Source organism: Chelonoidis abingdonii, chromosome 5, assembly GCF_003597395.2.
Source record: "Chelonoidis abingdonii isolate Lonesome George chromosome 5, CheloAbing_2.0, whole genome shotgun sequence".
In the NCBI taxonomy this organism is placed as follows: Eukaryota; Metazoa; Chordata; order Testudines; family Testudinidae; genus Chelonoidis; species Chelonoidis abingdonii.
In genome coordinates, this window is record NC_133773.1 from 147,146,790 (window position 1) to 147,215,130 (window position 68,341).

The 68,341-nt window shown below is 60.3% G+C and overlaps 3 protein-coding genes across 4 annotated transcripts in view; 2 read left to right on the forward strand and 1 right to left on the reverse strand.

Annotated features, from left to right (window-relative positions):
* The first annotated feature begins 979 nt into the window (after positions 1–979).
* LOC116821286 (neurofilament light polypeptide-like) lies at positions 980–5,121 on the forward strand. Its single transcript, XM_032774350.2, has 3 exons — positions 980–2,045; positions 3,049–3,173; positions 3,962–5,121. Exons 1-3 carry the CDS (start codon positions 1,053–1,055, stop codon positions 4,011–4,013), a joined length of 1,170 nt encoding a protein of 389 aa, XP_032630241.1. The 5' UTR covers positions 980–1,052; the 3' UTR covers positions 4,014–5,121.
* Positions 5,122–28,002: 22,881 nt separating this feature from the next.
* Positions 28,003–47,011, reverse strand: DQX1 (DEAQ-box RNA dependent ATPase 1). Of its 2 annotated transcripts, none has more exons than XM_075066736.1 (12): positions 46,946–47,011; positions 45,074–45,407; positions 42,589–42,782; positions 41,513–41,888; positions 41,117–41,362; positions 38,483–38,594; positions 31,587–31,745; positions 30,836–31,027; positions 30,414–30,539; positions 29,893–30,083; positions 29,532–29,722; positions 28,003–29,254 (listed from the first exon to the last, which is right to left on the reverse strand). In XM_075066736.1, exons 2-12 carry the CDS (start codon positions 45,371–45,373, stop codon positions 29,053–29,055), a joined length of 2,289 nt encoding a protein of 762 aa, XP_074922837.1. In that variant the 5' UTR covers positions 45,374–45,407; positions 46,946–47,011; the 3' UTR covers positions 28,003–29,052. The 2 variants fall into 2 exon arrangements, with proteins under 2 accessions (XP_074922837.1, XP_032630240.1); XM_032774349.2 differs by lacking the exon at positions 46,946–47,011 and adding an exon at positions 45,754–46,069.
* A 19,502-nt stretch (positions 47,012–66,513) lies between these two features.
* Positions 66,514–68,341, forward strand: part of LOC116824712 (dedicator of cytokinesis protein 2-like) — a 128,941-nt gene continuing 127,113 nt past the window's right edge. The window contains exon 1 of the mRNA XM_075066762.1: positions 66,514–66,597. Coding sequence (XP_074922863.1) covers positions 66,555–66,597 — 43 coding nt within the window. The 5' untranslated portion in view covers positions 66,514–66,554. The remainder of the gene's footprint in view (positions 66,598–68,341) is intronic.

The window sequence follows — 68,341 nt, forward strand, 5'->3', positions numbered from 1 at the left end:
CCCCCCAGCCAGGGATCCTGCCCTACCCCACAGTGCTCCCTGCTGGCACAGGACTAGCCGGGAGCTCCGCCCCCTCAGCCAGGGAGCCCGTCCCACCCCACAGCGCCCCCTGCTGGCACTGGGGTTAGCGGGATCTCCACTCACCAGCCAGGAAGCCCTCCCCACCCCACAGCGCCCCCTGCTGGCACAGGGCTAGCGAGGAGCTCCACTCCCCAGCCAGGGCGCCTGCCCTGCCCCACAGCGCCCCCTGCTGGCACAGGGCTAGCCAGGAGCTCCACCCCCCAGCCAGGGCACCTGCCCTGCCCCACAGTGCCCCCTGCTGGCACTGGGGTTAGTGGGAGCTCCACCTCCCAGCCAGGAAGCCCGCCCCACCCCACAGCACCCCCTGCTGGCACAGGGCTGGCCAGGAGCTCCACCCCCCAGCGAGGGAGCCTGCCCTGCCCCACAACGCCCCCTGCTGGCACTGGGGTAGCCGGGCGCTCCTCCCCCCAGCCAGGGCGCCCGCCCTGCTCCACAGCACCCCCTGCTGGCACAGGGGTAGCTGGGAGCTCCGCCCTGGCTCCTGCCCGCTTCCTGGCTCAGCTCGCGCTGCCTGTGTCACACTCCGAGCAAGAGTCCCAGAGTAACAGCTGCAGCAAGACGGGTCAGTCTAGGGGGACCCTGGGACCCCACCGGGGCTGGACATTGCACCCCAGCCCTCCTGGGCATGGCGGGTGCAGAGGGCACCCGGAGTGGGGCGGGCGGGCCCCAGCATGCAGCCCCTTCGCAGCCGGCTGTGCCCTCCCTCTTCTCTTCCCGGCTCCTGGGCTCCGAGAACCAGCGAACTGCTCCTGCTGCTCGCGGCAGCACGCTCTGATTGGCCCCACACGCTGGGGGGGGGAAGGGGGAGGCAGGCCCTATATAAAGGCAAGGGCACTGCAGCATTTTGGCATTGGTGCAGAGCTGTGGCTGGTGCTGCAGCTGCTGGCTGTGCCCCCCTCCCCCCCACTGCAGCTGCTGGCTCTGCTCCCCCCCACCCCGGCTCCACCCGACCTGCAGCTGCCCTGGCCGAGATGAGCTATGACCCTTATGGCTTCCTCAAGCCGTGGCAGGAGTATCGGAGCGTCCGCTCCACCAAGTCCACCGTCTCCTCCTCCCTGTACGCCCTGCACCGGCCGGCACTGACCCCCGTCAAGCGCTCGGGGTGCGTCACCTCCCTGGAGAAGCTGGACCTGTCCCAGGTGAGTAACCTGAACGCAGAGCTGCTAGGGCTGCGGGCCCAGGAGAAGGAGCAGCTGGTCGACCTCAACGACCGCTTCGCCACCTACATCGAGAAGGTGCACCGGCTGGAGAAGCAGAACAAAGTGCTGCTGGTGGAGCTGGAGGCGCTGCGGCAGAAGCAGCAAGACCCCTCACGCCTGCACCTGCTGTACCGGCAGGAGCTGCGCAGCCTGCGCGGCCTACTGGAGGCGGAGGCTGGCGAGAAGATGCGCATGCAGGCCCGCCGGGACCAGCTGCGCAACTCCTGCAGCCAGTTGAAGGAGCGGTACAAGGAGGAGGCGCGGCTGCGGCTGCAGGCTGAGGAGACGCTGGAGAAGGTGCGGGAGGAGGCTGGCCAGGCCACGCTGGCGAACAGCGACGTGGAGGGCAGCATTGGCTCTCTGCTGGGGGAGATCTCCTTCCTCCACAAGGTCTTCGGGCAGGAGAGCGCCGAGCTGTCGGCCCAGGTGCAGGCGGCCAGCCTGCCGGTGGACGTGAGCCTGGCGGGAGCTAAGCCTGACCTGGCGGCAGCTCTGCAGGAGATCCGGGCGCAGTATGAGACGCTGGCCGGCAGGAACATGCAAGCGGCCGAAGACTGGTACCGCACCAGGTTCGCCTCGGTGGCTGAGCTGGCCAGCAAGAACAACGAGGCGGTGAGGTCCATGCGGGAGGAGACGGCCGAGTACCGGCGCCTGCTGCAGTCCCGCTCTGCCGAGGTTGAGGCCCTGCGCAGCGTCATCGACTCTCTCAACAAGCAGCTGGAGAGTGTAGAGGACAGGCAGAGCAGTGAGGTGGCCACGTACCAGGTGAGGCCAGGGCCTGCCCGGCATGGGGCAGGAGGAGCTGGGCCTGCAGGGCAAGCCAGGCTCTCTCACCTGTGGAGGGCAGGTGCACGGGCCTGGAGCCAGGACTCCTGGGTTCTCATCTTCATTTAGCCGCCTGTGGCACGGACAGGAAACTGGGCCCAGGTCCTCTTGCCAGGGTCTGACACCCTCCCTACAAGCAGCACTGGCAGGGCTCTCCACCGCTGCCTGCGCTGGGGAGGGCTGGCACCAGGCACAAGGAGGGAGCCTGGGAAGTGCCCTCAATCCTTGGGAGAGGGCAGCTCCGGGCCAGGGGGAGCACGGCCATTGGCGGGCCGTTTGAGGGGCACTGGAAGCAAACTGCATCCTAGGGGCAGCGAGGAGTGGGGGAAGGGAGGGGAGCACACTCTTTGGAGCAGAACTTCTCTCTCAATGAGCAGACACCCTGCTGCAGCCAGTTCAGGGGGCCCTCGCCAGGCGGGACGGTCCCACTCCCCAGCTCAGAGGGATGGTGCCCCGTGGCCCCTGTGCTTGGCTCGGAGCCACCAGGAGACGGCAGAAGTGCTATGTTGGCTCAGACGCCCTGAGGGCAAGAATGCCATGGAGGTGACCAGGCTGTGCCCCAAAGGTGGCCAGATGGGCCAGGGATCATGGGAGGCGTTGGCAGGGCAATGCATCTGTCTGGGCAAGGCGGGGAGCCCCCGGGTGGGGGCATTCAGAGCCTGGGAAGGCTCTGCCCCCAGCCCTGGAGCCTTTCCCATCCCTAGCGCCTCTGGCCATGGGGCCTGGAGGCTGGGAGCTCTGCCCAGTGGGGGGCTGGGGTACCCTAGCCAGACACCGGCTGGCTGGAGGAGCAATGGTGCAGGGGGTGAAGGCACTGAGCCTGGCTGGGAGTGGGACTTGGGGCTGGGTCGTGACCCCGCGGGCTCAGAGGTGGCAGGCCCAGGGCTGAGAGCGACAGCGGGGCCCAGGCGGCACTGACCGACCAGGCCTCTCTCCCTGCCAGGAGCGTGTGGCCAACCTGGAGCAGGAGATCAGGGAGGCCAAGCAGGAGATGGCGCGGTACCTGCGTGAGTACCAAGACCTGCTCAATGTCAAGATGGCGCTGGACATCGAGATTGCCGCCTACAGGTACTGGCCCCCCAGCTCTGCCTGGGCCCCCAGGCATCAGGAGGAAGCGGCTATCCCTAGGAGGCAGGCTGCAGGGTGGGCTCTGTCAGGACTTCTGGGATTGGTTCCCAGCCCTGCACTGTGTCCCCCTCTTGCCTCAGTTTCCTCTTCTGCTGGTCCTGCAGGGAGAAGGATCCCGACCCTCACACTAAGGGGGAAAGAGCCAAGGATTACATGCTTCTGGCCGCCCTTGGGCCGTCTTGCTGCGGGACATGCCAGCCCCATGTCGCCCCAATGCGAGGGCAGCGAGCTCTGCCCCACAGATCTCCTTGCTATGGACAGGGCCAGGGCCACCTGGCGGGGGGAGCAAGTGGGGCAATTTGCCTCGGGTCCCACAGGGGCCCTGCGAGCCCTGACCTGGCAGTGGTCCAGGTCTTCAGTGGCATTTTGGCGCTGGGGGGCCCTTCAGTGCTGCTGAAGACATGGAGCGACCGATGAGCCCCTCGCTGCTGAATTGCTGCCGCCGGGAGAGTACAAACGCTGCAGCTCCCCGCTTTGCCCCAGGCCCCCTGAATCCTCACGCCAGCCCCCAGAATCACTGCATGCCCAGGTCGATCCCTGGATCACAGGGGGATGCCGCTCCCTGCTGGATGGACCTGGAGCTGCTCCGCCCAGTCAGGCCGGAGATCCCCTGGGGTTCATCGGCAGTCGGATGGCTGTGGTGCTGCTCCCTGCGCTCAGGCCTGGCGGGGGGCCCTGCGTGAGCTGGGCGGGGCTGACCTGTGCTATCTCCTTTGGGTGTCTTACAGGAAGCTGCTGGAGGGGGAAGAGATCCGGCTGAGCTACTCATCCCCCCTGTGATCAGCGGGGGCCTGCAGCAGGAGAGCAGCCCCCAGTCACCCCCCTACCCCTGCTGCCCTGTCCCCTTCACACCCCTCCAGTCACTCCGCTGTCACCCCATGCTGAGGAAGCCGAGCAGCTGCCCTCGCAGGGCCGTTCACCAGTGGCCAGGCGCGTGAGAGCCCTCGTCTCATTGACTGCAGCCCCGTGGCCTCGTTGCCCCATCTCTGCCCTGGCCCAGCAGGGGCAGGCTCCAGATCCCACATCCCCACTGCAGGGAGATGCCAGGAACGTCCTGGACTCCAGCCCCTCCCCATACTGTGCTGAGCATGGCCAGGCCCTGCTGGACAAGGCCTCCTGGGTGTGTCCGCAGGAGCCCAGTGCCTGCCCCCCCAGGTATCTCTAGGCCCCAGCAGGGCTCCCCAGTGTTGATGCCCTCTTGCTGCAGTAGGAGGCTGAGCTGCCTCCTACCCAAGTGACATCCTCTGGGCACCGGGAGTTGAACCGCAAGCAGCACGTGCCCTCTCCGGAACCCGGAGGGCGAAACCACAAGTGACGTCCCCCCTTGGAGCTGCCCATCCCGGCTGTGCTGAGGGAGAAGCGCAGCAGGGTGCAGGCGGCACTGCCATGCCAACAGGGAGGGCAGCCCCCAGGCCCTGGGCTGCCCCAGGCTGCACCTTGCCCGGGTGGGGGGCAGGGCTGACCAGTATGCACCCCCTGCTGTAAGGGGGCAAACAGTACAGGGCGGACAGCGGGGGGCAGGCAGGGGAAGCTGTACGCCATTCCCCTGGCCCTGCTGCGACACCCCAGAGCTGCCTCCTACCACAGAATATCCCCCGCACAGACAGGGGATCCCACAGAGCCAGCCCAGCCTGTCCTGCAGGGGGCGCTCACGGCCATCGCAGGGCCCAGTTCAGCTGTCCCTGGAACTTCCCCCGGGGAGCCCCCATGCACAGCACCCCCTGCAGAGAGCTCTCCCGCAGCAGTCACTGTGGGGCAGGCCCGGACCCATCATATCTCCCAATCATTGCACCAGCCACCCTTTCGGAGCGGCACCAGGACGGCCTGGCACTGCCATGCTGCCTGTGCCAGCAATGGAAGCACCTCAATAAAAGCCCCATGGCATTAACCTGAGCCCGAGACTGTCGCTGGGGGCTGGTGAGAACGGGGGGATGAGCACAGCCCTGTGACGCAGCAGCTCACGAGCTCCACGGCGCCCCTGGCGGGAGCTCCCCCCCAGCCAGGGCTCCTGCCCCGCTCGCCCCCGAGCGCCCCTGCTGGGAGCTCCCCCCACGGCCCACGGCTCCTGCCCCCCCAGCAGCCCCTGCTGGGAGCTCCCCCCACAGCCAGGGAGCCTGCCCGCTCCCGCCCCGACAGCACCCCTGCTGGGAGCTCCCCCTACAGCCAGGGCCCTGCCCCGCTCCGCCCCGACAGAGCACCCCTGCTGGGAGCTCCCCCACAGCCAGGCGCTCCTGCCCCGCTCCCGCCCCGACAGCACCCTGCTGGAGCTCCCCCCAAGCCAGGGCTCCTGCCCCGCTCCCGCCCTGACAGCACCCCTGCTGGAAGCTCCCCCACAGCCAGGCTCCTGCCCCGCTTCCCGCCCCGACAGCACCCCTGCTGGGAGCTCCCCCCACAGCCAGGGCTCCTGCCCGCTCATGCCCCGACAGCACCCTGCGGAGCTCCCCCCACAGCCAGGGCTCCTGCCCCGCTCCCGCCCCGACAGCACCCCTGCTGGGAGCTCCCCCCACAGCCAGGGCTCCTGCCCGCTCCCGCCCGACAGCACCCCTGCTGGAGCTCCCCCCACAGCCAGGGCTCCTGCCCCGCTCCCCGCCCCGACAGCACCCCTGCTGGGAGCTCCCCCAAAGCCAGGGCTTCTGCCCCGCTCCTGCCCACCGACAGCACCCCTGCTGGGAAGCTCCCCCTACAGCCAAGGCTCCTGCCACTCCCTCCCCACCTACAGCGCCCTGCTGGGAGCTCCCCCCACAGCCAGGGACCTGCCCTGCTCTGCCCTGACAGCGCCCTGCTGGGAGCTCCCCCCACAGCCAGGGCTCCTGCCCCCCCCAACACCCCTGCTGGGAGCTTCCCCCACCAACCAGGGCTCCTTCCCCCCCCAGCACCCCTGCTGGGAGCTCCCCCCGCAGCCAGGGCTCCTGCCCCCCCCAGCACCCTGCTGGGAGCTCCCCCCACAGCCAGGGCTCCTGCCTGACAGCAGCCTGATGGGAGCTCCCCACAGCCAGGGCTCTGCCCCGCTCCTGCCCCGACAGCACCCCTGCTGGAGCTCCCCCTACAGCATGGCTCCTGCCCCCCCACAACCCCTGCTGGGAGCCTCCCCACACAGCCAGGGCTCCTGCCCCGCCCTGCCCCGCACAGCACCCTGCTGGGGAGCTCCCCCTACAGCCAAGGCTCCTGCCCCGCTCCTGCCCCGACAGCACCCCTGCTGGGAGCTCCCCCTACAGCCAAGGCTCCTGCCCCCCCCAGCACCCCTGCTGGAGCTCCCCCACAGCCAGGGCTCCTGCCCCGCTCCTGCCCCGACAGCACCCCTGCTGAGCTCCCCCTACAGCCAAGGCTCCTGCCCCACTCCCCACCTACAGCGCCCCTGCTGGGAGCTCCCCCCACAGCCAGGGCTCCTGCCCCCCCCCCAACACCCCTGCTGGGAGCTTCCCCCAACAACCAGGGCTCCTGCCCCCCCTAGCACCCCTGCTGGAGCTCCCCCTACAGCCAAGGCTCCTGCCCCACTCCCCACCTACAGCACCCCTGCTGGGAGCTCCCCCCACAGCCAGGGCTCCTGCCCCGCCCAACACCCCTGCTGGGTGCTTCCCCCCACAACCAGGGCTCCTGCCCCCCCCCAGCACCCCTGCTGGAGCTCCCCCACAGCCAGGCTCTCCTGCCCTGACAGCAGCCTGATGGGAGCTCCCCCCACAGCCAGGGCTCCTGCCCCGCTCCCGCCGAGACAGCACCCCTACGTGGAGCTCCCCCCACAGCCAGGGCTCCTGCCCGCGCTCCCGTCCCGACAGCACCCCCTGCTGGGAGCTCCCCTACAGCCAGGGCTCCTGCCCCACCCCCCACCTACAGCGCCCTGCTGGGAGCTCCCCCCACATCCAGGGAGCCTGCCCTGCTCCTGCCCTGACAGCGCCCCTGCTGGGAGCTCCCCCACAAGCCAGGGCTCCTGCCCGCCCCCAGCACCCCTGCTGGGAGCTCCCCCCCCCAACCAGGGCTCCTGCCCCCCCCAGCACCCCTGCTGGGAGCTCCCCCCACAGCCAGGGCTCCTGCCCCGCTCCCTGCAGTGCCCCCTATGAGACTCCTGCAGAAAGGTGCGTTCTAGCCTGTCTGCTGTCAGTGACTTCTCTCCCCCGGTGCCGGCAGCTGGGCCCAGGAGCTGCTGGGCCAGGGCCATGGGGCCAAGTACAGGGCCTAGCCCCAGAGACGGGCTAGAAGGAAGTGCCCTTGCCCCAGGTTGCGGCTAGTTCAGTGCTAGAAAGCCACCCCGTCCCACCAGCTCCAGGGGTCTCTTCATGGCCAGCCCCTCCCTCTGGCTGGGGGTAGGACCCCCAGGTGAGGCGAGTCCTTGCCCCTTGGAAGCTGCACGCTCCCCCCTCCCCTCCGAGCTCTCACCTCAGTCTGCAGCACCAGCCATGGTGCCCATCTAGGCCTGGGCAGGGGCCCTGCTGTGGCACCCACCCCAGGCTGGGGCGAGCTAGGCATCCCCCTCACTCCCAGGTGATGCTGAGCATGGAGGCGTTCCCATGGCACAGCTGTGCCAGGGCCCGTGGGCAGCAGGCTGGTGTAGGGCAGAGCAAGGCCTGGGGCCCCATCTCACCCACCAGCACCCAGAAGTGCTTGTGCTGGGAGAGGACGAGGTGCTGGTGGGCGCAGGAGACGACACAGCAGCCAGCTGGCCCCTGGGGTGGACGCTGCCCGGCTGCATGGGCAGGAAGAGCCGGGTGAGCGCGCGGGAGCTGTACACCACCTGTTGTGCAACCGTGGTGAATGCCATCACCTGGGGGGAGAGGGGGCAATATGGGGTGTGATCTGCCCCCGCAGCGATATACCACGGGGGGGGGCAGGGGTGTGACCTGCCCCCACAGAGATATACCATTGGGGCGGTGTGACCTGCCCCCCCCAGGAATATACCATGGTGGGGATGGGGTGTGACCTGCCCCCACAGGGATATACCATGGGGGCGGTTTGATCTGCCCCCGCAGGGATATACCACAGGGGGCAGATCACACCCCCCCGTTGTTATCCCTGCTCGGGCGGCAGGTCCACACCCCTACCCCCAGTATATCCCCTGATGGGGGCAGGTCACACCCCCTACCGGCCCCCGTGGCTATTATTCCCTGCGGGGGCAGGTCACCCCCCCTGTGATTATATCTCTCGGGGCAGGTCACACCCCTCCCCCCGTGGTATATCCGCTGCGGGGGGCAGATCCAAACCGCCCCATGGTATTATCCCTTGTGGGGGGCAGGTCACATCCCCTTCCCCCCATGGTATATTCCTGCGGGGCAGGTTCCACCACCCCCGTGGTTATATCCCTGTGGGGCAGGTCACACACTTCCCTCCCGTTGTGTGGTATATCCCTGCAGGGGCAGATCAACCACCCCTCCATAGTATATCCTTGTGGGTGGCAGGTCACACCCCTCCCCTCCCCTGGTATTCCCTGCGGGGGCAGATCACACCGCCCCCTTGTATATATCCTGTGGGGGCAGGTCACACCCCTCCCCTTGCCTAGCTGGCGCTGTGCCCCTGCAGCGCCACCTGCTGGAGCATCCCACCCCCAGCCAGGGTGGTGACCTGCCCGCCCCAGGGATTTCTGGCTGGGGTGTGATCCCCTGCCCCCAACCAAGGGCTCTACCTGCCCCCCCAGGGGACCCCTGCTGGGAGCTCCCCCCACAGGGATATATCAGAGGCTCCTGCCAGCCTGCTCCCTGCAAGTGCCCCCCTATGAGACCACTGGCAGAAAAGGTGCGTTCTAAGCCTGTCTGCTGTCAGTGACACTCTCTCCCCCGGTGGCCGGCAGCTGGGACCCAGGAGCGCTGGGCCAGGGCCCATGGGGCCAATAGTACCCATGGGGCGGTTTGATCGTGCCTCCGCAGAGATTATACCACGGGCTAGAAGGAAAAGTGTGCCCTTGCCCAGGTTGGCGGCTAGTATCACAGGCTAGAAAGCCAACGACCGTCCCACCAGCTTCCAGGGGTCTCTTCATGGCCACCCCTCCTCTGGCTGGAGGCGTGACTGACCCCTCAGGTGAGGCGAGTAACCTTGCCACGGAGGCGAAGCTGCACGCTCCCCCCTCCACCCTCCGAGCTCCTCAACCTCAGTCTGCAGCACCAGCCATGGTGCCCATCAAGGCCTATATCACAGGGGGTGACCTGCCCTGCAGGATTACCCACGCGGGAGGCTGGAGGCGAGCTAAGTGACATCCCCCTCACTCCCAGGTGAGCTGAGCAATGGAGGCGTTCCCGCAATGGCACAGCTGTGCCAGGGCCCCGTGGGCAGCAGGCTGGATGTACCATGGGCAGAGCAAGGCCTGTGATTGCCCATCTTCACCCAGGGATCATAGCACCCAGAAGTAGCTTGTGCTGGGAGATGCCCCACAGAGGATTTACCATGGTGGGCGCAGTGAGACGACATCAGCACCAGCTGCCCCATGGGATGGATCGCTGCCACGGCTGCATGTGCGAAGTAGCCGGTGTGATCTTGCGCGGCAGCTGAATACACCACCTGTTGGTAACCGGTGGTGAAATGCCATCACCTGGCAGGAGAGGGCAATCACGGGCAGGTGTGATGCTGCCCCCCGCAGCGATATAAAAACCACTGGGGGAGGGGCAGGGGTGTGATCTGGCCCCACAGAGATATAACTCATTGGGCGGTGTGACCTGCCCCCCCCAGGGAATATACCATGGATGGCGGTATGGGGTTGTGACCTGCCACCCACAAGGGATATACCACATGGGGGCGGTAGGGGTGTGGATCTGCCCCCGCAGGGATATACCACAGGGAGGGGAGGGGCTGTGGACCTGCCCCCACAGGATATATACAAGGGGGCCAGTGTGATCTGCCTCCCGCCAGGGCATATACCAGGGGAGGGGATGGGGTGTGGACCTGCCACCCACAAGGATTCTACTATGGAGGGGTGGTGTGATCTGCCCCTGCAGGGATATACCACACAACGGGAGCGGAAGTGTGTGACCTGCCCCACAGGGATATAACCACGGGGGTGGTGGAACCTGCCCCCGCAGGAATATACCATGGTGGGGATAGGGGTGCTGTGACCTGCCCCCCACAAGGGATAATACCATGGAGGGCGGTTTGGATCTGCCCCCCGCAGCGGATATTACCACGGGGAGGAGGGGTGTGACCTGCCCCGAGAGGGATATAATCACAGGGCGGGGCTGGACCTGCCCTCCGCGAGGGAATAATAGCCACGGGGGCCGGTAGGGGGTGTGACCTGCCCCCACAGGGATATATTCAATGGTGGGGGTGACCTGCCCCCACAGGATATACCACGGGCGGAGGGTAGGCGGTGTGACCTGCCCCACAGGGGATCGCCATGCGGGGGCTGTTCTCTGCACTCTGCAGGGAGTATACACGCGGGGGGGGGTAGGGTACGTATATGTGATCTGGCCCTTACAGGGATATATCACGTCAGGGGGTGTGATCTGCCCCCGCAGGGTATACCACAGGGGGGTAAGGGTGTTATCTGCCCCCCACCCCCAGGGGGGGGGGGTATATCCATGGGGCGGGGGTGCTCTGCCCCCACAGGGATTATTACACGGACGAGGGTAGGGGTGTGACCTGCCCTTTCACAGGGAGATATCCATGGGGAGGGCGGGTAGCTAGTGTGACCTGCCCCCCACAGGGATATTCATGGAGAGTATGTTGAATCTGCCCCACAGAACACTTCTAAGCTTAATTACTAGCTTAGATCTGGTAACACTGCCACCAGCCAGAAATTCAGTGTCTGGAGCACTTCCCTGTCCCCCACAAACTTTCCCTCTCCTGGTTGCCTTGAGGACTCTCACCAATTCCTGGTGAACACAGATCCAAACCCCGCTTGGATCTTAAAACAAGGAGAATTTACCATCCCCCCTCCTTCCCCCACCAATCCCTGGTGAGTCTCAGATCCAATTTTCCTTGGATCTTAAAACAAGAAAAATCAATCAGGGTTCTTAAAAGAAAGCTTTTAATTAAAGAAAGAAAAAGGTAAAAATCATCTCTGTAAAATCAGGATGGAAAATACTTACAGGGTAATCAATTCTATAGCCCAGAGGAACCCCCTCTAGCCTAGGTTCAAAGTTACAGCAAACAGAGGTAAAAATCCTCTTCAGCAAAAAACATTTACAAGTTGAGAAAACAACAATAATGACTAACACGCCTTGCCTGGCTAATTACTTACATTTTGAAACATGAGAGATTGATTTTCAGAAAGATTTGGAGAGCCTGGACCTGGATTGATGTCTGGTCCCTCTTAGTCCCAAGAGCGAACAACCCCCAAAACAAAAAGCACAAACAAAGACTTCCCTCCACCAAGATTTGAAAGTATCTTGTCCCCCCATGGTCCTCTGGTCAGGTGTCAGCCAGGTTTACTGAGCTTCTTAACCCTTTACAGGTAAAAGAGACATTAACCCTTAACTGTCTGTTTATGACAGGGGGGTAGGGGTGTGACTTGCCCCTGCTGGGATCCGACCTGCACTGGCTGATATATACCACATGGGGGGGAGGTGACCTGCCCCCACTGGGATATACCACAGGGGGGGAGGAGGCGTGTGACTTGCCCCCACTGGGATATACCACACAGGGGTGTGAACTGCACTGGCTGAGATATACCACGTGGGGGGTGTATGTGACAAACTGCCCCTGCTGGGAGATAGCGCACTGGGGGATGTGATGGAATGGGAAACTTTTTGTAATATTTTGTATGAATCTGTGTGTGCCTTGGTTTCCCCATGCGGTGCATGGTTGACGAGGTGGTGGGAAAAGGTTGTTACCAGCGATCCAGATGTGACTGACACCTAGCCCTGTGCCCATGGAGAATCCAGGAAGACAATGGCCACTCTGATTGCCCAGACATTTGGGACCTGGCAACAAACGACCCAGGATGACCCCCCATTCCTTAGGAGGCCGTCCGGGTGTGAGCAGCTGGAGGCCAAAGGGCTGAGGAGGGGGCAGGTAGGGTGGTTCTGTGGGGGCGGCTGGAGGCAGGAGAGACGCTCCTGGATGGGGACTAAAGAGGGGTCAGGGGGCTCTGGGCTGACCCCGCAGTCCCAGGCTGTAACTTTCTGCTCTCTGGTGTCCAAGGACTGACTACGCCATTCCAGTCACCTGCTACGCCCCCTGCTGTCACCCGCAGGCTGGAAGTCCCGGCCCATTGGGGAGGTGGGGATGCAGTGCTCCTTTTGGGGTACACATCTCCCCACAAGGGGACTGGGGGCTGTAGGGACTGCACACACAACCAGGCTGTCCAGGGCCCCTGGGGGAAGTGGGACACCTGCCTGGCTGGAGGGACTGATTCACTGGGGCACAGGGTCTGGCCTGGGGCAGACCCAGGAACTGCCTCTGGAGGGTGCAGCCAGTTTTCACAGGGCCATTTCCACTCCATCCCCACATGATCCACAGACCTTCTCCCATGAGCTGCTCCGCACCCCACAGCCTGGCCCATCCCTCTGCCCTTGAACCAGAGACAACACTGAGTCCAGGGCACCAGCTGTTGTTTATTGTAAGTGCTCCAGAGAGCAGATCCCAGCCGCGTGGGAGGGGGTGATGGCTGCAGGATCAAGATGGGACAGGGCTCTGCGGTGGGCAGCCTCGAATCCTAGGCCCCTCAGCGGGGTTGTCCGGCCAGTGTTAGGGTTAGATGGGGGCAGCAGGGGCTGGGGTAAATACAGCAGATGGGAGGATGGGCTGAGGGTAAGGGGGCTGCAGGCCCAGCTCTGACAAGCCCCGTCACACCTTCTGCCAGGTGGTCCAAGGGCTCCAGGTGGAGTTGACCAAGGGGTCCTGGCAGCGGATCTGCACCCACCGCACGTCCCCCTCGATGCTTGTCTCCGTCACCCCGTCCAGCTGGAGGGAGCCCTGAAATACAGAGAAATAGTGAGAGGGGTGTGACGAACTGGGACTGTTCTTAATGTTTGCTCTGAACACTGTGTTGGTGCCTCAGTGTCCCCTAGGCAGTTCTTAAGTATCTAGGTGGTGGGATAAGGGTGTGTGATTGCTACAGAGGAAGGGGCCAGTGCACCTAAATGCCTGGCACTCTGTCTCCTAGCAACTGATGGCTGGGCCCTCCTCTGCAAAGGTGCCAACTGAAGTGTTGGAGACAAAGGGATCAGGTGACCTCCTGGCCGGGAAAGGAGCTGAGCAGAGAGGAGGGGCTGGAGGGGGTTAGTCTGGAGCTTGCTGGGCGACGAGGAGTGAAGGGAAGACCTAGGGGTCTGGCTCACTGCCCCCAGAATGGCCCGGCCGAGGGGTCTGGTTCGCTGTATCTACAAGCTCTGTTTTAGACCCTGTTCCTGTCATCGAATAAACCTCTGTTTTTGCTGGCTAAGAGGTCAGTCTGACTGCAAAGTGGGGGTGCAGAACCCTGTGGCTTCCCCAGGACCCCGCCTGGGTGGGCTCGCTGTGGAAGCCACACGTTAGGGGCAGAGATGCCGAATTGCCTCCATAGGATGAGACCCAGGAGGTGAAGACATGTGAGCGTTCTTGCCCTGAACAAGTCCTGCTCCAAGGGAGAGGAGGCTCCCCAGAGTCCTGCCTGGCTTAAGTGGGAGAGCAGTTCCAGAGCATGACAAGGGGGAACTTGCCATTACCTCAGCCAGGGCGCAGAGGGAGAGGTGACACAGGGCAGGGGAGGCAGAGAGGAAGGTCTGTGATTCTCAGCATTTGGGCCTGAAGTCCAGGCTTGCCCTTGGAAAAGGTTGGCTGCTGCTCTCGGGCTGGGGTTTGGATAGGGAGGCATGAGTGGTGATGCTGGTTTTAGGGACCCAGAGCAATGGAGCTGTGTCACTGACCATCTTGGCAATGCGCCACTTGAATGGACCCATCTGGCATGAACTTATCTAGTTCTTTTTTGAACCCAGTTATACTTTTGGCCTTCACAACATCTCCTAGGCAGCAAGTTCCACAGATTGATCAGTGCTGCGTATATTTGTTTTAAAGCTGCTGCTTATTAATTTCATTGGGTGAAACCCCTGGTTTCTTGTGTTACGTGAAAGAGGTAAATAACATATTCCTTATTCACCATCTCCACTCCATTCTCACAATTATGCTAACCATCTCCATCAATTTCCCGCGCTCCCCCAAGTCTTCTAGCCTATAGAATCTGGTATTGCATGGGCCGAACAGGTGTGGAGAAGCGGGAGATACAAGCCAGGCGGAAGTTTACGGTGTGGGGGGAAAAGAGGGGTGTGGCTTGTTACCATGGCGCTGTGTTAGTGCGGGTGACAGGCAGATGAAGGTGGTGAACACAACCCCAAGCAGGAACAAGTGGGAAGATGGGTAGGGGGTGTGGCCTTGTTACCGATGGCGCTGTGTTAGTCGCGGTGACGAGCAGAGAAGAGGGTGACACAAGCCCAAGCAGGATCAAGTGGGGAAGAATGGGTAGGGTGTGGCTTGTTACCATGGCCGCCTGTTGTTCAGTGCGGTGACAGGCATGAGGAAGGGGTGACACAAGCCCAAGCAGGACAGGTGGGAAGGTGGGTAGGGGTGTGGCTTGTTACCATGGCGCTGTGTTAGTGTGGTGACAGGCAGAGAAGGGGTGACACAAGCCCAGGCAGGACAGGTGACAGGTGAGGGGACAGTTACCGTGGTGCTGTCCCACTGCTTGTACTCCAGCTGGTAGCGCAGGAGGAAGTAGGAGTGTGGGCTGGACCAGGAGGCAGGGGGGGCCCAGGAGAGGTACAGGCGTCCGCCCTTGCTCTGTGCAGCCACGTCTTGCGGAGGGCCCGGCCTCACTGTGGGCACAGAGAGTTTAGTTAGTCATGCGGGAGGGTGGGATCAGACAGATGGGCTAGGTACCCCCTCCCCTTGGCCTCTGGGGCAGGGCCCCATCAACCCAAGGCTGCCTAACCCCAGCCCTGGGCACACGGAGCTGGAACAGACTCAGGGCAGGAAGTGTAGGGCCCAGGCTGACTTCTGAACCACAGGAGAGGGGCGCTATGGGGCAGGATGGGGGGGCACAATCTCTGTACCTACAGGAAGGATCTGTAGGGCATGGCTGGGGACAGAGACAGTCCATGCACCAATGAATGCGGCGGGGGGGCGGGGGGAATGAAAATCCATGAACCCATGAGAGACCTTCTAGTTCTAGGTGGGGAGTGACTGTCCTGTCCCTATGGCCATGGCAGGGCGTGACTGTCCTGGTAGCCATGGATGGGCTATAGGGTGGGGGGAGATGCTCCAGTAACCATGGGGGGGCCTATATGGCGAGGATAGAAGGGTCCCCGAAGCCATGCAGGGAAGGATGTGGGTCCTGGTATCCACGTGGGGGGAGGGAGGATCTGGGGCAGTAAGGGGCCCAGTACCCACACAGGGGGAGCTCTCAGATGGGGAGCCCAATACCCATGTGGGGGGGGCCTCTCAGATGCGGGTCCCGGTACCCACGCGGCGGGGCTCTCGAGGGCCCAGTACCCACACAGCGGTACTCTGGGGCAGTGAGGGACCCGGTACCCCATATGGGGGTGCTCAGGTGCGGGGTCTGTTACCCATGCGGGGGGACTCTCGGGCACGGGGCACGGTACCCACGGGGAGCAGGGGCCTCTCGGGGGCCCGGTACCCACGTGAGGGAGCTCTCGGGGGTCTGGTACCCACACAGGGGGGCTCTGGGGCAGTGAGGGGTCTGGTACCCCACATGGGTGAGGCTCTTGGGCGGGGGGCCCGGTCCCCACGTGAGACTCACCGATGTCCCGGAGGAAGAGGCGGTGGGTGATGTTCACGAAGCTCTCAGCCGAGATTCCCTCCAGCGCCAGCTCCAGCGGCCTCGGCTCCTCCGCGAAGGGGCAGAAGGTCCCGTCCGCCAGGGTCACCGTGAAGGACTGGGGCCAGTCCGGGCCCTGCAGGGCGGCGCCTCCACCCATGTAGACCCAGGCCCCGGGGGCGCCGCTGGGGCTGCGGCAGAGCACGGGCCGGTCAGGCAGGGTGGGGGGCAGGGGACCACCCGAGGGGGCAGAGCGGAGGGGGCAGTGGGGGAAGGGAGGGACCGGCGGGGGGCAAGTGGGGCGGGCAGTGGGGGAGGGGAGGGGCAGTGCGGGGGGGCAGTAGGGGAAGGGAGGGGCACGCCGGGGGGCAGTAGGGGCCAAGGAGAGGGCACGCTGGGGGGGCAGTGGAGGGACACTGACTGGGGCGGGGCGGGGGGCACTCATTGCGGAGAGGCGGGCGCGGTAAGGTGGTGGGCGCAGCGCGGTCGCAGGAGCAGTGTATCTCGCCACGGTAGGACTCTGCCTGGCAAGGTCACGGCCACGGCCTGGGGCGGGATGTGGTCAGCATCGCCCGAGCCCCGCGAGGCCCCCCCCGCCCCCGAGAGCCTGACCCCGGGCGGTCCCCCGCCCGCCTCCCCGACTGGAGCCCCTCGCCCCTGACAGCCTGACCCTTTGGGCGTTCGCCCCCGCCCCTGATCCCCGAGCGCGTCCCCCTGCGCCCCCCCCCAAGAGTCTGACCCCCTGGGCGTATCCCCCCCGACTGGAGCCCCCGCCCCTGACAGCCTGACCCCCTGGGCAGTCCCCTTGCACTCACTACCCCCACCGCTGGCCCCCCTCCACTCTGCACTCTGGTAGCAGACAGCTCTGGGCGCTTGCCCCGCCTGCCCTGTGGGCGCGGAGCCCCAGGGAGCTGGAGTTCCTGGCTCCACGCCCCCCACCCCGGCAGGCACCCTGGGGAGCCCTGCAGCAGGGGTACTCTGGGTCGCTGACCACCACGTAGCTGAGTCCAGCAGGTGAGGACCGTGCCAGCAGCTGAGTTGCCGGCGGCGGCTGGTCCAGGCCCTTGAGTGTGAGGGTGCGCCCCGCGACGTAGTGCTCAGCCATGATCTCGGGATCCCCGTTCTGCTTCCAGGACACGTGCTCCTGGGGGGTGTCGCACGTCACCACCACCTGGCCATTCACTTCCCCGACCAGAACTGGGGAGAAGGACCCGCAGCATCAGTGCCAGCGCGTGGGGTGGGGCAGGCCAGACACAGGCCTGCAACAGCCCCCCACACCCTCCCTGGGCAGGGTGTGCCTGTGCCCCCCCCCCCAGGGGCCAGATGTACCCCTACCCTCCAGGCCCTGTGCCCCCTCTTGTCTCCCGAGAAGGGGCCAGGCATGCCCGTGTCCCCCCCCTACCCCCAGGGCCCTGTGCCCCCTCTTGTCTCCCGAAGGGGCCAGGCATGCCCTGAGTCCCCCTGCCCTACTCCCCCAGGGCCCTGTGCCCTCCTTGCCCCCAAAGGGACCAGGCATGCCCTGAGTCCCCCTGCCCTACTCCCAGGCCCCGTGCCCCGTCTTGCCCCCCAAAGGGACCAGGCATGCCTGAGTCCCCTCCCCTACCCCCAGGGCCCGTGCCCCCTCCTTGCCCCCCGAAGGGACAGGCATGCCCTGTGTCCCCCTCCCCTACCCCCCAGGGCCCTGGCCCCCTCCTTGCCCCCGAAGGGGACCAGGCATGCCCTGATCCCCCTCCCCTACTCCCAGGGCCTTGTGCCTCCCCCACCCCCGCTGCAGGGGCCAGGTGTGCTGATGCCCACACACAGTCTCCTTCCCCCTCCCCTGCCCAGGGTGTGACTCACACTTGCTGGGAAGCCCATCAAAGGCTGCAGCAGGGACACACACGCATCTGCACTAGAGCTACCAGCATCACATCTATGGGGAAAGGGGCAGAAGTTAGTGCGTCGCCATGGCACCTCTCATCGGATCTCCACATCCCAACCGCCGTGTCCAGTAGGTCCCAGCACCCTGAGCTAGCCCAGGTCTGAGCACTCCAGCCCCTGCCTGCGGGGCTCCCAGCCAATAGGCAGGGGGCCCTGGGAAGTCCTGGGGGACCCCCTCCAGGACCCCCTCCAGGAGCCACGGAATACGCAGCCAGGGCCACGAGGAGCCAGGGTCCTTAGTGTGTATAGCCAGGACTGTCTCTGTCTATCTGTGCCACACCCAATGCAATGGGACCCTGATCCCGGGGCGGGAGGAAGGGGCTGTGCCGTAGCTTGCGTGGTGGGGCCCTGATCTCAGGGTGCGGGGCTTTGCTGTGCCTGGTATGATGGGGTCCCCGTTCTCTGGGGTGGGAGTTGGGGTCTGTGCAGACAGGGGCTGAGGCCGGCAGAGAGGGGTCCACAAGGAAGTGGGTACTGGAGAAGGCAGTGGGCTGTACTGTTGAAGAGGACGAAGTGATGGGCCTGGGCAAGTAGGAGGAGGCAGGGCTGGCTTTAGGGTGGTTCCCCTGATTCCCGGGAACTGGGCCCCGCACCCTCCGCCGAAGTGCTGCCAGAAACAGCAGTAACCGATTGAGCTGCTGCCGAATTGCTGCTGTCTTCGGGGGCATTTCGGCAGCCGCTCTTTGGAATCGGGTCCCACACGTCCTAAAGCCGGCCACGGGAGGCAGCACTGGGGGAGGGGTAGAGAGCCCCATGGATCAGGGAGCATGAAAGGGTTGGGCCAGACTCTCCCTTCAGAGCCTGCAGTGGGGCATGGCAGCTGTTTCCTCGGCAGCCCTCTCCCCAGCCCCAAACTCTATGGACCCCAGCACCAGAGAAGGCAGCGCACTCCCTAGGGCCTCCCTGGGCTGTCACTCCCAGCCCTTCCCCTGGAGAAGAGTCCACAGCTGGCTTCACCCTGTCCTGCCCTCAGGAGTGCTGGGCCCCTGGCCAGGCTGCCTGCTCCCCGCCGCCCCCATCAGGTCCAGCCTTACCTCGAATGGTCGGTGCTCTCTGCTGCTCGCAGGGCTGGGGATGCTGGTGCTGTGGCAGAGGCAGGGCTGGGGTGTGCTGTGTGCGGCCCGTATATATTCGCCCCCGGCCCTGCAGGGGAGCCCCTGACGGCACGGAAAGGAGAAGCCAGAGAAACCACAGAGCGGCAGATGCAATTCTAAGAAGAGAGAAAGCTGAAGAAGCCACAGTGGGCTGGGGCCGAAACCAGCGAGAGCTACAGGGTCCCCCCATTGCTCCTGCAGAGTGAGGGGCCTGGCCCCACAGCAAGTCCTGATTTTCAGCCCCCATCAGTCATGCTCACCTGGAGCACTGGCATGGCTTGATTTGTGTCCATGCAGCTGGCTGCCCAGACTCCCACCGAGATCCGGGCCCCACCATGCTGGGCACTTTGCAAGCATCTAGCGGGGACAGTCGCTGCCCCAGGAGCTCTCAGGCCACATGGGAGATGAGGGAGCAGGAGTACACCAGACAGATGGAGGAGCACAAGGGGCAGGGAGACTGGAATGGTCTTGGGGTGGCTGGGGGGTTATTGTAGGCCTGGCGGCAGAGGGAGCTGGAGAGAGCCAGTGAGGTGGCCTTGCTGAGTTTAAGGGGCAGCGGGGCAGAAAGTGCAAAGGTGGGAACTGTGAAAAGTGCCTGGTGTCTGCTGTCCCACTGGCAGGGCGCGGACGGAGTTGGCCCAGTGGTGTCTGGGAGATGAGACAGGCTGTGGATGTGGAGATGAGGGGTTTGTGTCTGATGGGAGTCTGACACCAAGGCCATTGGTACCAGCTGGCAAAGGGCTCCCTGCTCTATGAGAGCACCTGTTCCTGGTGCACGGCTTGCAGGGCACGTTGGGAAAGCCAGGCTCAGGCTGCTTGCCACGATCCCTGGGGGAGGCTGCACACGGCTGGTGGAGAGGGAAACACGTGTTAGTATCTGAACCCGGGCAGGCTGACAAACAGGTTTTGAGGCAGACCAGGGAAGTCGATTCACCTGCCTTGCTGTCTGCTAGTCCATGGAGCATTGTCAGCCAATGCAGCGAAGCCACGGAGCAGAGAGGGCTTGGTGGCACCAACAGCTTTCCACACAGGGCTCTCCTGTCTCGGGGTGGGGGGAATATACACAGAAATGTGGGGCTGGGAGGTCATCCAGTTCCCGCCCTGCCCTGGGACAGCACCCAGTGACCATAAACCAGCCCTGATGGGTTTGTCCAACCTGCTCTTAAAACCTCCGATGACAGGATCCCACCACCTCCCTCGGCTGCCTGGTCCAGAGCTTAGCTAGCCTGGGAGTTTGAAAGTTTTCGCTAACGTTATCTCAATCGCCCCTGCCTGCAGCAGACTCTGTCTGTCCCTCGTCTGACCTGCTGTGTCAGGTGAGAGCCCCGACTCCTGCCAGCAGCAGCTCTTAGCCCCACCGCACACCTAGATCCAAATCCCTTGGGTGTTGGTTCCCAGGTGTCAATGTCTGAGCCACTGGATTCATGGTTGTCTTTTCAAGGCCATGGAGACCAACACCCAGACAACTAGGTGACACCCACACCCATGTGTCTTACCCTGCCCTGAGAGCACACAGGCCTTTCCCACCCCTGAGTAACAATGCATCTTAGGGGAAACTGAGGCACAAACAGCCCCCCCCCTCCAATATTACAGAATATTCCCACTTTGTCACATCTCTTCCCCATTCCAGACTGAACTAAGCAGGGTCATTTTAACCAGGGACCTGGGGAAGTTTGAACCCACAAACGTTATTCACAGGTCCCACAGCATCTTTCGCATCCCCTTGGTAGCTTCCTGCCTGGCACTTCCAAAGTTAGAATCCCAGAACCACAGGGTTAGAAGGGTCCAGCAGGCAGCAGCTGCTGTGTCCTTAAACAGGGCTCACAGCCCCGTTGCTATTCAATTAAATGTCCTGTGCCCACCCCGCAGCGCGGAGCTGGGTCCCGTCCGCCCTTAGGTTGGGCTGGTCGCTTGCACTCACAGGGGGCATGAGGAGCCATCATGAGGCCTGTGCCCGTTTGCCCCCTCCCCCAAAGCCTATGGGTTTGGAACTGGGCTGGGGTCCTGCCACTGCATCCTCCCCCTTGTCTGCCAGGGAGCAAGGGCAGCACCTCAGCCCTGTGTTGGCCATCTTGGCTGCAGCCTGGGCTGCCCTGACCCCCAGGCTGGAGCAGGGGGTGACCCCTTGGGCATCTGGTCTTAACCCAGCCCTGTCTCTGGGGCTCTGGTGTCCTGGGTGATATCAGTCAGCTCTGTGTTCTTGGGGAGCCAGGGCTCAGTATCTAGCCTGTTTGACTCACAAAAGACCCCTCCCCACCTGCTGCTTGAACCAAAACGGGCCAGAGAGAAGACTTGCAGAGTGCAGTGAAGGGCGGGGGAGCACACCTAGACCCCTCCTGAGGGATGAGGTATCTCCATCAGCATACAGAACCCCGAACAGAGACAACTCCCCAAGCCTCATCTGCATGAAAGGTGGGACAGGGATTCATCTCATTAGCATGAACAGGGAACCGCACTGAACTCTAGGGGCAGGGAAGCACTGCATCATGGGGGAGCTCTGCTCCAGATGTTAATTAACCTACATGGCACCTGGGCAGGCCCCTCTGGAGCTGTTCCCCAACCCCAGGGCTGTGCATGTGCCAGGAGCCCATCCCCTCACCCACGATGGGCTGTGCTTCAGGCTGCCGGCTGAGCTTAGGTAATATCTGAGCTGGTAGGAGATCACGTTAGCTTGCAAGGCTTAACTTGCATCCCGACAGATTCCCATTTCTGACCTCCCGTGGCACCTTCGCTGGTGACTGATGCCTTGAAGCAGCCACTGAGGACGTGTTTGCAGTGTGCACAGATAACGCCTCACATCACTTCAGTGTGCACACGTCACAATGCTCGTAATCCCCAGGGGGCCCCTGGCTTTCCTCGGAGACCCACCGAGCGTTATGTGGTGAGCCAGACTCCGGGGACAGGCCTAGCAGTTAAGAGCAGAAGGGGCTACCAGGTCAGCTAGTCTGACCTGTAAATCACAGGCCCCACCCCTGCCAGCACCCGCCCACTAAACCAAAACTGGACTAAAATAGCACAGCTCACAGGGGACTAGACTGGATGTGTCACCGGCAGCGAACAGGCGGGACAGAGTGACCCGAGGGCCCCACAGTGACAGGGAAATGACAAAATAAGCTAACCCAGCTAATCCTGCCTGGTGACCCACCCCCACATGCTGCTGAGGAAGGTGACAAACCCCTTGGGACAGGGAGGAATTTTCTGTAATATGATGTATGGATACTGTGCATGCCTCAATTTTCCCTGTGTGGTGCATGGGTAATTAGGTGGGAGGAAAAGGGTGTTTACTTTATGCAGAGATCCAGGTGTGATTGCACCTGGCTGGGCCCCAGGCCCACGGACAGTCCCAGAAGACAATGGCCACTCCAATTGCCCAGCCATTTGGCACCTGGCACCTAACAACCCTGGATGATCCCCCCCTAGCCACCGCAGAAGCCATCCAGGTGTGAGCAGCTGGAGGCCAAAGGGCTGAGGAGGGGGCAGGTGGGGTGGTTCTGCGGGGGCAGCTGGAGGCAGGAGAGACGCTCCTGGATGGAGACTGAAGAGGGGTCAGGGGGCTCTGGGCTGACCCCACAGGCCCAGGCTGTAACTTTCTGCTCTCTGGTGTCCAAGGACTGACTACGCCATTCCAGCCACCTGCTACCCCCCCTGCTGTCACCCGCTGGCTGAGAGTCCCGGCCCATCAGGGAGGTGGGGTGCAGTGTTCCCTTTGGGGTACAGGTCTCCCCCAGGGGTCCGGCCTCGCTGCAGGGAGCTCAAGGGTGATGCCAGGGGGCTGAAGGCTCCGTGGGTTGGTCCCAGGAGGTGGGAAAGCCAAGCCCCCCCCAGAGAAACAGTGACTCTGGGGGGCTGGCACAGTGAGGGGTTCCCCCGGGGGTTGTTCCCGAGCCGTGTGAGCACCGGGCCTGTGGACCCGTGACACTGTCCAAGGTCACGGCCAGGCTGAGCCGGGGGAAATTCCTCCCTAGCTCCGCTGCGGTGATCAGCTAGACCCTGTGTCCCTGAACCAGAACCAGCCAGCGAAGCCCCTGGGAGACCACGAGGCTGCTCCTGTCACCTCCAGGCCACTTGGCATTGAGGGGTTCCCAGCTCACAGCCATGGCCCTCCAGCCACCTGCCCAGCTGGCACCTGTCAAGCCCATAGCAGGTGGCACCTTCCCATCAGTGCCAAGTGCCAGGGCCTCTGCTGCCATCTGGGCCCCGCTGCCCCACCTGCCCTTGCTGCTCACACACCCCAGGGCCCAGCACTGGAGCACGCAGGAGCCCTGGGGCCAGGGGTTCTGAATGGAGCTGGCACTGGCTGCATTGCCTGTGCCTTGGCCCTCGGGCCAGAGCTGGGCCCCTGCTCCAGGCTGGAGCGGGGGAGGGCGGGGAGTGTGATGGGCAACTGTGAGTGCTGCTGGTACCAGGCAAGTGCAGCTGGTGAAGGCTGGGGGAGAGGGGTGCTGTCCCCTACGCAGTGTCCTGGACATGCCAGTGGGTGGGGCCCCAGCTGCCATATTCCCCAGCCAGGCCATGGGGGGGGGGGGGCTGCCATGGGGTTGGGAGAGGAGCACTGGCATCACAGTCATTGCTGCGAGCGGAGGGGAGGCTGCTGCATGGGTGGGGGGCAGTGCTGCCTTTGGGGCTGGGGCACTCTTGGCTACTGGGGCTTGGAGACCCAGCTGCCCTTGTCCTGCTGCATAATGGGGGCAGGGGGCAAAGCAAAGGGGTAGGAGAAAGGGCCCCACAATGGGGCTTTGTTAAATCAACCAGCAGCAGCTTCAGCTGTCAGTACCCCAAAGGTACATGAGGGTGGGGGAGGTGCCTCCCTGCACCTTGCAATGGCCAGCGGCATGGGAGAGGGGGATCCTCACAGCACCCCCAGACACACGCCAGGCTGGGGCAGCCCTGAGCTGGTGGGACTGGACTGGAGGGGGCGCTGCGGCAGCTGAGACCCATGGCTCTGGTACCATTAGCATCCCACACACCTGTTTCAAATTCCCCACCCTCGGTGATCCTACCGGGCTGGCAGGATCAGCTCCTCCATGGACACAGACCTGGTGCCATCGTGGGCCAGCTACACTTGTGGCTGGAGTGGGTGCCTGGGGCAGCAGGCTGGACAGTGGGGCCCATGGGCTAGGGGAGGGAGGGGCAAGCAGAATCCCAGGGCATGTGGCCAAGGGCCCGGCAGGGCCTGTCATGGAGTCACCCACCGGGCAATGACACCCGGTTCCTGTCATCGAATAAACCTCTGTGTTACTGGCTGGCTGAGAGTCATGTCTGACTGCGAAGTGGGGGTGCAGGACCCTGTGGCTTCCCCAGGACCCTGCCTGGGTGGGCTCGCTGTGGGAAGCCCACGGAGGGGCAGAGGATGCTGAATGCTCCAAGGAGAGACCCAGGAGGTGAAGACGTGTGAGCTTCTTGCCCTGAACAAGTCTGCTCCAAGGGAGAGAAGGCTCCCCAAAGTCCTGCCTGGCTTTGTGGGGAGCAGTTCCAGAGCATCGCCCAGGGACTCCGTGTCCTCAGGTGTTACTGGTTTAACGAGGTGAGGGGAGAGGGAGTTTGTTGGTACAGGGGATCAGTGAGGGAACTTGGGACCCCAGCCAAGGGCCTGGAGGATGGACACCCCAGCAACTGGTGACCCGGAGACCCAGCCGGTTCTGGCCAGTGGGGGACAATGGGCTGTGGGGAGAGGACCCCAGTGACCTGACCAGCCGGACCCAGCCAGAGGGGGACTGAGAGGAGAGGAGACCCAGGCCACCCTGTTTACGGTCCTGTTTACCTGAAGAGAAGCCAATAGACAGAGGGAGCTTGGGGCTGGGGATATTGGAGGCCCAGCTGGGAAGCAGGGGGGCTCTAGGCTGGAGATGGGGAGCAGGCAGAGCCCACCTGGATGCAGGGGGACTGGGATGTGCTGGGCTGAGGGAGGCCAGGCCTGAGGCCTTGAGAGTTTCCTGTGCTGGGTTCAACCCTCAATAAACCTCCTGTGTTACGCTGGCTGAGAGTCACTCCAGTCTAGAGATCAGGGTGGTGGGGGGATCAACCCCTTCAGGGGTGAGGAGGCCCAGGAGGTCCAGAGCGCATGGACTCCCTAAGGGGGCCCACGGCAGAGATAGAAGTGCTAAGGCTCAGAGAGGTGCGGCTCCAGGAGGTGGAGGGGCCTGACCCCAGGAGAGAGTGGACCCCCGAGAAGGCTGTCGCACTGAAAGGGGCATCCCCCACGGACTGCACGGGGTCACAAGTGGGCACGACCTGTGAGTCCGTGACAGATGTGCCACCTGGGGTTGATGGGGAAGGGCAGTGACATGCCCTCCACCCTGAGGGGCCATCCCCAGAGCAGCACCACTGCCTGGCTGTGGCCAGGCGGTGCCTGGGCTGGCGCTGGGGAGGCAGCCTGGGATTGAAGGGGGGTTCAGCTGCAGCCTCGTTGCTCCGCAGAGATCCCAGCCCTGCCCCCGCAGCGTCCGGTGCTCTGCCAGCCTGGTGCCCAGGGGCTCCCACCCGTCTCGGGTTCCTGGAAAGCAAATCGGAAGTTGGGCACTGCTGTCACTGAGCTGATAAGGGCAGCGTCACGCCCTGCCTGGCTCGCAGAGAGCAGCCTGGGCAGCCCCAGCTCCAGCCCACTCCAGCTGGGATGGCCAGACTTGGAGCCCAGCTGCCAGCCTGAACAGCCACCCACTCCAGCAGCTCTGCCCGAGAGCAGCAGGGCCACCCCCAGGGCTTCAACAGCGCTGCCAGCGGCCCCGGCCCCCTGCCCTGTCACACTGGCCCATCCAGCTTTGCAGCCAGCGGCAGGGGGCTGTGTGTGTGTGTGTGTAGGGGGGAATCCCACCATCCCATCCCCAGCTCTGCCAGCTACCTCCCCTCCTCTCCCCACGGGGGCCAGGTGTTTGCATAGGTTCCATGCAGGGCCTGCCCCTCATGTGTTGCACTGACCTGGGAGGGGCCCCTCTGCTCAGCCCCCCAAGCTGACCAGGCCCCCTGCAGCCCCTGCTCCAGGAAGCCCAGCCCCTAACTAGCTCCATCCCCTCTGCCATGGAGCGGGACAGGCTGGGCATGGCCCGCCCGGCCCCCCACCATTCCCCAGCTGGCACCTGCCCTGAGGAGAGGCCGAGCCCAGCAGAGCTGGGATATGAAGCGGCAGAAGGTTCCTACAACTGGGCTTCCACGCTGGGCTCCCCCAAGGTGCTGGCTCCACACAGCTCAGACCACAACTTCCCCTGTGAGCTGAGGGGTGGCCAGTCCGGCGCTGACTCCTCTGCTTCCCCAGCACTTCCAGGGAACACAACCGTGCCGGGGGGAGGCCCGCTGCCCTGCCAGGGCCACCCCCTCCCTTCTCGCATGACAGCGGCTGGCAGGGCAGGGAGGGGTTCGCTTTAACCTCCGCCAGCTCCTAGGGGAACACAGCCAGTGTGAAACACCTCAGCGGGGCACAGGGCCAGGCTCCCCCGAGGGCTCAGCTTTCTTAGGTGGGAGAGGCCTGTGAAGCCAGGGCCTAGGACAGGGGTGGGCAAACTTTTTGGCCCAAGGGCCACATTGGGGTTGTGAAACTGTAGGGAGAGCTGTGCCCCCCCAAACAGCCTAGCTCCTGCCCCCATCCGCCCCTCCTCGATTGCCCCCCTCAGAACCCCCCACCTTGCAACCCCCCCTCCCTTCCTGCCCCAACCTATCACCCTCATTCCCCACCCCTTGACCACCACCCCCAGAACCTCTGCCCCATCCAACCTCCCCTGCTCCCTGTCTGCCCCCTGGGACTCCCTGTTCCTTATCCAGCCCTTTTACCCTGCCATTCAGAACACAAGGACTGGCAGCCACACCATGTGGCCAGAGCCAGCCCTGCTGCCCAGAGCGCTGGCAGCACAGCGAGCTGAGGCTGCAGGGATGGGGAGCAGAACAGCCCAGCACCTCTGGCTTCTCTGGCCTGCGGGACCCCAGATCCTCTGGGGTGCAGGCCTGGGGGGGGCCTGTCCGGGGAAGTGTCCCACAGAGCACTGCACAAGGTATCAGGGCACCTCAGCACCAGCCAGAGACCAGTGCCATGATCCAGCCTGACACCCCTCCCCTCCCCCCACCCCGGCCAGAGCCCAGCTGCCTGCTCACCCCTACAGCAGAGATGCTAGACCCAGCCTCGCTCGAACAATTGTCAGGGATGGAGAATCCACCTCATCCCTCTGGGATCTGGTCCTGTGGTTCTTCCTCTCCCTGTCAAAACCTACCCTTTTGCCAGGCCGAGCGCGTCCGTCCTCGGCTAGCCTGACTGCCTGATTAGGTGTTTGGGCCGCCAGAGGGGATCAAGTCACCACTGAACCTGATTATCTAGCTCCACAGCCGGAGCTCCCTGAGTCTTTCGCTCTAAGGCAGGTTTGCCAGCCCTTTAGCCCTTCTCCCGACCCTTCTCTGTCCCTCTCGGGGTTGTCAGCAGCCCCCTTGGATTGTGGGCACAGGATCCCAGCAGCGGTCGCACAGGTGCCAGATACAGAGGGGATGTAACCTCTCTGTCCCTGCTGACGCAGCTCAGGCTGGCATACACCGCACAGCCTGGCGCCCAGCCTGCCTGGGGCAGGATCTTTACTGAGGTTTGCTCTCCTGTCAGCGCCATGGGGTTGGTGGGGGGGCTCTGAATGCACTGAGCAGCCCCCCATCCAGCTCTGCCCACCCTAGCATGCAGCTTGCAGGCGCTGGGCCCCAGGGAGGTTGCAGCCACCTGGAGAGCCGGCACCCAGAGCTGGAGAAGAGGGAATCAGGATCCCAGCAGCAGCTGATCACAGACTGCAGCCCCAACCACCCTGGTTCAGCTCTGTCCTTGCTGAGGGCCAGCACCCCCTGGTGTCAAGGGAACAATTCAAACACTGTCCCCACATGTAGGGGAAGCAGAGGATCCAGGCTCCACGTTGGACTAGAGCCCCAGGGGTTAGGGAGCCCAGGCTGAAGCCCTGGCAGTGTCACGCTGCAGGACGAGAGCCCGGCTGGAGAATGGGCATCTGCTCCCCTCGCCAGGCTGAGCAAGGACAGCTTTAGCTCGATTCCCTCGAATCGGGCCCCGTGCCTAAGGCCTCTTTTTAATTTTTTTTTTTTACATACCCGGCGGCAGTCCGGGTCTTCGGCAACATTTCGGCGGTGGGGGGTGTGGAACGAGTGAAGTGCCACAGGGTATTGGAATGGGGCCACGCAGTTCCTAAAGCCAGCCCTGGCAGGGACCCTGGGGCTGAGGGTTATGAAGGGCACATGGCTGTCTCCACTCTCACGTATCTACACTTGTCCAGTGAAGGGAGCTGCTGCAGGAGGCCAGGGAGGAGGATCCCCCCTCTGCCCCCCCACAGAGACTAAGGGCAGGGGAGCTGAGGCAGGGGCCGGTATTCTGTAAGGAGCCACGTAATTCTCTGGCCATGAAGAGCGATGTGAAGGGGGCTGGAGCAGGCCAAGGGAAAGCAATAGGCTCAGTGGGGGGGTGTATTTACATTACAGGGAAGGCTGGGGGGGCAGGAGTGATTCCACGGGTGGGGTGGGGAGGGGAAGCTGGGCCCCATGCTCCCAGCTCAGCAACAGGAGAGCTGAGCACCCACAGCACCTGGGTGAGTGGGCCGTGGGGCACGGGGCTGGCCCTGACCTCGCAGCCCCAGGCAGCCCCGGCCCCACGCTGGCGGGAAAGGGTGCACCCCCAGCACCCTGGGGATGAGGCCCAGGGCCTGCAGAGGTGGCCAGCTGGGCACGCTGCCAGGAAGGGGACACAGCTCAGGGGCAGGCACTGGGCCCCACAGCACCCTCTGCTGAACACCCCCCGGCTCGCAGCAACCGACATAAGGCTGGGAACAAAGGGCACAGAAAAGCTTTATACAGTCAGGCCGTAGGCTGGCTCCCCAGCCCACATGTGGGGCAGGAAGGTCTGTGGGGCAGAGAGCCTGTGCCCCACAGCAGAGCAGGCCCCTGGTAACACAGCGGCAGGGGGCCCTGAGAGCAGCCGGTGGGGGCTGGGTGAGACGACACCGGGAGCTGGGAGGTCCAGGAGCCCCGCTGGAGCGGGCTGGAGTGCACAGCAGAGCACCCCACAGGGACAGCAGCACGGGGCACTGGTGTGGCAGCACGGGCGAGGGGAAGGGCCCAGGCCCACTGTAGCCCCCATTGTCACAAGAGGGGAACCCGGGCAGCCCCTCGCTCCCACTCACTGGAGTGCGCACACATCCTTGTCCTTCTCTTCCTCCTCCCCAGCCCCTGCCCCAGCCCCTGCCCCATCCAGCGCTGGCTCCAGCCGGCCCAGGGGCTCCGCAGCACCCAGCACCTTCTCCCTCAGCTCCATGAGCAGGTCGCGGCTCTCGCTGGGCGGCAGGTTACTCAGGTAGTACTGGGGAGCCAGATCGACCAGCCTGCGGGAAGAGAGCAGATCAGTGCTGGGCCCGGCTCTCGCACCAGGGCCCAGGCAGGCAGGAGCGCGCAGCACCCAGGGACCAGGCTGGAGGGGCACAGAGAAGGTGCCAGGCCCTGCCCCAGGCCAGGTGTTACTCTGCCAGCATCTCCAGGGCCTGCCCTGCAGCCAGCCACAGAGGAGGCTGGGGGCTCTCCCCCCAACCCCCTCCCCAGGCATTCCCCCACTGGGGGTCTCCGCTCCCCTCTCCCCCCACCCCAGAATCCCCCTGCCCTTACATCTGGGGCTGGATCTCAGAGACCACGCTGAGACAGTTGTCCTGCGAGATGGTGAACTCATGGTACAGGACCCAGGGGGGCGGGCGGGGCAGCGGCCTCCGGACCATGTAGCAGCAGTTGGGGGGCAGGTGGGCCACATGCTTGTGCGTCAGCATCAGGTAGTTCCCCGAGCCATCGATGTCCCGAGCCACCTGCGGGGAGCAGAGGGGTCAGTGGGGATGGACAAAGCGGGGCCTATGGCGGGCAGGGCAGTGCCCCCCCCTTCTCTCCCCGCCCTGCACACACATAGGGCCCCCCCAGGGACCTGGGCCAGCCCCCTCCCCTTGCGCCACAAGGCCCCTCGCTCTCGGCGCTACCCCACCTTGAGGAAGTAGCCAGAGATGAGCGCCCTCTTGAGGTTGAGCACGTTGTCGTCTGTTCCGAAGGCCGGGGGAGAGACGGGCAGCTCGATTCGCTGCATCACCTCCAGCAGCTCGGCCCGTATGACGCCAGCCAGCCGCAGCCCCGCGCCGCTCACCCCGTGCTGCCGGCACCAGCCCTCATCCAGCTCATCTGCAGGAGAAGGGCGTCAGCTGGGGGTCCAGCCCCTGCCTGCATCAGGCTCTTGCCCCCATCCTCTTCCCGGGGTCATGCCACCTCCATTGCCCACGTCTGCCATGCCCAGCCCCAGCCCCGCTGGGACTCCCCGCGGCTCGGGACAGGGGACACCAGACCTATCAAGTGCCCGTAGCCTCTGGAACTGTGACCTGCCCCCAGAGCACCTTGTTGCCCTGCCAGGGCATGGGGCACAGCCAGCCAGTGCAAGTGGTGGGTGATGCCAGGTTGCGGGCAGCAGCAGATGCTGAGGCGATCCCCCCCACCCGCATGCAGAGCGGCACTCACGCTGCTGGAAGGCATTGAAGACATTGATGAGGGTGAAGTGGTCCCCATCGGGGTGCAGTAGGGCCCGCTGGCGCACGGCTGCAGCCTCCTCGGAGCGCGCCACTGGGGTCACGAAGCAGGGCGAGGCTGGGGAGAGGCAGGCAGGAAAGTTACTCGAGTGCCCGGCAGGGCTCTCCCTGCGGCTGCCCCCACAGTCCCCAGGTGGCAGGGATCCACCCACGCCCTGGACCCCCAGGCAGCCATGAGGCCTGCAGCCCGGCTCCCCGCAGACCAGACCCTCTGGAGAGAGAGAGCCTCTGTCAGCTGTAGAAAGGAAGGAGACAGACAGCACAGCCAGGCTCGACTCGGAGCGCATCCCCCAGCCGGAGCCCTGGTGCTTCTCCCTCTTGCAGGGGGCATGGTGCCCGCACCTGGCCCCCTACCTGTCAGCATGGCGGCCATGGTGAGCATCTCGTGGACGCAGTCAAACTCGCACGAGGCAATGAGTGCCTTGGCCAGCTGGGGGTCCAGGGGGAACTCCGACATGATGATCCCCACTTCCGAGAGGTTCCCATCGTCATCCAGGGCGGCCAGGTAATCCAGGTCCTCTAGGGCCTGCATCAGCGACTCGGGGGCTGGTTGGGGGGCAGGGAGTCAGCCAGGCAGTAGGGGAGGTGCCAATGCTGTAGCCCCAATTCCAGAGCCCCCCTGCCGCCCCCATGTGCCAAACTCCCTTCCTGCAGGGCTCATCCCCCTTCGCAGCACCAGCAGTCACCCACACCCACGCCAGGGCTGCCAGCTCCCTCCCCTCCTAGATGGGACCATCCTTCTGGGATGGAGGAGTGGCAGAAGGGTGGGGTTCCCCCAGATGCTCTGGCCCTCCCCCTGTGCATGGCTCTCTCCTGCTGCCCGATCTCCCCAGCCCGCCAACTGCTCCTGCCTGTGGCCGAGCTGGGTGTCCCCAGGCCAAGTCTCCTGTTGCAGTTTCCTGCCCATGTCCAGCCACTCTGAGCTTAATCTCCTCCCTCGCTGGGACAGCAGCTCCTCCCAGTATGGGGCCAGCTGGGAATCTCGTTAACAGGCATTTACCCCTCCCCTCAATTGTTAAAGGATGAGCGAGAGCAGCGTCATGTTTTCCTCCCATCCCCAGTCCTGCAGACACCCCCGCTCCCAACCCGCAGCCCCTGGTTGTACCTGGCCGGTCAAGGAAGTCGCACTGGCCCATGTCAGCGATGTCGAGTCTCTTGAGCAGCAGCACCAGACGGCTCAGGTTGGCCTCGCTTACGTGGGGGGCGGGGGCGGCCGGGAGGAACTGCTCGTAGAAGGCTTCAGAGTAGAGGCGCACGCAGGTGCCTGCCAGATGACAGGGGAGCTACCATGGGCATGGGGCATGAGCTGCACTGAAGGTGGGGTTGGCACTGGGGAAGAGGCACTATGGGGGCGGAGTGGCAGCAAACTGGAGTCAAAGCTGCAGCCCAGCCGGCCAGTGAGCTTGCCCCACTAGACGCCCAGGCTGGTCCCCCAGCCTGGCACTGCCAGCCCCATGGCTTTGACAGCTCCCAGCGCGTCCATGACACGTGCTGCCTGCAGCCCGGCCCCTCACCTGGGGGTGGGGTGGGGGTGGAGGGGTTTGCCTGCGGCCCGGGCCATCACCTGGGGGGTGGTGGCAGCAGCGTTTGCCTGCGGCCCAGGCACGGGCCCTCACCTGAGGGTGGGGTGGGGGTGAAGGGTTTGCCTGCAGCCCGGGCCATCACCTGGGGGTGGTGACAGCAGCGTTTGCCTGCGGCCCGGGCCTCACCTGGGGTGGGGTGGGGTGGAGGGTTTGCCTGCGGCCCAGGCCCTCACCTGGGGGTGGTGTGGGGGTGAGGGGTTGCCTGCAGCCCGGGCCCTCACCTGGGGTGGGGTGGCAACATTTGCCTCGGCCCAGTGTGATGGAGTAGGGCTGTTTGTGTGGGGAACGGGAAAGCAGGGGAGGACTTTAGGTGATGGACAGGTGCTCAGGCTGTAACCCGACCCGGCAGGGAGGAGGGGGGACCTGGCCGAGGAAAGGCAGGACAGTTTGGGTTTGGGCTGTGGCGGAATTCAGGGAATCCTAGCTGGGATCCAAGCACCCTGAACCCCAGAAGGACTCAGTGGAGGGGTCCTGACTGTGCCTGCAAGCTCTGCTGTAACCTGTGTTCCTGTGTCACATAACTTCTGTTTTACTGCTGGATAAAAGTCACTGTGAGTCCAGGAAGAGGGGTGCAGGCTGGAACCCCCGACTCCGTGACAAACTGTGGCAGTGGTGGGAGATACTGCACCCCATGGACGGCGCTTCCTGCAGTAAGTGACTGGGGAGCAGTAAAACGAAGGGGTGATTAACCCCTGGAGTGGTGGCCCAGTGAGAAGGACTTTGCAGTAACAGGTCCCCCGGGGGATGCAGGAGCGGTCCCAGGGGCGGAGGAGTCTGCAGCTCGACCCTGGCAGAGAGATGGTGACCTCAAGAAGGGCTGGTGCACTAGGGCCCCCTGAAACCGTGGGGAGCAGCGAGCACCCCGCCTGTGAGTGGCCAGCAGGAAGATGTATGCCAAGCGGCGCAAGTGTGACCTGCTGGAGCTGCGCAAGCAGAGGGGCTGCGCAAAGGAGGCTGACCAGGACCAGCTGATGCCCAGCTGGAGGAGGGAGACCGGAGCCCTGTCTCTGAGGAAGCAGCCTGGCAGATGCAGTGCATCACCAGTGCTGTCCCCCGGGAGTGGTCAGACGGCGGATGAGGCTTCCCGAGACCCCCCCTTCCTAGGCCAGAGAAGCGGCGGGGAGGAGCCCAGCGAATGCCGAGGGCACCGTGACCCCCGGCCACAGGGTCGGCAGCGATGCTCACCCCCAGCAGGGGATCCTCCCGGCGACGCTCGACAGCTGTGGAGCAGCTGTGGCTGGAAGAGGAAAGGAAGTTGAGACAGGAGGAGCTCGAGTTAAAAGACAAGAGCTGGAGAGAAGTGAACCAGCGTAAACATGAGGAGAACCAGCGTAAAACATGAGCTGGAGGAGAAGGAGACCAGCGTAAACATGAGCTGGAGCTGGCCCGGTGAGGAGCCGTGAGGCCCCGGTGCGGTGAGTGAGGGGGGACCCAAACCTACAGCGAATTTGATAAGCGCTTGCTGCCCCGGCGTAAGGAGGGGAGGACATAGATACCTTCCTGACGCCTTTGAGAATGCTGCGAGCTGCACGGGTTGCCTGCAACAGGATCTCATTCTCACCCCCTTACTGGACTCCACGGCCGTGAGGTGTACAGCGACTGAAAGGGGCGAAGGCGGTGACTACGAACTGTTCAAACAGGCCCTGCTCCGCGAGTTGGGCTGACTCCTGAGTGTACCGGAAAGGTTCCGGAGTCAGCGTAAAACCCGTGAGATCACATACCTACAACTGGTCAACCGGGCGCAGGGGTATGCCGCAAGTGGACAGCGGGGGCCCAAACTAAAGAGGACTTGCTGGACCTGTTCATACTGGAGCACCTGTATGAGCAGTGCCCGTCTGACCTGAGGCTGTGGTTGAGGGACCAGAAACCGGAGAACCCGCGCACGCAGGCCAACTTTGCCGACCAATTTGTGGACAGTCGGGCAGGGATGGCAGGGAGAGAGTCTCGAAGGAGCAGGCCTGCCTCAACGCAGAGAGAGAGTCATCATGGGACCTCCCAGCGGGCCTATGGAGAACCCCCCAAAAGGGAACATCCAGTGTCAGTCCCTCCGACCCACTCAAGGGACCCACGAGACATGGGCTGCTATCAATGTGGCCAACGAGGCCATACGGCCCAGTGCCCCAAGCTCAGGGACAGACCGAGCAGACCCAACCCGCAGAGGTGGACTGGGTAAAAACCCAATCGGAAGATGGGCTACATTCCCGGGAAAGGGGGCTGGCAACATACCACCTATGAAGGAGGGGGGGTCCCCAGGTCAGCTCTCTGGGGGGCTGGAAGCGCCAGCCTCCGGGTTCTTAGTTTACCGGGGGCGCGGGCTGCCCTCCGGAAGGAGTGCCTTGTTTCCCTGGAGGTAGATGGGAGGGAGGTCACTGGGTACTGGGACACAGGTGCAGAGGTGACGCTTGCCCGATCCCGAGGTGGTAGGCTCAGATCGGATGGTGCCCGACACCTACCTGACCCTGATGGGCGTGGCGGACCCCATTCAAGGTGCCCGTGGCGAGAGTACATCTGAAGTGGGGGGCCAAGGAGGCCCCAAGGACGTGGGGTACACCCATATTTGCCCACGGAGTGTTAATGGGAGGGGACCTTGAGGACTGGCTAGTAGCACTCAGAGTGCCCTGGTCGTGACTCGTAGTCAGAGTCGGCAAAGGGCACTGCACCCCGACAACGGGAAGGTACTCGGCCCGAGGTGCAGGACCCTAACCTGGGGGGGGGGGAGTGCCCAGGGGCATGCTCAGAGAGGCTGCGACCTCAGACCCAGCCAGCAAGAGAGAGCTTAAGTGTCCCATCCCTGTCCCAGCTGCTGAGTTCCGGGCGGAAGTTGCAGAAAGATCCCTCCTTGCGGAAGCCAGGGACCGGGCTGACCTTAGTGCGGAACAGACCCTGAGGAGAGGTTGCAAGGAGAGGTTCCTGGGAGAAGGGGTTCCTGTACCGAGAATGGGCTCCCCCAGGGAGGTAGAGTCATGGGGATCAGGAGGCAGCTGGTGGTTCCCCAGAAGTTTCGCCACAAGCTGCTGTACCTGGCCCATGACATCCCTCTCGCAGGACACCAGGGAATCCGGCGCACCAGGCAGAGGCTGCTACAGAACTTTTACTGGCCTGGGGTCTTTACCCATGTCCGACAGTACTGCCAATCCTGTGACCCCTGCCAGAGGGTGGGGAAGGCCGGACAAGGGAAAGCAGCCTTGAGGCCTTTACCCATCATAGAAGAACCTTCCAGAAGGTGGCCATGGACATAGTGGGACCTCTCAGCAAGATGACCCGGTCAGGGAAAAAATACATCCTGGTGGTGGTGGATTTTGCCACTCGCTACCCCGAGGCGGTGGCCTTGTCCTCTATTGAAGCGACACAGTGGCAGATGCGCTGCTGACAATTTTCAGCCGGGTGGGGTTCCCCAAGGAGGTCTTAAACGGATCAGGCATCCAACTTCATGTCAGGGGCCTGCTCCGAGTCCTTATGGCAGAAATGTGGGGTGCAGCACAACTGGGCCTCAGCGTATCACCCCCAGTCCAACGGGCTGGTGGAAAGGTTCAACGGGACGCTGAAGATGATGCTAAAAACATTTATGAACCAGCACCCGCAGGATTGGGACAAATACTTACCTCACCTGCTGTTCGCGTACAGGGAGGTACCCCAGGAGTCTACCGGTTTTCGCCTTTCGAACTGTGTATGGAAGGCGAGTAAGGGGGCCCTGGACCTGATGAGAGATGAATGGAGGGGAAGGCCACTCCCGAGGGAGAGTCAGTGGTGGAGTATGTCCTGACCTTCCGGGAAAGACTGGCCGAGCTTCATGGGCCTGGCCAGGGAGAATCTGGCCCGAGCCCAGAGGAAGCAGAAGGTCTGGTATGACCGCACGGCACGGGCCCCGTGCCTTTGCCACCGGGGATCAGGTGATGGTTCTCATCCCCGTGAGGAAAAATAAACTCCAGGCCGCCTGGAAGGACCCTTCAAGGTTATCAAGCAACTGAATGAGGTAAACTATGTGGTGGAGCTGTCAAAACCGGGCACATCACCGCGGGTGTACCATGTGAACATGATGAAACCATACTTATGACAGGGAATGTGGTGTTGGCCGTGTGTGGACACTGGGAGGGGCAGGAGATGACCCTTAGTTGGATCTATTCCCTGGGACAAAGCTGGTCCCCCGGAGGCGATTCCCCTCTCTGATCAGCTGACATGAGCCCAGCACGCTGAGATCAGAGGGGTCTGCATCTGTCCGACAAGCTGTTTTCCAACCAGCCTGGACGCACTAATTTGACTGTCCACAGGGTGGAGACTGGGTCACATCCCCCCATAAATGCTCCCCTTTTCGGGTCACTGTAAAAAGCTGCCCAGAATCTGGAAAGAGTCAGGTCAGGGACATGCTGGCATTGGGTGTGAATTCCAGCCAGTCTTCCAGCCCTTGGGCCTCGCAGTGGTTGCGATCCCCAAGAAGGATGGGTCAATTCGGTTCTGTGTGAGCTAATCGAAAGCTCTAATGCCATCACCGTATCTTGATGCCACCCCAATGCCCAGGGCCTGACGAGCTCTAGCATAGCTGGGAGCTGCTCGGTACCTCACCACCATGGATTCTTTACCAGGGCTACTGGCAAGTGCCGCTGGCATGCAGATATGCAGGCTGAAATCGGCCTTTATCACCCTCTGGGGACTCTACGAGTTTCTGACCCTGCCCTTGGCCTCAAGGGGAGCGCCGGCCACCTTTCCAGCGCCTGGGTGGATCAGCTACTGCGGGGATGGAGAGTTTTGCCGTGGCCGTATATTGACGACATCTGCGTCTTCAGCCAGGCCTGGGAGGGACCATGTGTCCCAGGGTTACGACAAGTCCTGGACGAATCCGGGAGGCTGGATGTTAACCGGTGGAAGGCTGAGAAGTTGCAAGGTGGGGATGGCTGAAGTATCTTACCTGGGCCATCGGGTGGGGAGCGCGCTGCCTAAAGCCGAACCAAGCCAAGGGCGAGGTGATCAGAGACTGGCCTGCTCCCAAACCAAGAAGCAGGTCCAGGCCTTTATTGGGATGGCGGTGTACTATCGAAGGTTCGTGCCCCATTTAGCGCCATAGCCGGCCCATCACTGAACTTGTGCAAAAGGGGATAGCCACAAGGTGATCTGACTGCAGCCGTGCCAGGAGGCTTTCCGGGCGCTGAAGGAGGCTCTGGTCAGTGGCCCCATTCTGGCGGAACGCAGATTTTGAGCAAACCCTTTATGGATGTTCACCGACGCTCATGACACGGACTGGGGGCCCGGGTGTTAATGCAGGAGGATGAAAGGGAGCGAGAGAACACCCATCATTGTACCTGAGCAAGAAGCTGCTACCCCGGGAGCAAAACTATGCGGCCATCGAGAGGAATGCCTGGCCATGGTGTGGGCCCTAAGAAGTTAGAGGCCCATTATCTCTTTGGGCGACACTGTCACCGTGTACACCGACCACTCTCCCCACTGACCTGGCTGACACCAGATGAAAGAGCCAACGCCAAGCTCCTGAGGTGGAGCCTGCTCCTGCAGGACTATGACGATGGACGTGCGGTCCATGTGAAGGGAAGTGCCAACCTGATAGAGCGGACGCTGTTCCCGGGAGGAGGGCCCTGAACTTCCCCAGGCACTGGCAGAGTAGACCCGCTCAGTCCAGTTCCGAAGGGGGAGGGATACGGCGTGTGATGGATGTAGGGCTGTCTGTGGGGGGAACGGGAAAGCAGGGGAGGACTTTAGGTGATGGACAGGTGCTCAGGCTGTAACCGACCCGGCGGAGGAGGGGGGGCACCTGGCGAGAAGGCGGCGAGGAGGAAGCAGGACAGTTTGGGTTTGGGCTGTGGGCGGAATTCAGGGATCCTAGCTGGGATCCAAGCACCCTTAACCCCCAGAAGGACTCAGTGGAGGGGTCTGACTGTGCCTGCAAGCTCTGCTGTAACCTGTGTTCTGTGTCAATAACCTTCTGTTTTACTGGCTGGATAAAAGTCACTGTGGGTCCAGGAAGAGGGGTGCAGGGCTGGAACCCCCAGACTCGTACCGTGACACCCAGGCCCTCACCCGGGTAGAAGGGGGCGTGTGGAGGGTTTGCCTGCAGCCTGGCCCTCACCTGTGGGTAGGGGTGGCGCATTTGCCTGCGGCCCAGGCCCTCACCCGGGGGTGTGTGATGTGAGTTGTGTGCAGTGGAAGGTTGCTAGCCCTCCCGGGTGGCAGCGTGCGTGCCCAGGCCTCACCTGGGGGTGGGGGTGGGGTGGAGGGGTTTGCCTGCAGCCCAGGCCCTCACCTGGGGGGGTGGGGGTGAGGGTTTGCCTGCAGCCCGGGCCCTCACCCTGGGAGGTGGGTGGGGGTGAGGGTTGTGCCTGCAGCCCGCGGCCCTCACTGGGGTGGTGGGTGGCAGTGTGCTGCGGCCAGGCCCTACCTGGGAGGAGGGTTTGCCTGCGAGCCTGGGCCTCACCTGGGGGGAGGGCTGCTGGGCTCCCTGGGGGTGCTCGCCGCTGCCTCCGTGACTCCGCTGGCTCTTGCTGATGAGGCCGCAGACCTGGCTCTGCACGATCCGGGGATTTAACCTGCGGGACAAGGGCTGTGCGAGGGGGGTGGGAGGGGGCGGGGGGGGGGGGGGCAGGCCGACTGATACCCCTGGCCAGCCCTGGGGTCTGCTCACCAGCGGCACTGGACTTCTGCTCTCCCACTTGCACCAGATGCAGAAATCAGCCCCGGCTTGGAAGGCTTTGCTCTGCAAGCCGCAGTACCACATTCTCACCAGCAGGTGTCCACGTCGGACCAGCCACCCTAGGGAGATTCCTGGGACTGCAGCAGGCCCCAGGCGGGTCAGGCAAGAGCTCCGACCCCAGGGTTACCAACCCCAAAACCTCCTCTTAAAGTCTCCTGAGCTGCTGTCATAAACAGAGAGCAAGGGTTAAATGTCTCTGTCAACAAACAACACCTGACCAGAGGACCAATCAGAAACAAGATACTTTCAAATCTCAAGGGAGGGAAGCCTTTGTTTGTGGTTTTTGGGTTTGGCTTTGTTCTCTCGGGGTCCTGGACAGGACTAGAGGTGAACCAGGTCTCTGCCAATCTCCCTGCTACAGTCTCTTATCTATTCAGAATAGCGAGTAAGTAAAAGGCGATTTTAGGCTTTTTGATTGTTTTACTCTATTTGCAAGTGTGGACTGGGTGGTTAACTTTTATATGTGTAGTTGCTGGGAATATTTTGATTTGTATTGGTACTGGGGGAAAGTTTCTTTCTAGTGGTGTAATATACATCTTGAAGTTACTAAGATAATTCTTTACTTTTTCCTTTCTTTTATTAAAGATTTCTTTTAGAGAAACTGATTGATCTTTTTCTGTTTCCCTTGTTTATCCCAGGGGATTGGGATAACTCACCAGGACTGGTGGGGAGACGGGAGGGGGGAGAGTTAGAATCTCTCTCTGTTTCCTTGAATCTGTTTGCCTCTTTGTGGAAGGGAAGGGACATGCTTCTCTGTATTGTGATTTAAAGAGTTGGATCAGTATCTCTCAGGATAACCAGAGAGAGGGAAAGTCTGGGAGGGGGAAAGAAGGGGGAATGGTTTATTTCTCCTGGTTTTAAGAATCCAAGGAGTTTGGGTTCTTGGGGTCCCCAGGGAAGGTTGGGGAGATCAGAGTGTACCAGGCACTGGAATTCCTGGTTGGTGGCAGTGCTATCACATCTAAGCTGGTAATTAAGCTTAGAGGAATTCATGCAGGTACACAAAATTTGGATGCTAAGGTTCAGATTTGGGAATTATACCTTATGACAGCTGCTTTCAACAGTCACCGGGAGGCAGGTGCCGATTCCGGGAGACTCCAGGCCAAACCTGGAGAGTTGGGAACCCTATCTGACCCAGCCCCAGGGTGGGGACTGGCTGGCTCAGGGGAATGAGAGGCGGGCCTTTTCCCCCCTGGGGAACGCCGGCTCCAATCCGCCCACGGGGCAGAGGGACCGGGATACGGGGCCTTCCCCCCCAGGGAACGCTGGCTCCAATCCGGCCACGCGGCAGAGGGACCGGGATACGGGGCCTTTCCCCCGCTGGGGAACGCCGGCTCCAATCCGGCCGCGCGGCAGAGGGACCAGGATACAGGGCCTTTCCTCCCTGGGGAACGCCGGCTCGAAGCCAGCCGCAGGACCAGGATACAGGGCCTTTCCTCCTGGGAACGCCGGCTCCAAGCTGGCAGCGGGGCAGAGGGACCGGGCTACGGGGCCTTTCCTCCTCGGGGAACCTCCTTCCCTCCCACAAAATAACCTTGTGACACTCAACCCCCCTGCAAGTTCCTTTTGCCCCAGTTTGAGAAATGCTGGTCTCCCTCTGTGAAATCTGTATAGTATAGGGTTAAAGCACACAAAAGACCAGATTTCACTGTCCATGACGCATTTTTCATGGCCAAGAATTTCGTAGGCTCTACAGATAAGCCCTGCTCCTTTCCTTCCCTTCAGCTCAGAAGCGAGGGTAGCAAGTACTGCACGCTCCACTACAATAACCTTAGAGACTAACAAACTTTGCCTCTCTTGATATTCACCTTTCTTGTCAACTGTTGAGAATAGGCCACTTCCGCCTTAATTGAATTGGCTGGTTAGCACTGACCCCCCACTTGGTAAGGCAACGCCCATCTTTTCATGTGTTATAATATATATTCTGCTTACTGTATTTTTCACTCCATGCAGCTGATGAAGTGGGCTGTAGCCCATGAAAGCTTATGCCCAAATAAATTTGTTAGTCTCTAAGGTGCCACAAGGACTCCTGTTCTTTTGGCGGATACAGACTAACACGGCTGCTACTCTGAAACCTGTTACAATAACCTTGTGACCCTTCCCCCCCCCCCACCCCCTTTATGGATCAGGACCCCTACTATTACACCATGATTTAAATAGCTGAAATCATGAAATTTACTATTTTAAAAATCCTGTGACCGTGAAATTGACCAAAATGGACCCTAAAATTGGCAGGGCCCTACTTATTTTCATGTGGAAATTGGCAGGAGGGGCAGTGCTGCCCAAGGAGTTGGGTAGAGATGGCTTTGGGTAGGGCCCCTGGGCGAGGCTGAGCCAGCCTCCCCGTGCCGTACTCACACTGCGCAGCTCCAGCCCCGTGTCGATGACGTAGCGCACAGTCCCCAGGGAGAAGGACGAATCTGCGAGCCAGTGGGTGACAATCACACGCCGGCCCTGCGGCCTGCTGCCCTGCTCCGGCACCTCATAGACCTTCTGGGCTGCCCGCCCCACCCCCGGGTGCAGGGGTAGGGCCAGCAGCGGCCCCAGCCCTGGGTTCAGGGCCACAACCTCGGTGCGGATGGCCTCGCAGCACTCACTGATCTCCTGCAGGGAGGGGAGCAGGCACCGTTAGTGACAGGACACCCCCTTTGCTGCATGGCTGGGGACCATCCCCCAAAGCAAGTCTCAGCACCTCCTCCCCTCTCTCGCAAGCACCCCGCCAGAGAATGGTCCCACCAGCCCCCCAGTCTCCACCTGTTCACTGGCCAGGAAGAGCAGCACGTCACCAGGTTCCTGGTGCCGGTGAATGTCCAAAACCGCCTGGCATGCGGCCGAGACGTGGCCCCGAGCCAGTGGATCCCTGTACACCAGCTGGCCAGGCGGGTTGGGTCCTGGTACCCGCACCACAGGAGGGTCCCCGCAGAAGGCCCGCAGCCGCTCCTCCAGGGCCGGCACTGTCACCACCACCACCTTGAGCTCGGGGCGCTGGCGCAGCACATCCTTCAGCAGCCCGAGCAGCACGTCTGTGGGCACCGTGCGCTCCTGCACCTCGTCCAGCACAATGACCCCGTACTGGCGCAGCAGAGGGTCCGACATCATCTCCCGCAGCAGCATCTCATCCGAGCAGAATCTGCCAGCACCAAGCACCAGGGTCAGAGGCAGCCCAGAGCTGGGATGGCAGGGGCTGCAGTTCGGGATTGAGGGGCACCGGCAGAACTTGCGGGGGACTTGGAGGGGATTTGGGAGGCCCCCCTCCCCCACTCTCAGGAGGGAACCGTGTCCTTGTCCCCTGAGCCGCGAGGTGTCAGGCCCAACCCAAGAGAGTCCCAGGCACAGGCGCCCCCCTTAACACCTTCACTGCCAGAGCCCCCACCTGATGCCCACAGCATGACCCTTGCAGTGCGGCCTCCTTCTCACTCCTCCAATCCTGGAGCCCTTCCTTAAACAGGATCCTAGCTGGGCCCCGCCCTGCCCGAGAGGGGTGCCCCCAGCCCAGACACATGGAGCCTGGCCCAGGTCTGGCCCTGCTCCCCAGCCACCAGAGGCCCAGTTCTGGTCGGTCTCGTCCCAGTATAGAGCACAGGGGAAACCTGGGACCGAGCTGTCCTCGGCCTCTCCCCAGGAAGGAGGCTGGTGGAGTGGCCTGGCTGTCTGCTGCTGAGCCTGGACTCCAGCGCCGCCCTCGTATGCCCTGGCTCCGGGCTGAGCCCCCGACAAGCCCAGCGGGGGCGGATCAGGGCACCATGCGGCTAGCAAGCGAGAAGGAGCCTGGATCGGGGAAGGAGGGGCAGCCCTAGTCCCACAGGCAGGTCTCAGTGTGCACAGCTCACCTGAGCAGGGTCTCCTGGGTGCAGCAGTCCTCGTGGGGGACGCAGTAGCCAACCTCGTGGCCCAGGTTCAGGTCCATCTCATCAGCCACGCACAGCGAGAGGCTGAGGGCGGCCAGGCCATGGGGCTGGCTACAGGCCACCAGGCCATGTGTGAACTGCTGCGAGAGGACATATTCTGCACACCACTGGGGGATCTGCAAGGAGAGTGGGGCAAGGCACACAGGTCACCCCATGTGGGCACAACAGCCTAGCCCCACTGGCCCAGAGCCACCCACGTGACATAGATTCATAGACTTTAAGGTCAGAAGGGACCATTACGATCATCTAGTCTGACCTCCTGCACAATGCAGGCCACAGAATCCTACCCATCCACTTCTATAACAAACCCCTAACCTATGTCTGAGTTACTGAAGTCTTCAAATTGTGGTTTGAAGACCTCAAGCTGCAGAGAATCCTCCAGCAAGTGACCCGTGCCCCATGCTGCAGAGGAAGGTGAAAAACCTCCAGGGCCTCTGCCAATCTGCCTGGAGAAAAATTCCTTCCTGACCCCAAATATGGCGATGAGTTAAACCCTGAGCATGTGGGCAAGACTCACCAGCCAGCACCCAGGCATGCCTGTGCCACATGCTGTGGGTGCCACACGGCCCTGCCAGGGGCAGAACCAATGTGTCCAGCTGGCAGGGGCCAGGAGATCCCAGCAGAGCTGTCTCACCCAGACACTGAGGTGAGCACAGGCACTGTCAACAATCCCAGGTACCACAGATGCTCCTGGGCACAGAGGTTGGCAGCAGGCAGCTGGCGCCCAGCCATGCCATCCATGAGGAGTTCCTTCCTGGCAGCTCAGCCAGGGGCTAGTCCCCTCCACCCTGTCACCCCCACAGCAGCTGTGGGCCCCTCAGCCAAGGAGCAAAGTCTTCCGAGATTGTGGGGCAGCTGATTGAGAACCTGGAAAGGCCCATGCTCCCTGCAGCATGCCACGGACCCCTGAGGCAGAAATCTAGGGTGCAGGTGAGAGGGCAGCCCAGTGGACCTTGAGTGACAGTTGTAGTAAGAGGAGGCCCTGAGATATAAACCTGCAGCAGGGCTGCCCTGCCCCACGGGGGCTCTGCTGGCCGCACAGAGCCAAGATCGCAATCACGGGGCCGATACCAATCACAGAGATAAGGGAAGCACCCAGGCCCCTCCAAACACCTCTCGTGCGCCCCTTTGGCCTGACCCGCCTGCAGGCACAGCTCTGCTCCTGGGGGCTGCAGCTGGCCCCAGGCAGAAATCTGCTCCCTTACAGAGCCACCCCGCCCATATACCCCACACCAGCCAGGCTCCAGTTTCCGTTGCTAGGAAGCCTGGGCAACCCCTGGGCATGCACCAGGAGAGGTTGCCAGCAATTCACAGTGGCCTGGGAGAATCCTGGGAGGCTCCCGCCTCCATCTCCAGGCCCACGGCCTGGCTGGGGCCTACAGCAGAGCAGAGCTCCAGACACACGCTGCTTGAAAACAACCCCTCCCCCAGGTCAAAGTCCTGACTAGCGTCTCCAGCTTCTCTGCCAAGGCGGCTGGGGCGGAAGAGACATGCACAAGGGGCAGAGGGCCAAGAAGCTCAGCTGTCTGCAGGTGCTGCAGCTTGGAGGGTTGGCACCTAGGCTGCTGGTTGTCAGGTACTGGCAGCCTGGGACTCTGCAGACAAGCCAGCCCCCATCAGTCTGTCTGTCTTGCTGTGTGTGAGAGCTCTCTGGGGCAGGGGCAGGGGCTGTGTGTCTTTAATGCCAGGACAGCGGCCAGAGAACTGGGTCCCGACTGGGCTGCTCGGTACACCAATATCGCAGCCCAACAAGTCAAGGTGTCTGGGGCCCAAGTACCACTCTTCCGGGCTCACGCCCCCTCGGGAGTCCCCGGCCACCCACTCTGCAGCTCACAGCGCAGACCCAGCTGAGTCCCAGCCAGTGCCAGGCACAACTGAAAGCCAATTCCCAGGGCGGCCGGCAGGGAGAGCCCAGCCTCCCGTAACCCTGACTTCCCCATGTGCTGCCCCGAGGGGGCTTCGCAAACAGACAAGAGCCGCAGTCAGGCGTACAATGGACCCTGCCCACTGGCCCCCCCTCCCGTGGCACCCGTAGTCACAGCACCCTAGACTGCAGGACGTAGCCACTGCCAGCAGCAGCTGCCAAGCCATTTAGCTCTGTGCTCCTGTCCCCACGAGAACCTCCGGACACCAAGGGCAGGTACTCAAAGGAGCCCAGGAGTCTCACCAGCAAGCCAGCAGCACAGCGCCCCCGACCGAGCTCCCCACTCCCTGCAGCACTGTGCTGACTGAGGGGGCCTGTGCGGCAGGGAGTGGGGAGCTCAGTCGGGGGTGCTGTGCCCCCCGCCCTCTCCCTGCAGCACCGGCTGTTCCCCAAGCTCGCCACATGCAAGGGGATTATTTGGTAGGTGTTCTTTCCAGGCAGGGCCCTCCTGCCCTGGCTACGCCCTCTCATGCCCCCTTGCACCTGGGTGCTCTTGCCGGTCCCGGGCCCCCCAGACACCAGGACAATGCCGCTGCTGCTCTCCAGGTGCTCCATGAAGCTGTACTTGGTGGTCCAGACGGGCAGGTCTCGTCGCCGCTGCAGCAGCTCATAGTAGCGGGAGGAGAAAGGCAGCCCATCGTAGGGGTTCACCTCCAGGTCTCCCTCACAGTCCAGGACCAAGGCCTCGCCCTTCTCCTCCTCCTCCTCCTCCTCCTCTTCATCCAGCAGGGAACCAAGGCCATTTGGCCGCAGCGGGGAGGTGAGGCCATCGCTGGCCTCCATGGCAGTGAGGCTGCGGGGCAGACGGAGCCGGGACCTGCAAGGGAAAAGGGCAGGGGTCGGAGAAGCCACTGGGCCCTAGGGGAGAAACTAGTTAGCAGAGTGGGGAGACACCCAATCCCCACTGCCCCAGGACCAGTGGCCTTGCTCCACGCGCACCAGCTGGGGGGCAGTCAGAGATCCTGAAGACAGCAGGGTCCAGCATGTAACACAGGCCTGGGGCTGCACCACAGGAACGCCTGGAGCCGATCTGCTAGCAAAGCAGCCAGTCTGGATTGAAAACCTGTCAGGGATGGAGAACCCGCCTCAGCCCTTGGGTTCCCCTGGTTAATTCCCCTCACCATTAACAACCTGCCCCTAATTGCCAGTCCAATTCATCTTACCTCAAATGCCAGGCACTGCCCCGTGTTTGACCGTCCCCTGCCGGACTGAGCAGCCAGTCACTAAATATCTGTTCCCCACACAGGGAGCTACAGCCTGGGATCCTGTCACCCCGAACCGTCTCTGTTATGCTGATCAGATCCAGGTCTCCGAGTCTCTCACTCCAAGGCAAGTTTTCTAGTCCCGGCTCTTCTCTGACCCGCTCCAACTTATCAACAGCCTGAACTGTGGGCACCAGACCTGGGCACCGGATCCCAGCCGCCCCAGTGCCAGATACAGAGAAAGTCACCGCTGCTGCTCCTACAACCCCTTGACGTATTCTGGGATCACACTGGTTCTTTCGGTCAAAGCTCAAGCGGTCCCCGGAGCGAGTCAGGCTCCCCGGCCAGCCCCGTCGCACTGACCGGCCGGGCGTTTGTCTGCCCCTGTTTCCCACAAGACCCGGCTGCCTGTAAATCAGTGGGGGAACCACCTGCGAACCAGCCCCCCCGCAGCAGGCTCTCGCCCGGGGCTGAGCAAGGTCCGTGGCCGGGAGAGCGGCCACCCCCCAGGCTTCAGGAAGAGCAGCCGGGAGCGCCGGGCGTGTCACGAACCGCCCCGCTCACCTGGGCGTGCGCAGCTGGCACCGCCCGGGCTGCAAGAGGAACCCGGGGCCCGGAGCCTTTCACCCCCCGGGGCAGGACACCCCCGCCCCGCCCCGCGGCAGGGACCGGGGGTAACGGGACCTGGCCCGCGGCCAAGCGCAGGGAGCGGTTGCAGGAGACCCCCCCGGCCGGAACCAGGCGTCGGGGAACCGGTCCGAGTATATACGGTGCCGGGCGCATCGGCCGGCCGGCCCGCCCCTCGGAGCGTTGAACGCCACCGCGCCGTGCCCGGCCCCGCGCCGGCCCCCCGGGGGAATCGGACGGCCCGCGGCAAGCCGCAGCGGCGCGTGCAGCGACCCCCGCCGCGACCCAGACTGCAGTCCGACCGTTGTCGACGGATGCGGCACCGCCCGGCCGGCCCCGCCCTCGAGCTCCTGAACGCCACGCGCCGTGCCCGCCCCGGCCCGCCCCGCCCCACCGCCACGCAGCACAGCCGCACCCCGGGGGCGGCGGGAGGGGCCGGGAGGAGGCGGTGGTTGCAGCGGTCCGGCCGCCCGCCCCCGCCCCGGCCCGGCCGGCCGCGCACCCGAGACCAGCCGACCCAACTCACCTGTACCGGCTCTAGGCCCCGCCCCGGGGTGTCACGGGACGCCAAGCACGAGTCACGTGCCGCGCCATGGCAGCCAATCAGAGGGGCATGGCTTAGCCCCGCCCCCAGCTCGCGGTCACCCGAGACCCGCCCGCCCGCAGCGTCTGTGCCCCGACCACAGCTGCCCCGGCGCGGCGGGGGGCGGGGCAGGCTGCCCGCGGGCGGGGCCTCCAGAGTGGGCGGGCCCGGAGACGTCGTAGCTGCGAATCGCCGGAGTCGGGGCTGGCTCAGCGGCAGCCGCTCGGGCCAGGGGCGGTGACTGACCAGCTGGTGGGCCCCCGCCCGCCGGCCCAGCAGGCCCCCCTGCCCAGCCGCCCCTGCCACGCCAGAGCCCCCCCCCCAGCCAGCCCCCCCCCAGCAGCAGCCCCCCCTGCCCAGCTCAGCCCCCCTGCCCAGACTGTGCCCCCGCCCAGCTCAGCCCCCCTGCCCAGCCAGAGCCCCCCCCACCCCAGCCACCCCCCTGCCAGCTCAGCCCCCCTGCCCAGACGTGTGTACCCCGCCCAGCTCGGCCCCCCTGCCAGCCAGAGCCCCCCCCACCCCAGCCAAGCCCCTCGCCCTCCGCCCAGCTCATCCCTCCCAGCCAGAGCCCCCCACCCCAATGCCACTGCCCAGCTCAGCCCCCCCTGCCAGACTGTGCCCCCTGCCAGCTCAGCCCCCCCTGCCCGCCAGTGCCCCAGCAGCCCCAGTCAGCCCCATGCCCCCACCCAGGCTCAGCCCCCCTGCCCACTCAGCCCCCCTGCCCAGACTGTTGCCCACCCCATACCAGTCAGCCTCCCTGCTCCCCCTGCCCAGCCACCCCGCTCGTGCCCCTCACCCAGCCAGTGCCCCGCCAGCCCCAGTCAGCCCCATGCCCCCTGCCCAGCTCAGCCCCCCTGCCCAGACTGTGCCCCCCACCCAGCTCAGCCCCCCCTGCCCAGACTGTTGCCCCGCCAGCCCCAGTCAGCCCCATGCCCCCCGCCCAATCAACCCCCCCTGCCCAGACTGTGCCCACCCCACACCAGTAAAGCTGAAGGTTAGTGGCTTACAGCACACAGGGAAACTGAGGCACCACAGTGTTCAATGCAAAACATGGTAAACTCACAGAGGCTCATCAGTAAGACTCACATACAACATTGATGTAAGCAGGAGTCAGGATGAGCGCTACCCTGACATCTGGTGTGTGAATTGTAGGGAGTGTGGAAAGAATCTCAAAAAAATTTCAAGAGTGTTGGAAAGATTTGCATTAGGATCCACTCACTTTAGTCATAGCCCACAGCAGCTTGGGATTGGTGATTTTAACAGCTCTGGGATCCCCAATTTCTTTTTATTTGGGGCAGGAGGAAAAAAAAGTTTTGTCACATGATTGTAGTGAATGGGGAGCTGTAGGGACTCGCTGTCGTACAGAAATGACTCACCTCAGTGGGTTAGGTACTGTGCATAGGAACAAAAGACAATGGGTTCCAACAACCACTGGATTTGAGGAGAAAAAAAGAAGGTGGGAGCAGGTATCTAGTTGAAACCATGGTGGTGTAACGTGCCTTGTGGGCACAGAAGCACCAGTTTTCCACCTCACCACTGGAATGTTCAGAGTTGATATATATTTTTATTCCCTTAGAATCTAGCTACAGGCTTACTGAGGGCTGTAACTCACTTTGGGCTAATGGTGCATATGCACATGGGAGCATCTCCCTTACTATTTGCTGAGATCACTAAGAGTTGAAACTCACAAAAGAGCTTGAATATACTGAGCTGGGAGCCCGAGTGGCTGTGCATCAACTAAGTGAGGGGGATGAAGCTATTTGTGGACAGAATGGCTTGGTGGGTGGAGCAGTTCTGTGGGGATGCTGTAGAGCGGACCACGGGACAGCTGCGTGGGCGGAGCGGCTCGGCAGAGCGGAGTAGCTGTGGGGCTGTGAAGCAGCCCACAGAGCGAGCGGAGCGGAGCACGTTTGCGAGGCGACAACTGGAGCAGCTCACCGAGGCAGTTGGTGGAAGCGGAAGCGTGTTTGAGAGGACGGCTGGAGGAGCAGAGTGGAGCTGTGGTAAAGGCGGAAGCAGTCGTGGGGAGGTTGGACGCAGCCCACCGGAGATGCAGGGCAGTTGGCCTGGCCATGTAAGGTGCCCGCCTTTCACCAGGTGGGGGAGGGACTCTCGATAGACTCTTGAATTTCTGGGTGCATTGACCAGAGACTTTTGTGTTGTTGGACTTTGAGTTGATTGGAACTTAAGACTCTCTAAGGGTGAAAAGGGACATTTCCAAATGTACTTGGGGTGTGGTGTTTTTTTATGGTTTGCTGTTATAATCCTGTTTGTGGTGTTTTCTTCCCAAGGGATGCCGCATTGATTCCTTCCTTTATTTAAAAGGTTTTGCTACACTCGACTCCGTGCTTGCGGAGAGGGTACGTATTGCCTCTCTAGAGGCGCCCAGGAGGGAGGGTATGTAAGTGACGTCCAGGTCACTGGGTCGGCGGGCTTTGAGACGGTTTCATGCATTGTGTGGATTGTTACTGGAAACAGAACCCTCTGGGATACTGAACCCGGCCCTTGTTGCTGCCAATTCAGAGGGGCAGAAGGGTTACATCAATATGACAAAATCTATATCAGTTAACAAAAAAATTGTCTTTTACCAAATCTCATCTCTATTTGCTTAAATGTGCAGCTCTAAGTTGAGACAGTGTCACTTTGTTATGCTTATAAGAAGCACATGGGATCTTTTTCAGGGGAAAAGGCAACATGCCGCGTTTATGAAAATACAACAGTTACACCCCCCTACACACACACCCACCCTCACTGCAGATGGTCTTATAGTTACCGGTCTGTCGTAGCTCGAGTCAGTCTAATGGCCAGTTACACTGAGCACATGTGAGGAGCTGGGCTCTGTCGGTCTTGATCCCGTGCTCAGAGGCTTTGCAGGATTGAATCCAGAGTTCTATGGCAAAACACCCCAGCTTTAGACTTGTAAATGCCCATTTTAGTCTATGGATTTTGCAATGTCATTCTGTGATCTTTAGTCCTTATGTGGGGTTAATCTCGGGGTTTTCCGCTGTTATCTCTTCTATGTTGTCTCGCCTTCGGGGGTGTTTGCCTCACCTCTAAAGTTGTCAGTGCTGCTAACTTGTTTAGCATAAGATACAATGGATGTTTTCTGATTGTTTCCTGCTGTCTCTCCAAGTCTCTCACTTCTTCTTGACCAACTGGACACTTGGGATGGCTTTCACACTCATCCTTAGCCATGCGCACATCCTTTACTCACACTAAACAGTTGTACAGAGAATGTCAGACAGGGTTACATTTTTGAAAGGGTTGTATGGTTACTAAAGAGATTGCAAAAGAACCTTACACAACTTTGTTTGCAATACAGATAAGAAACAAGACTGTATAGCAAATACTGTATTGAAAACTTATCCTAAAACAAAAGGTGACCAGAATCAGCCGTAAGGACTGGCCTGGTCGGTTCCTGCCTTAACATCAGTTCAGACACAGGTACCTTGGCTGATGCATTTCCACCAATGGCCCCTTAGGCCATTCCTTTCTGCTATTCAAAAAGGATCTGGTCAAATCGTACATCAATGCATTTAACAGGTGCTACCAGGGCTGGCTCCAGGCATCAGCACGCCAGGCACGTGCTTGGAGCGGCAAGCCACGGGGGGAACTCTGCCGGCGCTGCGAGGGCGGCAGGCAGGTTGCCTTCGGCGGCTTGCCTGTGGAGGGTCCACTGGTCCCGCAGCTTTGGCGGACATCCCACAAGCAAGCCGCCAAAGGCAGCCTGCCTGCCATGCTTGGGGCGGCAAAATGCCTAGAGCCGCCCATGCGTGCTACATTCTTATATCCTTCATTCTAAACTATACACAGTACAAACATAAACTCCTGCTACAACATTTTGGTCTGCTAGGGATGCGCATAAAAACAAGTTGCAAAACTTATCAGATGCCCCCAAATTAACAAGTGTCTAAATCTGAGGCCCCCTTTGAGCTTGAGGCCCAGGCCAAATGGCCCTCCTGCCCCCCCTCTGATTGGCCAGAGAGAGCAGGGAATTGATTCCAGCAAGGGCTGGCTCCTGTCTCAGGGAAGAGACCCCCCAGGGGATCTTCCCCCTTTTCCCCCTGGCCACACACAGCTAGTACCAGCCTCTCCCTGTCACAGTATAGCTCCATCATGGTGACCTGGTCCCCTTGGTGGCTGTGAGCCTGGCTGGGCAGTTCCACCACATTGTTCTCATTCAGCTGCTTGATGCCCTAAACAGCTCTATGGCCTTGGGACCCAGGAAGGGGGCTAGACACTGGAGCCTTTCCGCAGGGCCAGCCTGGTTCCAATCACCAGCCTTCCCAAAGGCCAAGACACGCATCTATATCTACCCCTCCTGAACCTGGAGCAGCAATTTAGTGTCGAGGTTCCCTGCGGAATGGGCACCCCAGGGTCCATCCCCACCACTCCTGGCTGGGTCCCTCTGCCTCTCAGCTCAACCATCCTCAGTTCATGCTGTCACTGTCTCTCCTGTTGGTCTGCTTCACGCCTTCCCTGTCTCTTATGGGCCTCCAACTCCTTTGATCTCAGCTCCAATTCCATCTGTCTCAGATCCACCGATGGAGATCCCAGTGGAGAGCCCTAGCTGGTCAGGGACATGGGTCTCTGGGACGCCCAGCTGCTCCCAGCCTCTCTCGCGGCCCCAGCTGGTCAGGGACATGGGTCTCTGGGACGCCCAGCTGTTCCCAGCCTCTCTTGTGGCCCCAGCTTAGTTGGAAACTGCCTCCTTAGAGCGATTCTCCTCTTCCAACTGAGCAATCAGCTGTGCTTTGGGGAGCTTTCCAATGCACAGCCCTCTCTCTGCACAGCTCTACAATGTCCTTCATAAGGAGATGGTTATAGGCCATCTCCATGCTGTTCCCAAGTGATCCCGGACTCACAGGCCTGTGCTCTCTCAGCTCCCCATGATCCCTGGGAGGAACCTCTTCAGTGCGACAGCCCTTCTTGGGGGTTAAGCCGTAGGCTCCTCCGCCTCCTGGAACCGCACCTCTCAAAGCCTCCAGCATGCCTGTCTCTCGCTAATCCCATTTCATTTTACTGCTCCCCATGCACTTAACTGCAGGATGCTCTGTCCATGGAGTGCTGTTTATCCCACCACTAACACCAGTTGTCACGGAGTCACCGAGCGATGCTCTGGAACTGCTTCTTATGAACCCAGCCAGGACTCTGGGGGAGCCTCCTCTCTCTGAGCAGACTGTCTCCAGGGCAAGAAGTTTACACAGCTTCCACCTTCCTGGGTCTGACCTCGGAGCATTCAGCATCCCCTGCCCCACTGTGCGCTTCCTGCAGCAAGTCTGGCCAGGCGGGGGTTCTGGGGAAGCCAGTGGGCCGTGCACTCCAACTCCGCAGCCGGATGTGACTCTCAGCCAGCCAGTAAAACAGAAGGTTTATTAGTTGACAGGAACACAGCTTAGAACAGAACTTGTTAGCACAGAAATCAGTGACTTTCAGCCAAGTCCATCTTGGGGAGTCCTGGGCCAGAAGCCCTGGACACCCCCTTTTCCAGTCCCCCCAAGCAGACTGCCAGCTTCCAGCGATCCAACCTCAGACACCCTCGTTGCTCTTTGTCTTGCTTCCCGGACAGAGTCGCCTGGTTACATCCCCAACCTGGGTCTCAGGTTACGAAGGGCACCATACGAGCAGGCAGCTGGAGCAGCTTCACCTGCCCCAAAGGGTCTCAGCCAAAGTCACACACCCCTATTCCCACCACCAAGGTATTGGTGCAGCACACAGGGAAACTGAGGCGCACACAGTATTCATGCAAAACAGTTAAACCCACAGAGGCTCAACAGTCAGACTTACATACAACATAACAAGGGAAAATCCCCACTACGTCTCAGTGAGCTCTGTGTAAGACATGAGCGCCAGGTCACAAGGGGTCCCACCAACCTGGAGCAGGAAATGTCAATGGGAAAAGGTGCAAAAGCGAGAGACTGAATTAGTTCAAACAAACAGGCCCCCTGATGGAACGCACAGACTGTATTAAGATCATGGCTGGTGAACAAATGTATGACTGGAAATCAGTGGCCACAATTGGTGTGTTGGAGATTAGGTCTCATTTGTGGACAAAATAACGAGGGGATGAGTTATTTAACATTGGTATCAATGGCTGGAAGAGAACATCAAATCCTCACTGATAACATTTGCAGAGGAAACAAAAATTGGGGGGTCGTAACTAATGAAGAGGACAGGTTGTGACATTATTGATATAATCTGGGACCATATATGAACATGGTTGCAACCAAGGTCCTGTAGTGGCACCAAATCTTGTATAAAGGGGGTCATATGAAGTGTCTAAGACCAGGTTAGGGTTGCTGGTTATGATTATGCTGTGCTGTGTGCATGTTCATTTTTGTAGTTGAAGTTATGATATTGGCTCTATACTGACTGTACTTCAAACGTATGCTGTGCTTCTGGGTGACACCCAGACAGGTTGGTGTTAGCTCGTCTAGCCTGCTTGTGGCCCCTTTAAGGACCATTAAGCTATACAATTGACCCATTGAGAGGAGGCAGATATGCCTTGTAACTCAGCAAAGTGCAGGGACTTGCCCATGTGACTCCAGACTCCATTTGTTTCTGTAATTTCCACAGTAAGAACAGAGGTTGTTACACCTGGAAAAGACTATAAAAGGCTGATGCTCATCTCCATCTGGCCTTCAGTCCTGCTTCTTACCTCTGGAGGGACTTTGCTACAAGGAAGCTCTGAACCAAAGACTGAATTGACCCATCCCAGCTGGGGATATTCCAAGAACTTGATTTGAACCTGCAGTTTACTCCATCACTGCTACAAGCCTGAACCAAGAACTTTGCATTACTGTATGTAATTGATTCCATTTAACCAATTCTAGCTCTCATCTCTAACCTTTTCCTTTTATGAATAAACCTTTAGATTTAGATTCTAAAGGATTGGCACCAGCGTGATTTTGGTAAGATCTGATGTGTATATTGACCTGGGTTTGGGGCTTGGTCTTTGAGATCAAGAGAACCTTTTTCTTTTATTGGGGTGTTGGTTTTCATAACCATTCATCCCCCGGGTGGGGACTGGTGTGATACTGGGACGGAGGACATGGAGTGGTCTAAGGAAATTTGCAAATTGTTGTTGTGTGACTTGTGGTTAGCCAGTGGGGTGAAACCAAAGTCCTTTTTGTCTGGCTGATTTGGTTTGCCTTAGAGATGGAAAAAACCCACCTGGGGCTGTAACTGCCCTGTTTAAGCAATTGGTCCTGAACTGGCACTCTCAGTTGGGCCCTGCCAGAACCCCATTGTTACCCAGGTCACCGTGACACATCAATTTTTGCTCGGTTGGTAATCTGGGCATTTGAATACAGGTAAATGTATAAAATCTTAGGAACAGAGATTGCAAGCATGCGTACAGGCTGTGGACTCTATCTTGGGAAGCAGTGACTCTGACAAGGTTTTAAAGGTCATGGTGAATAATCAGCTGAACATGAGCTCTTAGTGCAACACTGTGGCCAAAAGAAGTAATGTGACCCTGGGATGCGTGAACAGGAATCCTGAGGAGCAGTGGAGAGGTGATTTTCCCTCTGTATTTGCTGCTGGGATCCGGTGCCCACAATTCGAGAAGGCTATGGACAAGTGGGAGAGGGTCAGAGAAAAGCCAGTAGGATGATTAAAGAAAACCTGCCTTATAGTGAGAGACGCAAGGAGCTCCATCTATTTGGGGTGACTCGATCCCCGTTGTGACATTGCACTGCATAAGGTTATGGAAATATGCTTATGAGTGTAAATATAACGTAACTGGAACACGCTCTGTGCTAGATATGCCGTGTAACATACCTTTGCAAAGTTTATGATCTACTGAATATATTCAGCCCATTCGTATGCATATGTGGTTTTTATATCTGAAGTTATGAGTGTTGGCTCTGTGCTGGCATTTGAAGTGTTTGCTGTAGGAAGCACATAAGGGAGGTTTGGCCAACGTATGGTGAAGGGACTATTCAAGTAATTGAGAGTACTGAACTACGACAAAAAACAGACTCCAACGTGAGGCTGCAGAACTGGAATTAATCTGCAAACTGGATACCAGCAGAATAAAGACTGGGAGTGGTTGGGTCATTACAAAACCTAAACTTAATTTCTCCCTCCTTGTCAACTGTTTGTAATTGGCCACTCTCATACCACTTCCAAAGTTATTTTTCCTCCCTTGGTATCCTGCTGTTAATTGATTTATCTTGTTAGGCTGACCTCACACTTGGTAAAGCAACCCCCATCCTTTCCTTTATTTATACCTGCTCCTATGTTTTTCACTCCATGCATTTGATGAAGTGGGTTTTAGCCCACGGAAGCTTATGCCCAAATAAATGTGTTAATCTCTAAAGTGCGACAAGGACTTCTTGTGGTTTTTGCTGATACAGACTAACATGGCTGCTACTCGGAAACCTAACTACAATGGACTTTGGGAGACGCCAATCCACATCTGAGCTTTCCTGGGAACGTTCAAATTAACATGTAAACAATGGCGTCGGCCTGCAAAAAGCTGAATCATTCATGGACACGTGACTTACCCAGGTGGCTACAAACTCCATCTTGGTGCTGTGATTTTGCACAGAAGAACAAAGGGGTTTCTGTCCACAACAGAGAGAATAGAAAAGGCCCTGGAACCCCCTCCATTTTGTCTTCAGCTGGCTCAAGAGACGGCTTCTCCACCGCAAAGCAATGCCTGAAAGAAACTGGAACAAAGGACTGTACCTCTGGCATGTGAGTGATTGCTGGACCCAGGCCATAAACTACAGCTTTGGTCTGAAAAGGATTGTACCTGAGACAACATCTAGGGTGAGAAGTTAGTATTTGTAGCTAGAGCCTTAGTGTGTGACCCTTCTGCCCCTCTGAGTTGGCAGCAACAAGGGCCGGGTTCAGTATCCAGGGGTTCCATTTCAATAACACCATGCATAACCGGCTCGAGCCCCCACCCAGTGACCTGGGACACTTACATACCACACCCTCCTGGGCGCCTCTAGGCGGCAATACTTCCCCTCTCGCAAGCACGGAGTCTGAGTGTAGCGAAATCTTTTTAATAAAGGAAGGAATCAATGCTGCATCCCCTTGGAGAACCACCACAACCAGAGTTATAACACAAACCATAACCACCCCCCCAAGTACATTTGGCAATGTCCTTTTCCCCTTAGGGTCTTAAGTCCAATCACCCCAAGTCCAACAACCCAAAAGTCTCTGGTCATGCCACCCCAGAGTTCAAGAGTTTATCTGTAGAGTTTACCCTCCAAGCCTGGGTGGAAATGGGGGGAAGTCTACACAGGGTGTTAAGAGGTACCTTACGTGGGCCAGGGCCAACTGCTCTCCTCTCCATGAAGTTCTGCTGCAGTCTTCACCACAACCAACTCCACCACACCAGCTGCCGCCGCTCCTCCAGCCACCCCTGCAAACCACTTCACTCTGCTCTCTGTTCCATGGGCTGCTCCAACACACTACAAACTGCTCCGCTCTGCCAGCTGCTTAACAATAGGTCTTCAGACTCCCCACTAGTTAACACAGCACTCAGTGATTTCAGCTCTTAGTAGTGGAGCCCTGGTGCTGGTGCATCATTGATCCAACATGAATTCAGCTCAGTAGTGTCTAGATAGACTCCTAATGGAATCAAAATTAGTTCTAGTCTTTAACAGTGGAGAGAGAAGAAAGTGCAACTGGTGTTCCAGGCCCTCAAAAGGGGCCCATACCATCAAGTACACATACCAGCCCCACCTTCTCTTCCTTCATAGGGTTTTGGAACCCATGTCTCATGTTTAGCAAGTACCACCCAACTGAGGTTAAGTCATTTCGGTCACAAAGCAGTCCCACAGCTCCCTATTCAACACACAGGGTGACAAACTTTTTTTCCCTCCTGCCCCAATAATAAGAAATTGGGGATTCCAGAGCTGTTAAAATCACCATCCCAAGTTGCTGTGGGCTTATGCTAAGTGGGGGGGTGGATGCCAAGGAAATTCTTAAATTCTTTTCACACTCTCTACAGTTCACCACCAGATGTCAGGGTAGCGCTCGTCCTGATTGCCTACATAGAGTTAAGTTAGTCTTGTGGGTTTTGGTTTTTTTGCTTGGTAACTTACTTTGTTCAGTCTGTTATTACTAGAAGCCCCTTAAACCTGACTTTTTATACTTAATAAAATCACTTTTGTTATTAATTAACCAGAGTAAGTGATTAATACCTTGGGGAGCAAACAGCTGTGCAATCTTTTCTATCAGTGTTATAGAAGGGGGACAATTTATGAGTTTACCCTGCATAAGCTTTATACAGAGTAAAACGGATTTATTTGGGGTTTAGGCTCCCAGAAGGACTGAATACTGGGTGCTAGGAAAGTCCTTGTTAACTGAGAAGCCCCTGGGCTAAGTGAATCTCTGTTTCTGTGAACTGCAGGGGGCTGCGGCCCAGCCTTTGGCCTATGCTGGAGCGACTTGGTGTGGTCTAGCTCAGCAAGATGGGAGTGGAGGGAAGCCTTTTCTGGCAGGGGGGTTTGTTCTCCGTGGTTTCCCAGCACATCTCGTGACAGGCTTGAGGGAGTTTCTGTGACCAAACCCGTCTATAGGTACCTACATAGGGGACAAATATTTAATAACGGGCTCTTCAATCCAGCAGAGAAAGGTCTAACCCGATCCAGTGGCTGGAAGATGAAGCCAGACACATTCAGACTGGAAGTAAGGTGTATGTTTCTGAAAGGGAGGGGACTTAACCACTGGAACCATTTACCAAGGGTCGTGGTAGATTCTCCATCACTGGCAATTTTCCAGGCCAGCCTGGCTGTTTGTCTCACAGCTCCGCTCTGGGTGTAATTCGGGGCCAGTCCCTGGCCTGTGTTCTGCAGGGGGTCAGGGTCCCTGCTGGCCTCGGGAGCTATGAATTGATTCTACCCCCCCACTTCCTGTTTCAGGTTCTGAAGAAGGAGACTGGAGCTGGTGACTGTGACACCGGCTGACTGAAAGAGGAAAGAAGGGGAAGGAGCGAACTCGGCTGTTGTGGCTGCCACCCCACCATCTCCTGGAACCCTGGACCATCTTCGTCCGAAGCCATAGAGCTTCCTGACCACTCGGGGCCAGAGAGAGGGACCCAGATGACACCACTGGCTCTGGCTAGCTCCTGAACACCGTCTGGGATGGGAGACTTTGTGACACCCCCACCCCTAGTGGGTTCTTTTCCTTCTCCACCTTATTTCCTCTCTCTTTTTCCTTCTGTCGAAGCATCCCCTGGCTTAGCAGCCAAGCCTGCACATGGTGTAACATGGCTGTGAGCATGTGACAGGCATGCAGCTAAAAGCGATGCCCTAGGGGGTTTGCCAGGCCCCAGAGTGGCTGATTGGCCCGTGTGCTTGTCACACTCCAGGGTGCAGTCCAGACCAGTGAGGGGCTGTGTCACGCCTGCCCTGCAGGCTCTGTTGTTGCTCCCAGCCTGGGCCGCTCACAAACAGCAGGTCCTACCCTGAGTGTCTGTATAGCTGCAGCCCTGGTCCGTTGGCTCTGACACACCATCCACCCCCTGGTTTCCAGCAGCCTTGGTTACTGCCTGCAGGGTGACCCCAACACACTCCCAGTCCCGGATTGTCCCCAAATCGTGTGTTCTGCATGTCCAGCCCTCTCCGGGGCAGCTCAGACAGTAGAGGGCTGTTGCCCCTGTAAGGGGTCAGTATCCAGCAGTTCACTGCTTTAACTGGAGCTAACCAAACAGCTCCGTTCAAACACAACACTGGGTTAGTTTAGATTAAAAATAAAACAAGTTGATTTAGCTCCAAAGAGGTAGGTTTTAAGTGAGTACAGGTGTAAGGCATTAAAGTCAGAAATGGGTACAAGAGAAATAAAGATAAAATTTTTCCTAGTAGCTAAAATTTTACAGGCCAGACTTGGTTCAAGGCAAAATCCTCACCACATGTTCCCAGCAACAGGGGGACCAAATTCACAGATCAGGATCCCCACAAAGTCAAGGTTCCTTTGTCTTCTTAGGTGAAAGAGAGAGAGGGAGATACTGAGATGTTTTGCCCCACACGTTTACAGTTCATTCAACCTTCAAAATGCGTTTTCCTGAGGGTCTCCCCTAGACAACGTTCCTTCCTGCTCTGAGGATGGAGACATGGAGTCTCACAGGGAAAGGGGATCCATGTTGTTGCTAAAACGCAGATTGATCTGTACCTCCCCCCCTTCCTTCCCAAAGAATGGCCACCTGAGCCATGACTGCCCATTAGCTTTGATGTTACCTGGCGAGAGGCGTCAGCTTGTCCGTCTTTGAGGAACAGGTCTCCCCTGCCTGGACTTGTTGGTTACCACATTTCAGTCCTGATTTCAGCTTGTGTTCAGAACTTTACATACAACGCTGCTAGACACATTTCCCCATGACATTACTGAGCAGTGAGGAGTTAGTTTTCCAGTAATCCCTTCCTCAGCACATTTTGTACAAAGATTATGACAGCGGGGTGTAGGGTGTGAGTACAGGGTGCAGCGGGCACAGTGCTGAGCCTACCTTGTTCAAGTAGTGAGGGTGCAAATGAGAATCGATGCCAGAGACAGAGGCTGCATTGTCGCTCTTAGCTGTTCTTTTCTCCCCTGTGCCGCGTGTGTTTGTCTTGTTTTGTCTTCTAGGAAACAGGCTCGGACTGCAGCCTCTACATCCACAGCTCCCTGCCAGCCCACCTGACCTTGGCTCTTTTCCCCAAGAGGACAGCTGGGACCATCGTGACTCCCCCTAACAAATCTAGCCCTTGTAACTACAGCCTTATTCCCATCCCTTTCGCTGGGGCCTTTAGAAAAGAAGCCCCCTTGTCTGACAGTCTAATATCTAGGGGGTCTCTTTTAATAATAGAGCACAGAACGGGCTCAAGCTCCAGTAACACCAACAGACCCCAGTTGTCGGCAGCATGACTCAAACCAAGGACCGTTGGAGCTTAGTGCATGAGCCTCTAGTGCACGAGCTAAAGGCCAATTCGCTGTTAGCTGCGGCTGTAGAGCAGAGTCTTTTAACTCTCTCTTGCTACGTGGTCTCAATGCCACTAGATGGGACAGAGCCCCTATCATAAGCCTAACTCCCAAATCTGGACTTTAGCTTCCAGAAATCTGGGTGCCTAGCATGAACCCTTCTAAGCTTAATTACCAGCTTAGCTTTGATCTCGCTGCAACCATCCAAAAATTCCAGGGTTTTGGCGCCCTCTGGTCTCCCCAAAACCTTCCCTGGAGAGACCCCAAGACTCAGAGACTCTGAGTCTCATAACAAAGGGAAATAACCCACTTCCCTTCCCCCTCTCTCTCTCCCACTCAGACTTTCCTCTCTGGGCTAACCTGGAGTACTGATGCAATCTCTTTACTCACAATTACCAGAAGCATGTCTCCTCTATTCCACAAAGAGGACAAACCCAAATACAAGGAAACAGAAATGATTCTATCTCTTCCCCCTCCCACCAATTCCCTGGTGCTGCAGAGCTTACCCTCCGTAGATCTAACACAAAGAGAATTCCCCTCCCTTCGTTCCTTAACCTACCCAGAGAGAAAAAACTCAAACAAGTTCTTAAAAAGAAACTTTATTATAAAAGAAAGAAAAAAGACATAGAATATAATCTCTGCATCAAGTGACAATACAGGGCTATTGCTTGTAAGAAAATATGAATAAACAGTCTGATTCAAAAGAATATCCAATTTGAAACATTCCAGCAAGCTACACACATGTAAATACACCCAAAACAACATAAAAGCGTATTTGTTTTTCTACCTGTACTTACAATTTGGAAACAGAAGATTAGAAGATAGAAAGAACCTTCTCATAGCTGAGGAGACAGACAAAAGACTTAGACCCCAAATTCCCTCTCTGACTTTGAAAAATCCAGTTTTCTGATTGATCCTCTGGTCAGGTGTTTGGTTCCCTTTGTTAACCCTTTACAGGTAAAAGAAACATTAACCCTTAGCTATCTATTTATGACAGCCCCACACCCAGGAGGTGTATGGGTTACACCCCCACCCAGTGACCTGGGACAATCCCTGGGCACCTTTAAGTGGCAATACTTCCCCTCTCGCAAGCAGAGTGTGTAGAAAATAAACTTTTAGTAAAGTGGAAAGTAACTCAGCCTTAATTTGGGAAAACGCCACAAGCAGGATTCAGAAGCATGTGACCATGAGCAAAACACCCACCCCAGAGCATGGCGGGCAGTGTCCCTTGACTCAGGTTCTCGCGGTGAGAAAATCCAACCAACAAGTTCCTGCAATGTGCTGCTCCCCTCTTCCTCCACCGCACCCCAGTCTCAGTTACTGTCCTTGGTCAGTGACGACCCCAAGTTCAGAGGAGCATTCACGTGAGTTCACCTCACACCTCGGCTCGCTCTGCTGTCACTTGCTCTGCTCTGCTGTTGGCCACTCCACTGCTACTCACTCCACCACTACAGCCATTGGAGTCTCTGGAGGTCCCAGCACCTAACACGATCTCAGCTGTCAGTGGGGGAACCTCCCTGCTAGCGCCACCTGGGCAGGTCCTCCCACCAGAGATGCTGGCTCATCAGAGTCCTCATGCTTCGGCCTTGTTATCACTGATTTCATCTCTCATCAGCCACAGCACAAGACTTTCAACTGAGGCTGAAGCTCTGTCTACACTTGCGAGTTTACAACGGCCCTGCTGTAAGGTCTTCCATGTACTGCTCTACGCTGGCGGGAGAGAGCTCGCCCGTCAGCATCGCTAAACGGTCCCAGCGAGCAGTGGTAGTTTTGTCAGTGGGAGAGCATCTCCTGCTGATGTCGTGCTGTCCACACGGTGCTTCTGTTGGTGAAACATAGGTCACTGAAGGGTGTGTTTTTTTCACACCCCAAGCAACATAAGTTATACCAACAAAAGTGCTAGTGTAGATATATACAGTGGGGAGAGGGAGGGTCATGTGGTGTCCAGGACCCAAACCACTAGAGAGAAACACCTGATCCTCTCCCTGTCATCTCTGCTGGGCTTTGGCACCCCTAACCCTGCTTTGCAGGCACCGTTTAGTTGAGGGTGAGTCCCTCAGTCAGGGCCTGCCTAGCACAGTTCTGCTGCCCTTAATTCACACAACAAGGATAACAACCCTTTAATACTCCTGCACCCCATAACAAAGTGACTTGCAACCCAACACCCACCAAAAGTGACCAGCTGGGCAACGCCACCCCATCATACTGTGCCCCTGGGCAGAGCACCTGAACAGGGGTGGCATGTTTGTAGAAATTTTGGTGGTGCTCAGAACCCACCCCTGCCCAAACTCTGTCCCCCCAACTCTGCCCCCCTACCTGCCCAAGGCTCTGGGAAGTAGTTTGGGTGAAGGAGAAGGTCTGGGGTGCAGGCCTTAGGCTGTGACAGGGGATTGGGGTGCAGGCTCTGAGAGGGAGTTTGGGGATGGGAGGGGTACAGAGGGATGGGGTACAGGGTAAAGCTGTGGGGTGTGGCTGCAGATGAGGGGTTTGGAGTGTGGGAGGGGCTTAGGGTGAGAGTAGGGGTGTAGGAGGTGAGGGCTCTGTCTGGGGCTGGCAACGGGGGTTTGGGGTGTGGGAAGGGCTCAGGGTGAGAGTAGGGGTGTGTGGGGTGAGGGCTCTGGCTGGGACTGGGGATAAGGTGTTTGGGGTGCTGGAGGGGCTCAGGGCTTGGGCAGAGGGTTGAGAGTGTGTGGGGGGGTGAAAGCTCTGGCTGGAGGTATGGGCTCTGGGGTGGGGCAGGGCTGGGGATGAGTTTGGGGTGCAGGCAGGCTGCTCCAGGACAGCGACCAGAGAGCAGGACTCCCCACCAGCCCTTTCCCTGGCAGCAGCAGCAAGCTCTGGGGGAGGAGCCCCCCCTTTCCTGCCCCCCCACACTGCATGTGCTCCTAGGGCCTCTCTCAGGTCCAGAAATCTCCCTCACCTCCTCCATTGTGGGTGCTGTGTGCACCTCCTCCCCTGCTGCTGTCTCTGACTGTAGCCTTACTGGGAGTGAGGGATGGGACTGCCTCCTTGCTCAGCATGGGGCAGGAGCAGTGACTGTGGGTGGGCGAGTGGGGGTCCTGCTGCAAAAGGGAAGAGTTTGAGGGGGACTGGCAGGCTCTCAGTCAAGTCTGCCCTAGCTGGTGAGGTGGGGGGCACTAGGATCCCACGGCAGCAGTTGCTGCAGGGAAACAGCATGCAGGAGACCAAGACAGAGAGGCTCCACTCCTTGGTCCAGGAAAGCCGAGTAGGGGGCGGGGGCAGCAAGTTGAGGCCACGGGATACTGGGGGGGCACGCAAGTGGGGCCGGGGGGGTGCCCTGGCCCCAGATTTTGGTGGAGCTAGGCCCCAGCTGTGAATATTGCTGGTGCCCAAGCACCACGTGGGTGTGGAACTCGCTGCTTATGCTCCTGAAGGCTCCTCACTGGGTGTCAGGGAGAAGCTCCTGCTGACCCTGCTTACATTAAAATGAGTCTTGCTGGTTACTTTATATTTCAAAAGCTTTGATCATTTTTGCTTCTTTTGTGTATCTTTCACTAAAGGTTAAAAGGGTGTTTAATGGTGTGTTTGCCATGGACTAAGCAGGACGAGGCCGTTGTCTACTGAGCCCCAAACCTTGTTTAACATTGTTTAAAGCTGGACAGTGCCAGGGCCATGTGAACACCTTTGACGCTGTGGGCCTGTAGCGAGGAGGCCTCACTCCCCGCCGTGCCTGAGAGGGACAAGCCAGAACAGGCGCAGCAGTGGGCGGAGCCACCACCGCCTGTCCCTGCCCCCTGGAAGTCAAGGGGTGGGACAGGAAGTATAAAAGCCCGGCCCCGGTGCTCAGTTGGTGGGAGGTTGTTGGAGAGGACAGATGTTGGGGTCTGAGCTCCTGCTGGGTCTAGCCTGTCTGGTGCCCAGAGGAGCCCATGGTCTGGGACTTACTGGATGGTGCCTGTGGATGGCATGTACCCAGTGAGGGGCAGATTGGAAGTGGCCTGGGGGCAGTTGACCCCAGTCAGGCTGTAGATATACCTGAGCCCATGTCAGTGTGTTGTGGGCAGGACCCCCACTGACTGCAGCGACTCCCTGCTGCTGCTAGGGCCCCGGGCTGGGATGCAGTGGAGTGGGAGGGCCTGTGTCCCCTCAGACTCCCCCTCCGCCCTGGGCTGAGGAGACCTTTTGTACTGGTCACCTTGCTGTTCAGCCCCTGCTCGAGGGGCCTGACTCTTAGCTGTGTTTATTGCCCCACCCTGAGCCCAGGCTTGGGCTGTACAAGCCGCCACTGTGTTTGCTCAGCCCAGCTGAGAAGCCTGAGCTTGAACTGCTTGGGGCCCTGCCCTGCTCCAGGGCCCGGCTTATAAACTCACTGATTGCTGCTCAGCCCGGCCTGCGGGCCTGAGCCTATTCACTCTGGGAGGCCGGACTATTCCTGCTCAGCCCGGTCTGAGCCTATTCACTCTGGGAGGCCCAACTATTCCTGCTCAGCCAATCTATTTCCGGCTACAGCCACGGTCCTGAAGCCTATTCACTCTGCTGGGATGGCCGGACCTATTCCTCTGCTCAGAACCAGGTCTGAGCCTATTCAAAATCTGGGAGGCCGGACTATATCCTGCTCAGTTACCTGGGCCCTGAGCTCTATTCCCATCTGGGAGGTCCTGACTATTAGATACTGCTTCAGCCCGGTCTGAGGCCTTTATTAACATCGTGGGAGGCCCGACTGATTCTTGCTCAGGGCCTTGCATTGAGAAAGGCCCGTAACTCCCCAGCGATACTCAGCAGTTGTATGGCGCCTCAACCCTGAAAGCCAAGGGAACCCAGGGCCGACAGCGTGCTAGGCGAAGCTTGTGTGGCTCCCCTCCGCCCTTCAGGCAGGGTTGTAGCGCCTAGTGCCCACCCTTTCAAATGGCCCCTTTATTCCTCTGGCATGTAATACAGGCCCCCCCAACCCCTATGTGCAAACATGTGCCGCCGATTGAGCGAGTTTTGCAAATGGGTTAATGCTGGGCATCAAGAGAATCCTAGTATACTTTAAGGCCAGCAGGGCAGAAGGGACTTGGGCTGGCCCAGGAGCCCTTTCCTCCTATTAGGGGATGCAGCCCCTGGGGGCAGGAGACTGGCTGGCTAGTTTGAGCAGGGCTAGGAATGGAGGTTTCAGAAATCAACAACAGTTCCATTCCCCCTGTCACCCATTCCACTCCTCCCACAACCAGATCTTCCCACCTAGATTGCGTGAGGGGTGGCCCAGGGCAATAGTGGAATATTGAGGAGAGGATCCCACTGTGGCGTTCGCCAAGAATTGATGGCAATCATGGCTAGTAAACAGCAATCAGACGTCAGCCAGGAATACCCTTTCCCAGGTGCCAATAGGAGGAGGAAGAACACTCTAGCCAGAGGGAGTGCAGAAGCCCTGGCTGGGACAGCAGGGCAGAGAATGTGCCCAGCCCCCACATACAGCAGAGCATGAGACCCCTGCATGGAGGTGGCTGCACTCTGCCTCATCCAGCACATGGCTGCCCGAGGCCTGTTGGCTTTGTATTCGGGAGGCTCTTTCCGAGCACACAAGCGGACACTTAGCCCAGCACCAGTGAAACCTCTCCCCCCATGAACCTGCTATCCAAACAGGCCACTCTGCCTGGCTGGCTGTGGGAGAGGAGCAGGCGGTAGCTGGGAGACGGAGGGGGGGGCTGCAAGGGCAGCTTGGGCTGAGGGGTCTGCAGAAGGTCACAGGGCCCTGGCTCAGCAACCGCTCCAGCTGCAGGGGAATAGCCATGCCGAGTTGCTGGCGCTGCAAACTCTGTTCTGCCTGAAACGCACTAGGGGTCAACACCTCATGCATCAGCCCCGAGTTTGAGAGATAGCCTCCATGGCGGGGCCGGAGCCCGGCTCCCTCACCTTGTGTCAGGCCAGCTAGTGGGGTTCTGGCGCCAGAGCCCGGCTCCCTCTCCCTGTGTCGGGCTGGCTCCGTGGGGCTCCGGGACCACAGCCCGGCTCCCTCTCCCTGTGTCGGGCCGGCTCTGTGGGGCTCCAGGACCAGAGCCCGGCTCCCTCTCCCTGTGTCGGGCCGGCTCTGTGGGGCTCCAGGACCAGAGCCCGGCTCCCTCTCCCTGTGTCGGGCCGGCTCTGTGGGGCTCCAGGACCAGAGCCCGGCTCCCTCTCCCTGTGTCGGGCCGGCTCTGTGGGGCTCCAGGACCAGAGCCCGGCTCCCTCTCCCTGTGTCGGGCCGGCTCTGTGGGGCTCCAGGACCAGAGCCCGGCTCCTTCTCCCTGTGTCGGGCCGGCTCCCTCTCCCTATGTTGGGCTGGCTCTGTGGGGCTCCGGGGCCAAAGCCTGGCTCCCTCTCCCTGTGTTGGGCCAGCTCTGTTGGCCTAACAGGGAAAGGCCCCAGAGTGAGCCCCTCAGTGCCCTGTTGCACTGAGTTCAGGAGCAAGCTGCTCCGTTGGCACTTGGGGCTGGGGGGTGTCTCTCGCTGGTGTCCCACAGCCCTTCGGTCTCTGCGTCGGGCGCACTCGGAACTGGCTGGGGAGAAGGGGCCGGTTGCAGGCTTTTTGCAGAGCCCAGCTGTGCTTAGAGGAAGTGGCCCAGGAAGGTTTGCACAAGCCGGTGAGACACACGTGACCCTGGCAGCTCAGCGGGAAGAACTAGCTGCCACACCGCACAGGGACGGGCGCATCGCTGCAATGGCCCCCTGGCTGCCCACCAAGAAGGAGAAGTATGGAGTTGGTGAGTGGTGCTACCTGGGCTGCAGCTTGGGCCACTGGGCCACCACAGAGCCTGTGAGAGCTGAGTTGGGCCAGGATGCCCAGCTGCAGGGTGGGGCTGCAGATTTTATACTGCTGAGCCCTGTTTGGGCAGCTCTGGCCTGGAGGCCCTGCGAGCTGGGCACAGGGCCTCACGTCCAGTGAGCTCAGCCCCTGGGCTGGGGGGTAAGTGGGTCCCAGGTACCTGTGCTGGGTGGGGCTCAGGGGAGCTGGTCTGGGGGGGGCAGGGGCTGAGCGGTGTCTGGGCTCAGGGGTGGGGAGACTGAGCAGCATCAGGCTGAGCGGTGTCTGGGCTGGGAGGGGCTGAGCAGTGTCTGGGGGGGCAGGAGCTGAGCGGTATCTGGGTTTGGGGGTGGGGAAGCTGAGCAGCATCAGGCTGAGCGGTGTCTAGGCTAGGATGGCTGAGCGATGTCTGGGCTGGGGGGGCTGAATGGTGTCTGGAGGGGGCTGAGCAGTGTCTGGGGTGGGGGGGCTGCGCAGTGTCTGAAGGGGCTGAGCGGTGTCTGGGGAGGGGTGAGCGGTGTCTCAGGGGGCTGAGCAGTGTCTGAGCTGTGGGGGCTGAGCAGTGTCTGGGGCAGGGGCTAAGTGGTGTCTGGTCTAGGTGGTGGCTGGGGACCAGGGGGGCTGAGTGGTGGTGGTGGGGTGTCCTCGTGTCTCCCACTCCCCAGTGCCATGTTCATTTGCCCTGGGAGGTGCCGGCTCAATGCTCTGGCTCTGGGGCTGGGGTCTAGGGGTGCTACAGACCCACAGGGCACGCTTGTCCCGGGGGCTGTGAGCTGGGGACAGGCCTGGGCTCCCGCCCGCCATGCTGGCTGTTGAAAAGCTGACTGGCGATCAGGATAACTGTTGACCCCTGAGGGGAATCGAGAACTGGGGTGAAGTCCCTAGGGCCGAGGTGGATTCTCCATCTGTTACAGAGTGTGGGGGAGTCTGGGCCCCGCACCCCATACTTCCTGCAGTTCACCGGGACTCTCAGCCAGGCAGTGACACAGAAGGTTTATTTAGACGACAGGAACAGAGTCCAAGACAGGCCTTGCAGGCACAGACAACGGGACCCCTCCCTTAGGTCCATCTGGAGGCCCCAGGGAGGGCACAGCCCTGTTGGTCAGGGCGCCCCTCTCCATTTCCCAGCAGCTCCAAACTGAAACTCCCTCCAACCTCCTCCCGGCTCCTCCCCCAGCCATTGTGTCCTTTGTCCAGTGTCCGGGAGAGGTGTCACCTGGCCTCCAACCCCCCTCCTGGGTGCTCAGGTTACATGCTCAGGTATCCTCCCTTCCCCAAGGCAGCCGTCCCAGCACAACTCCCCTGCAACCTTCCCAGGTCAATACTTCTCACTCGGCATTCAGAGAACACAGCATGAACATTCCCACTTCCTCACACCGTCCCTGACAGGTTTTCTCTGCAGACTGGCTGCTTTGCTAGCAGCTGTTCTCCCATGTTCTCGTGGGCCGGGCGTGGCCTGGGCCAACCCCGCTCACCCTAGACAATCGCAGGGCTCCCTGTGGCGTGGGGATGAGTTCTACCCCCGGCCCCGCTCACCCTAGACAATCGCAGGGCTCCCTGTGGCGTGGGGATGAGTTCTACCCCCGGCCCCGCTCGCCCTAGACAATCGCAGGGCTCCCTGTGGCGTGGGGATGAGTTCTACCCCCGGCCCCGCTCGCCCTAGACAATCGCAGGGCTCCCTGTGGCGTGGGGATGAGTTCTAC

What these genes read in the sequence shown, in the direction of transcription:
- LOC116821286 (XM_032774350.2), top strand. Translation starts at nt 1,053, where the DNA reads ATGAGCTATGACCCTTATGGCTTCCTCAAGCCGTGGCAGGAGTATCGG. An exon ending in GTGAGGTGGCCACGTACCAG is followed by an intron (nt 2,046 to 3,048) that starts GTGAGGCCAGGG and finishes TCTCCCTGCCAG; the next exon opens with GAGCGTGTGGCCAACCTGGA. An exon ending in ATCGAGATTGCCGCCTACAG is followed by an intron (nt 3,174 to 3,961) that starts GTACTGGCCCCC and finishes GGTGTCTTACAG; the next exon opens with GAAGCTGCTGGAGGGGGAAG.
- DQX1 (XM_075066736.1), bottom strand. Translation starts at nt 45,373, where the DNA reads ATGGAGGCCAGCGATGGCCTCACCTCCCCGCTGCGGCCAAATGGCCTT. An exon ending in TCTTCCTGGCCAGTGAACAG is followed by an intron (nt 41,363 to 41,512) that starts GTGGAGACTGGG and finishes CCCTCCCTGCAG; the next exon opens with GAGATCAGTGAGTGCTGCGA. An exon ending in CCCAGCAGCCCTCCCCCCAG is followed by an intron (nt 31,746 to 38,482) that starts GTGAGGCCCAGG and finishes GTCATCTGGCAG; the next exon opens with GCACCTGCGTGCGCCTCTAC.